General features: G+C 32.7%; 1 pseudogene; it reads left to right on the plus strand.

Moving 5' to 3' along the window:
- The first annotated feature begins 11,458 nt into the window (after positions 1 to 11,458).
- LOC128225914 (uncharacterized) lies at positions 11,459 to 52,883 on the plus strand (annotated as a pseudogene).
- Positions 52,884 to 72,089: the final 19,206 nt, after the last annotated feature.

Below are 72,089 nucleotides of genomic sequence, written 5' to 3' on the forward strand. Positions count from 1 at the left end.
AAGAATTGTGCTTCCTTTCTCTAAATTACGACTGATTTTTGAAGGAATGGTTAGGTTTTTTGTTATATTGTAAATTATGTTGCTAAATCTTTCAACTCAGTACCAATCAGACAGGTATTCTTGCTGCAATGATTATCTATATTCTATCATGGGCAAATAAAGACCTTAAGTATGTATAAACACAGAGTATCAAGTTTTAACCGATGATTTAGAATGGAGTTTCATATGTATATTCCCATGTTTTCACTGACAGTTTCAATGCTGTACCCGCAATATTGATCAATGCTGATTTGATTCCAATGCGAATAGCGTTGTTGTTTCCCGTTGATTGGCTGCTTGGTTTGAAATTTAAGTTTGTACTTTATTGAAGCTCGATTGTGACATAGGTCATAGCTCATATATTTCCTGGTTTGAAACCAGGGACTGTATTCAATAAGTATCTTAGTAACAAGTTTCAACTTAATGAAAAAATGCCTTTTTCTAATTTGTATTTTAAAACAACGAACAGTGCTTGTACACCAAAATTATAGAAAGTAGCAAGAAAATGGTCTAAACAATATATGCATATGATTAAATCTGATAAAAAGTAGCGGGTATTTATAATTGTTGTCAAAAATTTCCCAAAAATTGAAAATATTCACTAAGATGTTTATTGGATACGGCACCAGTACTAGTTTGAATTATGAGAGATCATGAGAAAAAAACAACAACATAGGTTGGATCGATACCGCCATCTCTTGGATGCGAGGCTGGCACCTATTCTCATCCTTACAACTGTACCAAACGTTGTGTAGCTTTGGCTTTCGATCCATGATCACTGTCATTTTGTGACTGCCAGGCGTGAACCTGTTGTTTAAGTTGCAATATTTTTACGCCATACTCTATTCGATGAAGGTACTTTATAACAAGATTGAAAGAAAATGGCATCCAATAATGTTATATAATAGGGCTATAATACGTTCAGAAAATACGTAGTTACACTATGTCATGTAAAACAAGCCCAGTAGAAAAAAAAACAATAGCAAAGATCATGTGAAGAGGCACGAAGTGCGAGGCATAACAAACACTTAACGATAGACATAAGTCACAAAACAACAAAGACAGACTACATATTCATCAAAATAAATTAATTAATACAAATTGGGGTTACCTGCTTGGTAAAAAAATCATTGTATGTGGAGGATAAATTAACGAGCATGTAACATACATTGAACTCCAACAGCAATTAATACAAAATCTAGTTGATCGCTACTGAAGATTTGACTCGTTGTCCATCATGTATCGGTAAAGCATTTTGATGGGTATGTGGTCTGTTTATGTTGTTTGTATATTTGTATGAGGTGTTTATACGTTTGTATCTCTAGTTAATTGTCGGGTTGGCCCTTACTATATGCCTTTTTACATGGTTTATTATTGAAATATCGACTACTGGATTTGTCCCAGTAGTGTTATTGATAAGTTCAAACTGTAGATTTAAACATTGCTTGAGATCACTTATCAATTAGGAGGCTGGAGTCAAAATGTCATTTTCTTCCATTTTTATTATCATCTGCCCAGGTCATTCAATAGTCTACAGCACAGTATAAGATCACGAATAAATATATTACCTACACTGTAAATGCATATCTTGTTCCATGGTGCAGCCCTTTTTCGCAAAGATAAACCAATCATCAACATCGATTAATAAAATCCAAACAAATCGCAAGAAGAAACGAAATCCAAACATCTGATAAAACATTGCAATTGTAATTCTCGTAATATCTGTTTGTTTCAAGAAATGATAGTTACTGCAAAAAATATTTCTTCTAAAGAGATTCATCAAATCCAATTCTTTATGTATTAACGACGTTAAGTCTCCTTAAAATATTTGATCCAGTGCTGTTCAATATCGAAATGCGCCATTCCTTTTTAATTTTCTATACCATGTCAATAACAGCACTAAATCAAATGCTTAGTCGTATAGACAATTAATATTCTTTATTAACATATACTGATGTCTTTGATCTGTTCCATAAATTGCTACTCAAAAGTAGTGTTACTGAATTATTGACGTTGATATTGACATTTATTGACATTTAACCGAAAAAAGTATCTCAAAGATTAATGCAAAATCAAAATAATGAACACTTATTGAGGCGATGTTATTTCCGTTTACTTTATCGATAAATTTCTAACGCAATATTGTAAAATAGGGAATTATTTGACAACAGCGTTAAAGTTTATTATGGCAATATAGTTTCTAAAGCCGAACACATCCCACATTATCAAGGAATTTACGGAATGAAACAACAGTTAATCGCAGTCAGGAAGACAGGGCTTATCCGGCAATTATTCGCGTATAATCCATGTTAAACCATGTTATATAATGTACGCGTATTACTAAAACTTTATCTACAAGTTAATTCCAAGCTTGAACGTTTCAAATTCTACATGTGTTTGATTCATAAAAATATTGACATAGTGAACAACCACGTTTCTAATCATTGTGTTGATAAACGTGTTTACAACATCCATTGGACTTCCCTCTTATTCAAATAATTGGAGCTCAAAGAATTGATGGAAGTGACAATACCAGTTGACAATACAATTATAACAATATTTGCCCCTAGCCTAGCGTTGTTAGATTGTTTTAGCATATAACATACAGTTTGAAACGCGGCCATAATAAAGTAATCAAAACGCATTTACCAAAATTTCAACAATATTTGTTTTGCGATTCCGGAATGTAGAAATAGTTCAGTTCTTCTAAGTATCAAATGTTTAAACCAGTATATCTGCAATGCTCTTTGATTATGTACATAAAAATTATTTATATTATAATACATGTATCAATTAGCAGACATCACTTACCGGAAAAAATGCTAGTCAATAAGAATCGATCTTGCAATGACATTATCTAAATTTGCAAAACATAGAGATAAGAATAAAGGCATTTGTCGGAGTGTAAATTGTAGAACTATACATACACGTCGTTTTCGACAATCATAAGATTGTAATTTACTGTATTTAAGAATATATTTCATTACTTACAACTTTGAAATTGGTCCTTTAAGTTCGCCTGTTAAGAGGCATGCCGATAATCTTATTGTCTGCCATGAAAACCTGCGGGTAATTTATGTCCGGCTGGCGCAATTCTCATAGATTCGACATCCGGAAAAATACAGTTAAATAGTAACCTATGAGTTTGATTTCAGTCCTCAAAATCTGTATATTTGGTTGCGTGGTATGTTTCCTTTTGTCGGAACGAAAGCCTGAGGATAGGAAATGACCTCTTTCCTAACACTCAAAGAACTGACATCTGAAGAAAAATAAACTTAAAAAATTATTAGCTAACGAAGTTAATGTATGTCCTCAATATAAGTCTGTTTGGAGGGGTACTGGACTTTTTGTTATACGATTATTGCACCTTTCATCGTAGATTCATTAAACAAACACTAAGCTAGTGCATCATGTTTTGAAAACCGGCTACATCAGTTTTTACATAAAACCAAATAAAATAAACGCTCACTTTTATCTATGCAATTATTTGAACCAAGATGTCGAAAATACCTTTATTTAAATGTGTACGTTGACATTGATGCCTTTATGCAAGGTGTATGTTCTTTTTTTGTGAAAAGTGTTTATATACACTTCATTTGAAAGACGTGGGAGTTTTGAGACATAACTGCGAACACATCAGTGCTTGACAGTTGTTATAAATTCACATTGTTAATAAATCTGTTGAAAGAAAATATTTACAAGATAATAAATCCTCTTATGTCCACTAAATGCTTTTAGCGAAATCACTATTTTGTGTGATTTATTTAACAGCTTATGTAAAATCTCACTCCGCCATTAAGAATCGAGATTTATTGCAAAACCGGTACATTTGACCTTAGTTCTTGTAATGTAAGTAAAGTAACATTTGGCAAATATATTAAACACTAACCCAACCATTAATCTTGTCCTTGAAGATTTACCACTGCCCGTGATAAAACAGTTTGTGGTGAATTAGATGAATGTTATGTTTTAAAGGAATTGTATAAGGTGGTAAGATATAGTACATAATTACTGTTTAAGTTGTAGCTGTGTGACAAGTGTTTTTCTTGCCTACGTTGTGTACTGTAGTAAATGAACTGTATATTTGAAAGGTATTGGTACAAAAATGTAAATTATAGTAAACTATTTGATTTTTATATGTAAACCTGTGGTATGGGTTAAGTTTATCTTGCCAATTCAAACAGAAACAGATTTCTTCCACGGATATATGTTTGTAGGCAATATTTACTTATAAAAATGAAGACAATTACCTTTTAAAACAATATTTTCTAAATCAGTAATAATTTAAACGTGTAAGAAAAATGATTTATTATAAAATACTCTCCATCAAACTCATTAATAATTAAAATATGGAAATAGTTCCAACAAATCGCACAGAATAATTCTAGTTTGGTATTCAGTACTTTTAATGAACCGGTATAACCTGATTTTTGAAATTGTCTTAGAATTATGTGTAATAAAAGAAAATACCTCAAATAGTTATAATTGGACTGGACAACACGAAATTCGGAAACCGCCTCTTTGAAATCCCAAAGGACTTAAGTTCTCGCTTTCGCTTGTTATTTTCATAATCCCCACATGTGTATTGCACCCTTGTTCAACATTTATTGAACGTTAATTAGGGATAAAACTCTATTTAAATGAGATACGGTATCTGCTGATTCTGGAAGAATATTCTGCATCGGCTATAAAGCATTTGGTGATGTTGTTACGACCATAAAAGAAAATAGAGAAAGGAATACAATAACAAACTTTAAACATCAACGAAATGTATGTGTATTTAAGTTTAACACCATAAAATACGTAATGTCAATTTTTCAATACATGTGATGAAGAAAGCTTTCCTAAGTTTGACGGATCCTGGAAGAACACAGCTTTAATTCACAAGCAAAATTGAACATAATTCATTAGAACAAAATTCAACCACACTTTTAATATATCGTTACTTTTTTAGAAAGCACAATAGAAGACCCCAGATCTAATTAAAAATAGTTGCTCATGCTTCAAAGATCACATAGTCATATTCAACGATACAGAAGGTAAAAAAGAATTAACTGTACCCGACTGCTTTTTTGAACCATTTTTATTTATACCTGTTGGTCGATTCAGAACGATCCAAGTAACGGTCTCATAACAGCCTGGCTGGGTAAACGAACCCATATAGGTAATAAGTTGTCTGTTTTTTGAGACATCGATATGATGTCAAGACATTTTAACCTCACCCTCTGGCCTGAAAAGTGCAACCATCAAACTTTTGTTACATTCTATTAATGTATATCATTAACTGGCATTGAGTAATATATGAATGCCCAGATAAGGATAAAAAACGTTCGGGAAACATAAAACGTACAAGCGAACTTGCCATAAAGGGGATAAATAAGAAACACTTGAGTTGAGTTGAGAGAGGGAAGTGTTAAGGACACATAGAACACATACTAATTAGTATTATTTTGATTTTTTTCAAAAATCTCACCTACCTTTTGTATAAAACTAGCTTGTTCAACTCTGTTATAATACTGAATTCTGCAACACTTCCCCGTCCTTTCTGAAAGCATAAGAGCACAATCGACGTATTTTCAAAATATGCTACTCAAATTTTGCTAAGAATCGCTTATTCTTAATAACATGTTTTAAAACATATATGTGTTGATGGAAGCGTTATTCATTCTTTCATATTTAATTGAATGATCAGACAAATTTTTGTTTGACAAAAAATGCATGGTTAATTTATCATGGTAACATAACAAAACTAGTTTATACGTTTGTGTATATTTCCCTTTATAAAATACTTGAAATTTTGTAATTGTTGGCTTTGGTGATTTCATTTGTACAATTTAAATAGTATCTAAAGAACGAAAACAATAATGAATAATGTGTACCTGCCATAATAGAAGTCATTTAAGATTGTAGAGACGCCTTTAAGGTTTCATTTTTATAATATCCCTTAAGGGAAAACTTCCAATAATGCAATCGTTTCATAGAAACGGTGGATTTCTTCATGAGAATCAAGGAAAGGACAACACTATTACTTTGTTGTTTCCAAGAAGGAATAAAGCCCAGTCTGTTTATATATATCATTGACAACAATATTACTTGATAAAACGAGAAACATCTTGATAATTGCGTTTATATCACATAGTCAAGAAATTTCATATTACAGTTTTGCCAGACTAGCACCATTTCCCATATATTAATGTGTTAAACTCAAATGATTAACATCAAAAATAGGTCACACCTTTGCTTAGATATGCAGTTTGTAAATGGCCCTTTTTAAACAATAAATGCAGTATTTATTTTTGATCAGTATTTCATCTTTAATCTGACATAAATGAACATTTTTGCCAATTGTCAAAATCAAATCATTTTGTTGAGCAGATCATACCAAAATAACATGGGGTCACAAGGCATCCAAAATCACAGAATTATTTTCAGGATGCCTGAAAATGTTCAATGTCAATACATCGCGTGCTTGGCTTATCCTTCTAGTAGTTTTTTAACTGCATAATTTATCAAAATGTACAGACATTTGATTTTTTTTTAGAATATTTTATAACTCAGACTATTACGAAACATTACTTCATTTGTCATAAATATAAAACATGATAGGAATCAAGTGAAAACGGCAGACTTGATTTATATTCTGTCAACATTGATGTTTCTTTATTTTACTCAAACTCTAAAGGGATTGGATTGAAAAAGGTTGTCTTTATAGTGGTTTTCATTGCATTATTCATAATGTTGTTGTAGCAGCTTACGATTTTTTGAAATATTTTATGATTCAGAACATTACGAAACCTTGATGCATATGTCAAAAACATAAAACATCATTGGACGCAAATGAAAAGGTTAAGTTGATTTATATTCTGTCAATATTGATGTATGATAATAATTGCTACCCCCAAAGGGAATGGTTCCGCAAAGATATGTTGATAATCATATTAATGACATATATCCTTAATGTTTATTTTTGTTTCGTTTTGTAGATTTATCAGGGAAATTCTAAAATAGGTTCCGACAAAATAGAACAAAAAGTAAATGAAAATCCCAATAAATGACAACAATTACGCTTTGTGTCATTGATGTGATAATGCAATAAAACTAATTACTCTATTATTGTTGGAACTATTAGTCCTTGACCTTCAAATCTTATTACGGCAAACAGATAACACAATTTAAGATAAACAAGAACAGTTTTCCTGTTGCAGTATACACAGGATGTCAGTGAACAAACCGTTTATTATGTGCACATGATTTCAATAATACAAACAAAGTATTTTATAACGCAAAAATGTTTTCAATAACGTACAAAGTATTTGAAGTAATGTAAACATGATTTCAATAATATGCACATGATTTCAATAACGTTAACAGGATTTCAGTAATGTTTAGAGGATATAATAAATGTGTAATGGATTTCAATAAGTAAACGTTTACATGACTAAACGAATATTCACAGGATTTTAAAAAATGTAATTGTTGGGTAAAAATATGTTCATTTCCGAACATAGGGAATAGACATTTATAATAAGGGTTCTCATTTGTATTGCAAATAATGCAAAAACTGCTTCTGAGCATGCTTTCATCCTGAACGAAAAGAACGATTTTGCCATTTACTTGAATGTACTTAATGTAAAATATAATAATTGTCAAATATAACTACAATAAAAAGAAAAACTATTACACCATGGAAAAAATATAACAAATGCATATGCTTACAAATACTAGTTTGATGTCACAGTTGTATACGCATAAAATATATGTAACGTGTACTAATTGGCATTATTACGTCGTAAGCCTTTTTATGATTTGATACAAAGCCTCGAATATATCAAAATTGAATAAAACGACAAATGTGTCTGATAAGGAGTTTAATGGCCACAATGGAGTTAATCGAACTATAATTTAATTTTTGCTACAGAAGAAGCGAACTCAAATATTTAAAAATATATCATCAAAAACAAACAAGGCTACGGATTACAAGACATTTTGCAGATAGTTTCTATCAGGCTCATCCAAGTACCAGGTTTTTTTTTATATTTATAGACCTGGAATAGTCAAAACCATCACTGATATGTGTGGGCGCGGTGGGATTATGTTTGACTATACAATAGAAAATCAGAAAATATGTAGATATGGTGTTTGCCTTTGCACAATGGTATTTAAAGTTGCATGGGTGACCTGTAAACTTTGCAAAGGAATGATCGAACACTTATTCCTATTCGACTTCCCGTTGTCGTGTCAGCTAAAATATCTACTTTTTAGTATATTGCTCGTTTAATAATATACATGAATAGTTGATTGTATTATTTGCATGAAATACTGTTCGCTGGCTAAATATATGACCAATGGTCTAAAAACAAGAGTCAATCAGCAGGTGTTCTTGAAATATGTATACGATTTGTGATATATACGAATATCTACGAATTTTTAAAATGATTACTATTTATTTTTATGATAAAACAATGAGCAGTACGACCCAATGTCTATAAACTCAGATCTGTCTGATTCTTCTGCATTTTTCTTGTCGTTTGGTATCTGAAAGTTTACCGAAATAATTATACCTATATATAGCTGAATAATAGACAATGTAGACTGAAAAAAATGTCATGAGAGTATAAGCAAAATAATGTTCTCTGTAAACGTCATTAAACAAGTTCAGAGAATAAAATCTGCATCATAAGAGTACGTACTTCATCGTTCATTGTTAATTACATAAAAAAACAGATTCCAGACGAAAACGTCATTAAATTAAACTTTCCACGAATTCATGCCTTGCAGACATTAGAACATAAACGATGCATTGTTTCGAAATGTAATAAATTATTACAAGCCATTAATAGTCCCTAGTTTTCATCAGAATATTTCAGCTGTATTAATCCTGAGGGAGTTGAGTTTTGATCTACCGGATAACGATACTTTAAAGCTTTAGAATTGCTTCGAATTTTTCAAAATAGTATCAATGTTTCCTTAAACAACAGAATAAATGTCATAGCAGGTCCAGTGAGAGCAAAGTCATAGACGCTCATCGTCGGGATATACTTTTTGAAATATGTAGCAATGGATTTTTACCAACATGGTCCTTCAAATGGTATTTGACATACTACCGTGAGCGGGAATGGGTTTAAGGCGGAAGAAAACACCTTTTGATGTTGCAATGGTATATAAGAAAGCTTCCTGTACTTCTTAACAGAAACTGAAAATCTACATATTATTATTCATATTTGGAATTGTAGGCGAATAAAATTTGCCTTTTACTTCTGCCCCTGGTATTGTATAATGCATATACTACAAATAACATCAAATACAAATATGTCAAGTTTTCAATTGAATATATTTTACAATTTAGAGTAACATTTTATTTTAAAAGATGTAAAAATTGTTTATGTAGCCGTGATAATTTGAAGCCACCTATATAATGAATGTTGACAAGCATAATTAATTTATATTTAAATTTGGTCCACCGGCAACATGTATGAGGAATATTAAAATAAAAAAATAGTTTCAGGTCGAGCCTACATCTGATTAAAAGAAATGGTGTAGGAGATGAATAAAATTATTGGAGGTAGATTTTTTTTTCGGGAAAGGGTGTGGGGTCAATGATGTCAGTATGTATACCATCGGAACGATATTGTTTCTTTTAAACATCTATTTGCATTTCATGTACTGTAGAAAATAAGCTTCAATATATATATGGGATTATTTTTACCTAAATGATGATGAATTGTAAGGAATGTCTAAGTTTACGATGATTCTACTGTTTAAGCAACAAACAATCCGTTAATAATATACTAATTTAATAATCCACTGATCCAAATTTGATTAAGAATGCTGACAAAAAGGTAAGAATTGTCAAAATACTGTCCAAATAGTTTGATCTGTTATTAGAAAATCTACAAATGATTCCCTCAGGTCAACAACAATGACAATCCTACGTATTGTTTGGCTTCACACCAAAACGATTTCTGATCACCGAAACCAACAACGTTTGCACTTCTTTTAAAATTACATTTGATTATTTAATTTAAAACGTAAATGCCAAACACACTTAACAGAAATACTGAGCACGGGGTGGCCTGATTTTAGGCTATGTTTTGGATCGTATCTATTTCATTAAGACGACGGAATGGATGTTGCTCTTTGACTATCTTTGCCACTAGACACAATATTTAAGGTTATGACTAAGGTTATGTCATTGGTCGTTTAACACTGTCAACTCTAATGTTGAGCATCAAAAATATAATCGTTAATAAATCGTTTTTCAAGTGTGTTATACATCAACTGTGAGGTACGTGCACTTAAGTGCAAATTACTTAACAATATAGACAAGGCTGGAATATCAATCAGAAACATATATATAGAAAGCATTTATTGCGCTGATAAAATAGTCAATTAAACACTGCAAAAGAATCCGTCTTTAAACAGGTATTTCACGGACAGCTTGTCTAAAGTTAAGCACCAAGAACCAATACGTTGATTATGTTTAGGGGTAATGGAAACATACATTTTAATGCTTTGGTTGTTGATGCATATCTTCTATCATTTATATACTTCCGTTTATCCTTTCCTCAAAATAGACCACGTTGGGATAAGGACACATGTTTTTACTAATGAGAAAATATCGTCTGCAAATAGTAATTTGATGGCTACAGACGGTAACTAAAGTGGTAAAACAGAGAACTGGTTTATCAATATAATTGAAATGATAGCGCACTACATTTCATGCTTTATCTATACCATTGATATTAATCTTCAGGATCCGTTTTTCTTTAATTTTGCTGCTCGTTGGCCACACTTGCAATCTTTAAGTTCATAACAAGTAAAGTGGGTGTGACGTTTAATGTAACCCCATACAGCCTTGCATTTAAGTCTTTATAATTGTTATTATTTAATAGAAAATAATAGTTTTCTTGTGAAATAGTAATTTCTACGTACAACAACCATCTGGTCTAGTATTATGAGTATCTGCCCAGGTATATTAAATTACCTTCAGAAAAGTATTAGAACATTTATAGACATATAAATTACACTGCTTATGCTTTTCTTGTTCCATGGAGCAGCTTTTTCGCTGTAAAGGTTAATCAATTGTAAGCATCAGTTAATAAGTTAATTTATTTTGATTAAAAATAAATTTTATTATTTTCGCGAGATTGAAGTTGATGGTTGTCGTTCCGTTGCTAAGCTATCGGAACACTCGGTCTCTATCGGTCAAGTCAATATGGACTGGTTCTCGATATTTGACACTAGTTTAAAGTACACTTTTGAATTAAATTAACCGGTCTATGAACCGGGAATCTTTCTTTGCTAGCGAAATCTCGTGCGGAGAGGATCGAAATTAAAAAGCTCTTAGGAAAAATAAGAAACTAAAGAAGTTAAGTTATTTAATAATTTAAACTCGCGGTTTAATACGCCTGGTACAACAATGCCGGGTAGAGGACGCCCTAAAGGAAGGAAAAGGAAGGTGGCGGAAGCAGTAGATGTGAGGGAAGAGGCACAGCCACGTGCACGGCGGCATAGGCAACCGCATCGTATCACCTTGGAACCAAAACTCCCTCCGGCGCCGCAGTTACCCTTGCCAGACGCGGGGCCGGGAAACAACAAGAGGGTAATGTAATTGACTTTTAGGATATCATTGCTAGGTCTCATAGTTTGCCCCCTTTAAGTACGGGAAATATGGTTTCTATAGAAAACAGGCAAAGTCCTATAGATATTGGGTGTGGCTTGGCGGGGTCTGGCCAAGGTGGACATTTTCCCATGGGTGCAAAATTTTGATGGTAGCTTGGACATGTATAGGTTAGCGAATGATGATCTTTCATCACATGTACCAACGCAATTGAAGCAGCAAATTAAAAGGGGAGAATGTATAAATTTGGCTATTCTGTTAAAAGGGGCAATTGAATTGAACGATATGTGCAAAAGTTCCATACTGTCAATATCACTGGACGGCTCCCTTGAGGCCAAACCAAAAAAGTGTAAGGACAAGGTACAATCCGTCGAAAAGTGGACTGATGCATTTTTAATTTGCATGTTCATCTATCTGGCTATGCAACCTCATAAAAATGAAATGCTCCAATATATGTACAATGTTAGAGAGGGTGCTTCACGCCAAGGCGGCTTTGCATGGCGCTCATATGACGAGCAGTTCAGGCTACGCCAGGCCATAACTCCGTCATCATGGTCCAAAATTAATAATGATCTGTAATGGCGTTGTATGATTGTTCGTGACACGTCCCTGGGAACTCGAACAGTCCCAGTAAACCATAGCCAAACACGATCGTCTACAAGTTTTGCGTGCATTGATTTTAATAAATGGAATTGCTCATGGGCCAGGTGTAAATTTAACCATGAATGTTCACGGTGTGATGCAAGGCATGCTGAGATTAATTGCAGTCATTTCCCGCCAAACCTAAATGCAAATGTAACCCCTGCAAATACGATTTTCTCTCGAAACAACCAGGCCGCACGGGGGCTTATGGGTTACTCAATATAGATATTTCACACGAGGATCGGGTTTTTCTGCCCGGATGGAGTACATCTCTGCTTGGATTATATATTGACGCTTTAAGGGATTCAATAACGCATTACGTATAATTTCATAAACATATTGTTTTGGGGGAAATTGTTCAACAATTTTGTGGCGGAAATTTTTCAAGCCGAGAGCTGGCTAGGCTATCATCCAATTAAATTTAAACATGCACACATATATAATTTATGATTTAGATGTATTCGGGCTTGTTGAGACCTTGGTCGAGCACCTCGGTGCTAGTTATCACTCGGTATGGGAACCAACAAGAGGGCTTTACATATGAAATTGGGAATTATTATACACTAAAATAAATTAATTAGGATGAATATAGATATAAATAACGTTTATTATCCCGTTGCTGGAATAACAAGTTCTTAAGGAGTCTGTTGCATGTCTGTTTCTCAAGGCCGGGAATGCTCTAGGTTGCGTTGTTGCATTTCATTGCGTTGCGTTTTTATGAGATTGCGGAGATATATTGCGGATGTTGCATTTGCTGTTGCATTGCATTGTTGCGTTGCGTTGCTAGGAGATTGCAAATATATTGTGGGTTTTGCAGTTGCTCTTGGCAAAAGGAGCATTTGCACGTAGACCGTTGTTGCTGGGTTGTCTCATTTTGCCAAACAGTCTATTCCAGCACGGGCATATCACAGGACACTATAGTATTCAATTTCTATTTATAGAGTTCACTTTGAATATGCATTTAATACAATGGCTCAGCCTGGCCTCTCTCGGCTTGCGTGGTTCTTTCCCACTCGGACTTCCAGCCGTGTGTCACCAGAACCTATCATGGAGTCCGTTCGTTTTCACGGCCATATTTATCCAATCCTTTTACTTTTTGTTAGGTTGTTGTACTTATTGCAGTTATTATGTAGCAAGGATATAATGCGATTATTATGTTTCTTATGCTGAAGTAAATCTCAGAAACTGTCAATGTTGCTTATTTCATGTCTATACAACGAAGTCGTAAGTTAATTGCAAACAAAACTGAGGAAAAACAAAACAAATTGAAATGTCTGATAAAACATCACAATTTAATTTCTCGTAATAACTGCTTGTGTAACGAAATAATAGTTACTGCAAAATGTATTTATACTGATAATATTTATCGAATCAAATTCACAATTAAAATAACGACATTATTCGTCTTTGGTATTTTTACTGCATTGCTATAAATATCGAAATGCACCATATCTTATGTTTTCTTTTCCATTTATCAGTGAAAAAACATCACTTCAAATGTTAAGGCTTTTTGTCAATAAATATTCTTTAATGTCAAATAAATTTGTCTTTGTTCTTGTTCGACATATTTCTACTCAAAGGTATTGTTACTGAATTAGTGACGTTAATATTGACATTTATTGACATTTAACCGAATAAACATTATAAAAGCAAAATACTGAATAGTTATTGAGGCAATGTTCTACTGTTAATAATTTAGACAATTATTTCTGACGCAACATCGCTTATTTTAAAGTTATTCACAATACCATAATAATGGCACTGTAGTTTCTAAGCCTAACACTTCAAATATAATCAAGACATATACGTATTGACACAGCAGTTAGTCGCAATCGGAATGACGGGGCTTATCAGCCAAGCCTTTAACTGTTAACACATGTAAAACTATACTCCGTATTGCGTTCGTATTACTGAAACAACTATGCTGTTAGAGAAATTTATTGCGGAAATGAATTACTAACAAGAATTTGCTCATTGTTATATGAAACGTCGAAAAAAACTGAGGCATAGTCTTTGTCCATATATGAGTTAAAAATTCGGATAAAATAAAGAATTAAGAAACACTTTTTGGGATAGGTTTGGTCGGTCAATGATCAGATATAATAACAAAACTTCAGCTACATGTGAACTCCCGGTTTTTAACGTTTCAATTTACTTTTCAGTTTATATGTGAGCAACCACGCAAGGTATCTTATTTTGTTATCAACATCTATGAAACGGAATTAAGGATACGTGCATTTATATTCGAATTATTCGAGATTGAAATATAATGGGAATCGATTAGTTGGCAATACATCAAACAATGACATTTGTCTTTACTTGAATATTAATGCTTTTCTGACTCAAGAATAACAAGTGCACTAGGAGTTTGAATGAGCATATAAAATATTTAAAAACATGCCCAATATGAATTATTTGAAAGGCGTTTAATACCAAGATTCTAACAGTATGTTTGTTTGTTTGTTTTTCAAATCCGGATTGCAGAACTAGCCCAGTTCTTCTCACTCTTTAATGTTAAAACCAGAAACTATCTAATGATCATTGATTAATTACATAAATTAGCAATTAAATTAGAAAACATTAAACAACTAGCAGATATCAAATACTGAAAAGAATGGTAGTCAATATGGATAGATTGTGCAATGACTTTTCCAAAGCTAAAAATAGAGGCTTATGAAAACATATAAATGAGATGAATTGCAAAGTCTAGAAATATAATTACGCATCAATCTCAGCAACAATAATTGAGTAGCTTACATTATCCAAAAAAGTGAGTTGATCTCTTACAAATATTCGCCTTTAAAGAGGCATGCAGAGCATCCTTTTGTCGGCCATGAAGGCCATGAAGGCCTGCGGGAAAGCAATGTCCCTCCGGCACAACTTTGTTCGTACCGCCAAGCAAATATAATTACAGCGACATATTCTCCGATAAAGTTGATTTTAGTCCTCAGGATCTGTCTATTGCGGTGCATGGCAGGTGTCCTGTTTATCTTACATAATTGACTGCAGATAGAAAATATCATTTGTTACAATTCTAAATGAAAGATATAACCTAACAAAATATTAACTTACAGAGTTGATAACGATGCGACTGTCAGAAAGAACGGAGGGGCTCCTTTTGTCCGGCCTGCGGATAGGATATTCATCTCTGTCGCAATTCAACAACCTTATTAAAATATGTCAGGACTCTTTTAATACACTATCTGCTTATGTTTCCCTCACGGCGCAAACCTCAGTCATATCTTCATTGGGCATTGAGTTGTTATAAAATCAGAAAATGCAAAATATACCACAATAGTTTAACAAATTATAATTATACTTATATTTTACACACATATCTGTTGTGGAGAATTGGATTAATTATCTATAATTTGTAATTGTTTAGACAAATATTATTTGACAAACTATGTCAATACAACTTTCAACATTTGATTAGGTCTGCCATAAAACTGAAACAGAACTGAAAATGAAGCATGACTTAACGAAGTTTCATTTGTTATGTTAGTCATGTAATTCTTAGAGTTAGCAGAATGAGAAAGACATACAATGGCTTCATTTATGGAATTTTGAATATATATTAAAGAAAACCACATACAAAGATACAAACACCACAAACGGACCACAAATTCATCATTGATATACTGATAAATTAACCTCATGAAGACATTGCTGAAGTGACATTTTTAGTAGTATGTTTAGGTGATCCCAAGCAATTTATGACAACTTGATTCCAAAAGTAGCATTATTTTCTGATAAACGGAAGCAATTTTGTACCAAATATAATTATGATATATTTATAACATTTATTACACTTTTAACGGAACGGCTTATATTATGCTAAAACAATAAAATCAAAAACACATAAATTATAAAAATGTCAACAAATGAATACTATAGGATATTAAAATCAGGTTATCCTGATTTGACTTAGCTCCCAGTTTCGATTGCAGTGATTAAGATAAGTATGTAGTTAATTGTTTATGGTTTAAATTAGAGAATGTCTCATCTTTTAAAATGCTACCAACCCCTGGAGGATTTATAAGGTTGTGTAACGTTGTTATACACGTCTGAATTGTAGAAAATAATGTGTACCTCCGGCAAATTAAAAGAAATTAGGATTGTAGAGAAGATGCCATGCAGGTTTCATTTTTATAATATTCCTTAAGGGAAAACTTCTTATTTAAAATTCTAATAATCTGATTCGTTTCATATAAACGGTGTATCGTTTTGGAAGAGTCGCAGACTACTCTATTACTTTTTATTGTCCGAAAACAATAAAACCTAGTCTGTTCATATTTATCATTGACAAATATATGACTGCTTAATTCCACAAACGTCTAGATAATAATTATAATTTTACCATAGCGACTTCTGAATGTTACACATAATAAGTACTTTTAAATTCAAGACATTACATATTTACAGATATTTTCCATAATACCATTACCTTTTTCCATTGAGTAAAGAGTATAAGTCAAATATGGTTAGAATAAAATATAGGTAACATCATTGCTAAGACATGCAGTTTATAAATTGACATTATTTTTTTCTTTTAATTGATATTATCAATGTTTGTTGTTTAATATGCCTTTCGTTGTCTTGTAAGTTTTGATACCATTGCTTTTAAACTAACTGTTGCTCTATTATGTTAGTCAGTTCACCAAACCATTGGCAATAATTGATAATTTGAACGACTAATGACCACATATAAATAGGGTATCATTTAAAATTGTACTGCTAATTCCTAGTGACGAGCGAAACAATATGGATAGAGTTATTGCAATTTGTGTTTTTGTTTTTTCTTTCAATTTCAATCTTCCTTAAAATGAAATATCTTGCAATCTGACAATGCCAAATAAGTTTGTTTACCATATTGTTTTAAGGTATACAGTTTAGCATATTAATTAACTGCAAATACAACCCGTTTGAATGATAAAAAATATGGGGTCACTAGGCAGCCAAAAACCACAGAATTATACAAAGGATACCTTAACAATGTTTGGATTCAGTTTTGCGTGCTCGGCTTGTCTTTCTAGTTGTGTTCATTGCATTATACATCAATATAAACAGAATTTTATGATTGTTGTAGAATAATTTATAACTCAGAATATTATGAAACATAAATTAATTTGTCATTAACATAAAATATCATCGGATACAAACGAAAAAGGCAGACTTGGTTTATATTTTATCAATATTGATGTTTCATAAATGCACCACCACTTTACTCGAAATCCAAAGGGGTTATTTACGCAAAATTATGCTGATATTAACGATATATTTTTAAATTATTAAATATTCGTTCCTAGTTTGTCAGGGAATTGCTTAACACACACAGGTTTCGACAAAATAGGCCAAATCGTTAAAAAACAAATTGAAATTGATGTGTTAATACAATATTTTGTTCTAACCACTTCATAATTTGTATTGCCATACATGAAATCCTATTATAATGTAAATGGTAAAAATAGCCCACTTTACTGTCATTTAACAGATAAAAAATCAGAAGAGCTTAGGGCTGTTTAAAAATACTTATAGGACAGAGGTTCATTCTTTCATTCACATTGACACATCCAATAATTTACTACTTCTACTTCTAACAAATTTACTATTAAAACAGCCAGTTGGCAAACAGAAAATAACCATTTCTACATAGTTTTACTTTTATTGAATTTTCAAGAAACATGCAAAGAGCATAACTGTTTATTACAGGGCGTCATTGAACATGCAAGCACATTTAAAGAATGTTTAAGTTACTTTATTACAAATATACTGTTTTCAAGGACCCACAACTCTCCATTAATGCCTTTAAATGTTGTCTAAAAAGTATAATTTTACATTGAATTATATAGGGAATAACAATGGTGGTGTGTAACCTAAATGTTAAACCTCAAAACGGCATACTATTTGATTAATTGAAAAGTTTGTGTTTCGGAACTTTAAGCCATCTTTTGAACTGTAGAAATTCACGAAGCATATTATCTCATATAACAACTTATACTTAAATCATTTGTATTTATTCTCTTTCATGTCTGGGTTATGCCAGAGTATACTGTTGATATAAAATACGATTGTTTAAGTATTCTGATATTGGTTTTGTTTTTCAGTAACAATCCCATATACATAAAATATCTACCTGATATCAATACACGTAATTTTTTGTGATGAAATACAACGTGACACATTTACTAGGATAACGTTCAAAAGATAATTATATATCACAGTATTCTTACAACAGAGGCTTGTTAACACAGCGGGTAATAGGATATTGTATATTCCGTATAATCTGACTTCGGCATGCACGGAAAGGGACACGTTTATTTCACACATAGCGCCATTAAAGGGAAATTTCAAAGAGCAAAGAGTGAGCAACAAATGTTTAACGAAGATTTAAAATCATTAAACAGATTTTATCTGTTAGAATGAATGGTTTATTTGCCGTTTGCATGTTGAAAGCGATGTTGGTCTTTTGTGGCTTGCCTTTTAATGAGAGGAATAGATATAGAAATGGGCTTCAAATCGTTTGATACAACTTATCATCTGACTTCGGGTTTCGTCTGTATGGAATAGTACATCTAAAACATTATGTCATTAAGACTTCATATTCATCATATCAAAGAGCACGAATTGACTGACTAATAGTATAAAATTTTCAAACAAAAAAATGTTTATTTCATTAAATTTAAATAAAGTTACGGTAGGAACGCAGTTGTATTTTATTAATTACGTAACGTAAATAGCGAAAATCTATTTCAATAATTATATTAAAAAAGGGCAAAACTATATACCATTATAAAATAAGTAAAGAAAAAAAGTATATTTCAATAAAACAGTAACGAGAAGAACATACGTATATTCTTCCATCAATTACGTTCGTGTAAACTTTTGGTAAATATTTGAAGAACATTTGTTTTAAGAGCAGACACATCTTCAGATGATTCAAGATGAACAGGAACACTTTCATTTCCGTATGCATTATACACAGGATTACATACTGTTTATATTATCCTGTCACTTGCATACACATCGATCCAATAACAAGGTGCCGTTTAATTTTTAGTTAATTAGGATAGTAGACCACGTGATGTTTATCTACAGTCAGGTGGTCATGTGACCGCGAAAACGAACTTCTTTTCTATATCCTGCAAAGTCAGAGGAACAGCACAAATACTGTTTCAATATCTTATCAATGGACCACCAACAGCTGACCTCAACAATCACTCGCCTATAAAGTCCCATCATTATGCAAAATAATGACACTGGCAAAACAATCGACCTGAAAATCTACATGTGATGTGAAAATCTTATCCCACCGCTAATGCTGGAAACTGTGAAACAACATTCAACGATACTAGTCGATAGTTTATTCCATTTCTGTGGTGAATGACAAAATCTCACTTACAACAGAAATGTATGATCTCTTTGCCGGTGCAGTTCTGAACATCCAACACTATTAACATGAATTAAATCCATTTACTATTTGTCGATTGTTTGTAAACACTCGTGATCTTGAATCTTGACCTATGTACTGTACTCTGTGACTTGCGGAATAATTGTTACATCATCAGTAATGTTTGGAGACTGATCCATGCTTATGCGCGTTTAAAAGCTTTTTATGTTTTGAATTGATATTTACGTATTAAAATGCAATGACTTTGAATATAAACGTATGGAAAAAAGTTGAACAGTTTTGAGAACTATTTTGGGGGCGATTTAAACATGGATACCGGGTGTGATGACGTCAACAGGGAAAAAACAGTTGCCCCCCCCCCTTACTTTTAAAGTTACTTAATAATTTTAAGGTTTTTATAGTGTTTAATTAACAACGTAACAGGATAAATGGAATACTAGGTTTGTGCCGTGAAGGAGAAAGTTTATCTGGCTCGGCTGCGGATTTTATCGGGTTCGCCTTTGGCTCACCCGATAAATTCCTCCGCCTTGCCAGGTAAACTTGCTTCATCCACGGCACTAACCTAGTATTCTCTATATATTTTTATTATGTACACATGATTCCAATAGATTTTGATAAAGTAAACATTATTTCGATATATTATACAGGATTTCAATAATATACTTAGTTGGTAGATACTGCACATTACACTGAACTGGGACAATTACTTTAAAACAAGCGAGTTTTAATTGTATTGCTATAAATGCTTGTAAAAAAATAAAATAAACACTCATCAAATTTGTTTTCAGTTATAATACCAGACGCATTGAACGTCCTAATCATGTCCTAATAGCTCATGACAAAATTACGCAATGGCAAATCTGCACCTACGCATACTGAACTAAAAGACCGAGTTGCGATTACTGGAGTATCTGGAAGGTAACGCAAACAAGGCTTCTCAAACTGATAATCGTCGAGTATAAATGAAAATAAATAGAACAATTTACAATGTAGCCAATTTAACAAATAAATATTGTTTCTATTTCTATACGCGATCACAGACAAGTTTGATGTCACATTTGCATACGCATATTAATTGATTGATAATATTATGTCTGGCGTCATGTTTATGATTTTGTTGCAGGGCCTCAAATATAAGGTAATTGAACAAGATAGATCTATGGGTCTGGTTTGGAGTATAATGGCCACAATGGAGTAAATCGTACAATACTTTAAAAGTTACAGTAGTAGCGCAATCAAATCATAATACTGTATAAAAAGAACAACAAGGCTTACGAAAACACTTTCTCAAGATGAGATCCATAAAGATCACACAAGTACCAGGGTCTTGACATTTATAGACCTGGAATAGTTATAAAACATATCTGGTCTGTGATTGTCTAGGGGAAAAATGGATTTATGTTGACTTCATGTAATTAGACATATGTAAATATCATGTCTGTCTATCCACAATATAATTAAGTATTTCGGGGGGCAAGCAGTCAAATTTGTAAAGGAATATCCGAATATGTATACCTACACTTGGTCCGGTTTAAAGTTATTACTGAATAGAATATATTTATCTTAAATGTCAGATGAAATGTCTACTTAATGTTACTTTCTCGTTCAAATTTATACACGAAGAATTAATCACGACAACTAAAACTTTATGATATGACACAAAGAACAAATCTGGCCAAAAATGTGACAAATCGTTTGAAAACAATTTGCGTCCGTCAATTAGCAGTTATGTTTAAAACTAATAATATGTTAAGTTTAGAAACTTGATATAGAATGTCTTGTCAACAACGTTTTCAACATGCTTTTTTATATCGGTACAGACATAAAAATTGTAAATTGGTCTCTGCAAACAATGATCAAACCTACGTAGGTAAAAGGACCACATATGAAATAAAATTAAAAACACGTATTTAGATTAGCATTGATCATTTGTGTATATTTCAGAACTATTAGTTCATCTCTTCCGGGATAATTAAAAAAATGTTAAAAATAAAGACAAGTCTTCCAACGAAATATGACATTCAACAGTCATAAAAGAACAACACATATGCTACAGGTTTCCGAATACAAACAATATACACATGTCTTTTTTGTCTTTGGAAAAACAAAAATTGCAAAAATCAAAACAGATAATATAACAAGCAAACTTTGTCTTTTTAAAGCTCCTTTCCAAATTGATCACAATTTATAACCAAATGTCTATCATTTCGTAACGAGATATATTTAAACAAAGTTTGAAAGTTACAAACAAGACAGAATTTCACAAAAATTGTCTGGTTAGGGGGACGGTTCCAAAACGAATAGGATTAAATTGTATGTCAATATGATTCATATTTACTCTTTTACAACAGTCCTATGATAGGCATCGATGGGATTGCATTGATTTTTTTAGTCAATAAACATAATTTATGCATAATTCATGCGTACATGATTGCAGTTTTTAGCTGTTAAACGGTTTGGAAAAACAGAAACTAGCGCATGAATTTTAAATGGCATTAATTTGAAAAATTGACTTTGCAAAATTTCGTATCAAAATCTGTAAACGAAAACACAAATGACTTACGACTTAAATTTATGTACAAAAACGATACAATTGTGTTGTGTAAAATTCTCCCCAGCTAATAATCAATATCCATCAAATCAAGATTGCATCCTGAGTAGCACTTCCAGTGATGACTAATGCATTACTGAACCATTTTGGCCCAACCACAACAAGTGATCTGTCAGCAATTCTGGTTCTGGTTCTTGGAACAATAAATTGAATGTCATCAGAAGATCTTAGTCTGTATTTTCCCTGAACACGGTTTAACAAAGACCTCAAATAAGAAGGAGCTGTCCCCTGCATAATACGGAACACAATGACAAGAATTTTAAGCATAATTTTAATTTTAATTCTTGCCCTCACAGGTAGCCAGTGAAGGGATTTGAGGACTTCGGTAGTTGGATGACCGTATGGTGTGTTGGTCACAACTCTTGCTGCTTGGTTCTGAACTTTCTGAAGTCTGTTAATCTGATAGGCAGGTATTTCGGTAAATAATACATTGCAAAAGTCAATATGAGAATGAATAAGGCCGTTCACCATTATCTCTGTTGATTTTTGTGAAAGGTGTTTACGAATTTCTTTCAGATTTCTAAGCTGAGCATGCGCAATCTGACATTTTTTTCTGATATGAATGTCAAAATTAAGCGTACTTTCCATATGTACACCCAAATCTCTGACATTATTAACACATTTTACTGATGATCCACCAACACTCACACCTGAAATGTTAAGTTTTGCTAGCTGATGTTTAGTGCCATACATGATAATTTCTGTTTTTGAGTTATTCATTTTCAACTTAAAATTTGTCATCCACACAATTATATCATTGAGACAATCATTTAGCATTTCAAGCACATTCGCCTCATTTTGTGCATTTCCAGCCTGAATTCTGAAAGCAATTTTATGATCATCAGCATACCCATAAAGTCCAGCTGGGTATTTTTGTACAACTTTGTTCAGAGCAGCAATATACATGGTAAAAGTAACTGGGCCTGCACAGGACCCCTGTGGTACACCGAACTGCAGCTGATCTGTGTTGGAAGATGCGTTCTCAACAGTGACTTTCATTGTCCTTTCAGTTAAATAGGAAATTTATCCAGTTCAAAAGAATACCTTTAATACCAAAGTCTTCCCGAAGAATTCGAAGTACAATTGGAATATCCACTGTATCAAAAGCTGCACTGAGGTCAATCATGACAACGATAGTAACTTTATTGTTGTCAAAAGCATCCAATAAATCACAATACATTTTCATCATTGCAGATTCGACACCATGACCCTTTCTGTAAGCGCTTTGATATGACGGAAGAAGTCTGTTTACTTCGATGTGATGAGTAATTTGTTGTAAGGCAGATTTCTCAAGGATCTTTGATAAAAACGACAAGTTTGACACAGGCCGATAATTTTTAAGTTCTAGAGGGAGACCCTTTTTCTTCAATAGAGGCTTTATCACAGCACGTTTCCACTCTGTTGGAAACACCCCAGGTGATAATGATCTATTTACAATTTCTGTCACAACTGGTATAAAAATAATAAGATTGTCTTTCAACTTTGGTGTTGGAATAACATCAAGCTCACAAGTTGTTGGTTTTGATCCTTGGATAAGTTTCATGACATCATTTTCTGAGAGTGGTGTGAACTCAGTCAAAATTGTGCCACCCAGAGGCTCGTTTAATGATACAGACCCGATATGTGCCGACTCAATGGTTATATTATCTAAGTCATTTCTCAACCTGGCAATTTTGTCAACAAAGAATTGAAAAAAATTCGTTGGCTAGAGATACATCATCAGTATGCGGTGGAAGTGGATTGTCCTTTGTACGACCGAGCAGACAGGCAGTCACCCCATATAACTTTTTCACATCGCCCTCTGCCCCACTGATTTTAGACTGATAATATCTATTTTTTGTTGTTGTCACTGCAGTAGTGTAGCTGTTTCTAACCTTTTTGTAAATATTTTCCATCAAATTTGATTTGTCAGACTGGTAAATACTTTCTATTGACCTTTTAAACTGCTTGAGGGATTTCAGGTATCCAGAATACCATGGTACATTTGGTCTGCAAATAACAGTTCTCTCTTTGAGTGGAGCATGCTTATCAATTACATCTGAGGTACTCTTGGTAAAGTTTGTAACAAGCTCATCAACATTTGAAGATCGTTCTAAAAGTAGATTCAATTCAGAGATGTCTTTCTGAAAAGCTTCTTTTGACACTGATTTCCAGTTTCTGCTTTTGACAGTTTTAACAAGTAGAGGAGGACGACACTGTTCAACATTACAACTAACGAAGCAGTGATCAGAAATAAAATAGTCAGTCAGAGGTTCAGTTACATCTGAGAATTTATCTCTTTTTCTTGTAATAATCAAGTCCAAAATATGCCCTTTGATGTGTGTAGATCTCTTAACTCTCTGCACAAATCCAAATGTGTGAAGACACTTCATGAACTGTTTGGTATAACAATCTGATTTATTGTCTAAGTGGAGATTAAAGTCACCCATTAACACCAAAGGTTCAGATATCACTGAAAGTTGCTCCAACAAGTCTGAGAATTCATCTATAAACATTGCTTGTGTAACTGGGTGCTTCTCAGAGTATGGCGGTCGATAGATACCAATTATCAGGAAAACAAAGTTGTTACTATTTATCTTCCACTCAACATACTCAAAGGACTCAAAAGTTTTGCAAGAATTGCGTGACACTTTTAAGTTGTCTCTATATAACAGGGCTATTCCGCCTCCTTTTCGCTCAGGTCTAGGGACATCATCAAAACGATAACCATCCTATGACAGTTCTCCCCGTACAACATCATCACCATCAGCATGGAGCCAAGTTTCAGTAATCACACAAAGATCAATGTTCTGCTCAAAAATATGCTGTAGTAGTTCAGACGATTTTCCTCGAATAGATCTTGTATTGACAGTTGAACATTTGAGCCTGCTTTTTCTTGTTTCATTTAAATAAATTGTTCTGTCTAGTTTTATCTGTGTTAAGTTCTTCAAGTGAACACCATCATTATAATCCTTGATCCTCGTCCTGAGACGACCAGCCCTTTTACCTCTGTATACCAGTATACCAAATTCTTTCAGCCTTGTTAACACTTCTTTGTTTAATTTAATTGACTTTCTCGGTGGTGAGCGAAAAGTCAGTAATGAGGGTAAGGACATGTGAAATTTTACTTTAACTTAGTTATACCCTATTGAATATATAGATATTTGTGATGTTCTGAATTCATTTTCTGTTTTGAATAATGTCTCTGTTTGTAATTTAGGTTTTATCAATTAATCTTGAAATGTTTTCTATTGTCATGTATGTGGTCGTAAAACAGATTACTTGTTATACTTGCATTAGTGTTGTAAATTGTTTACTTCAGCAAACAACCTTTCAACTTAAAGTAGTCGACAAAAGCCTCGTTCTTGTGTAAAATGCCGTTTTCATCGGAGAATGAGACTCACATAAAAAAACATAATTGTGCTAATTTGAAAATAAATTGAGAAAGTATTCCAACAGATGGTAAACTGCGGTTATTGGCAAAATGAAATTGTGTGTTTGTTTTGTTTCATAACGAAACATCGGGTGTCTAGGAATAAATGAGGAGTATGTCAACACTTCTCTGTATTTCCCACAGGCACAGTTCTCAAATTCTAAAACCTGGACTTAAACGATCCCTAACGGGTAGTGAAAGCCGATGTGCGAGGGCGCTGACTAGTATGGTACTCAGTAATGACGTATCATTTACAATTAGTTTGTAAATACTTTGGTAGAAGAAAACAATAACGAGATGCTTAAATGGCTTTGTACTTTTGGGTCTACGGCAACGTAAAAATAAGAGAGAAACACGCTCTCTGCTATAATATTTTACGTGTTATGTAAAACAAAGATAAGTATAGCACCCAACAACAATTTCTTCCTTAATTCAATAAATGGGATATTTAAATATTTATATCAAATATATACTCACGACGATTCACCGCCAACGCCCCCTTTGATTTTTCCAGTAATGTTAGTCATAACAGGGAAGTAATATGACCTTAGCATTCGTATGTTTACAATTCAGACCTGTCTCAATCACCATTAAATGTACTTGACGTTTGGTGTCTTGATGTAGACAGAAATACTGAATATTATGCATAGTTACCAACATAAAAGGAGACATAACAGTACGTTTGATAAATGCCAACTACGCTCGTGTAAGCAATTTTCCTCCGTAAACGTCATTCAAAACGTTCTTTGAATTAAAACGTCTTTATAAGTTTATGTACTTCAACTGTATAATTTTACTTTCGCAAATTTAAGTCACAAAAAGTGTCGAACGTAAAAGATGAAATTGTAAATAAGGAGTAATTGCAAACCAGAAACAGTCTCTAGTTCTCATAAGAGTACTTGAATTGTATCAATTCTAAGAGAATTAAGTTCGATTTACTGGAAGTAAAAAGCTTTAGCATTACTTCGAAAATTTCCAATTAGTATCAAAGTGTCATGAAAATTATACCCTAGGAGTACAATGCAAACACTAATATCGAGCACACCTAAGTGTAAGTATATAGTAAATCCTAGTGTAAATGTCAGGGCAGGTCCTGTGAGAGCAGAGCCAAGGACGCTTATCAATATTCTGTATATATATTTGTGAGATCTTTCAACATAGACGCTTGGGGTCTGCATATGTTATCGGAATTTGTTATTAGATGGAGGGTTCCAGCCAACATTGTCCTCGTAATAGCTTTATGCCATACAACCCTGAATGAGTTACGGGTTTGCTCAGGGACAGGAATAGGTTTTAGACGTGCGAATACACATTTTCCTGTTGCAACATGTTGAGTCATAGCTAAATCCATGAATTAAGACAAGGGGTATGCGGAACACAAGTAACCAATATATGGCTTCCATATCTGTGAATGGCATATCAGGAGTGCTTTCTGTATTTCTGACCAGAGTTCGGCTTGAACGTCATTTTTAATTAAAGTTGGAACAAAATCAGTAATGTTCATATTCTATACACTGATTTTAACTGTAAGCGATCAAAACTTGATTCGATTTACGCAGCCATTAACCATTGCCGGTACCAAAGGACCTTTCAGGGTACATGGGCTAATAATGGTATCTGATGGCAAATATGATTTTTGAAGCATTGGAGTTTGGTTGTAAGTCACAAAGCTGGGTAAAGGTTTTCTATGATATCTCCGGTTTCCCTCACAAAATCACACTCTCGCGCAATATCGTGCCAACGAGAGTGACTTAGGATAACTTTCTTCACAATCGTTATTAAAAATGTAGCCGTGGTAATTTCCATCCACCTGTGAAGTGCATATTGACAGGCATAAGTAAGCATATTTCAATTTGGTCTACCGGAAACATATATGAAGCATACTTAACATAATTAATTATTTTCAGGTCGAGCCTTCATCAGATAAAAAGGGTATAGAGATGACTAAGATATATCAGAGTCAGACTATTTTACGGCAATAATATCAGTACGTTTAACATCGGAACGCTACCTTACTCTGGATACAGCTCTTTGCGTTTCATGTGCATAAAATGAGCAGGAATGTCCAGCGTTCTTTAAAAGACTATGAGATTATGTTTATCTAAGCAATGATGTGTTGTACGAAATGTCTAGGCTAACGATATTTTGACTGCCCCAATCAGCAAGATTTCGTAATTAATTTACATATTTAATATTTTCTCGATAGAAAAAATAAATGCATAAGCATTTAACATTGAACAGAATCACTGAGCAATGTTTAGCCACATTCAAGGCATAGTGTTGGATCATATCACTTTTAGTTTGACAATGGAATGGATGATGCACTTTGCCTGTCTTCACCACTAGACAGAATCAGTCTCCAAGATATCAAAAATTATAACGCCTTGGTTTATACACACCTTTGGCATCTTACTAAGCGAACTTAACGTCGTTTAATTGTCAGCGGTCTGTACTCTTTTTTTAATCATTTAAGGTTATATGGCATCTTGGAAAGGATAACCAATTCTGGTTTAACACAATTCAAAATAGCTTCAATATATTGAATAACAATTCAATTCAGTATGAACAAAATCAGATCTAACAAGAAATTGTATCTAAAATAAATAACAACTCTAGTGTAACAATAACATTTCAAAATAAATCGAAACCCTCGTCATTTGTTGGGAACTAACCCCGAAACATCAAGGTATTTCAACTTTTCAACTTCTACCAATGTAAAGTCACATTGTCAACTTATATAACGCAATATCCATCCACTTATTTCGATACACGATTAAATGATGACATGTTCAAAAAGATCAAAGAGCCCTGTTTTAGATAACTAGCCTAACTTAATAATTAGAAATATAAATATCACTTGGACTAAGGACTAAAAGAAGACATAGGGTACTTCTCTGTTCAACTTGCTGAACATCAGTCAACATCAGTCGGAAGCAAATCAGGACTTTTTCCAGTTAGTAAAAACAATTAAATGTATAATGTCATAGCAAACGCTGAACATATTATTATATTAAATCAATGGTATTGGACAAATGTAGAAATATCTGTGTATATATGTATCTCTTATTGTTCCTGATTGTTTAAAACTGCAAGTGCTTGTAAGGACCATTTTTCACATTGATAATAGAATCCGGTATAGCAGATAACGTAAGTAAAGTTTATCAATAATGCAACGGAAATTGTATGGACATGAATAACAGCATACCGTGTTGTTGGTTTATGACACAATAATTATAAGGCCGCATCCAAACAGACGCGACTTTCTTGCCAAAATAAAGGTCATAATTTCACAGAATTACACTTTTTTTTATCCTATAAAAATATGTTTTCATATTGAAATCAAATCACATCTGTCAAGTAGCAAGTTATTGGAAAGGCTCTTTGAAATGTGCAGTTTGATATCCTGCTCGGTATTGTGAAACAAATATTAATAATCCAATACGACAAAATGTCGTTCTTCTGGCCATGGATGATATGACAATTTAAGCGGATGTAAAAATTGATTACATTATCACTAGATAAGTTATAATTAAAATATGGCGTTTCATGCAAACGGCTACAGATGCAATTAGAGATATGACATATATTGATATTCTGAATTGGACGAATCGCGTACAATAATTGGTTAGATGAATTGTGGTATAATACCATTTAGACAAAACAACATGAACTATTATTTAGCAAACGTTATGTCACTGATCGATTTACATTGTCAACTCTGCTGTTAAGTATCAAACAAATATAATTTCCGCTGATAAATTGCTAATCAAGTGTGCATTTAATCAACTTTGGGGGACATACGCTTTAGTGTCAAATGCTTTACAATATCCACAGTATCTCATTGCGCTGATGAAACAGTTAAAGATACACTGAAAATATAATTAAGGCAAATCGAACGTTTTGCTTCTACAATGTAGTATTCCATGGAGAGCTTATCTGAAGTCAAGCATAAGGATCACTACGTAAATAGGGTATGTGGGTAATGGAAACATTCATTTAAATGTTTTGGTTGTTTAGGCTTATCATGTGTCATTAATACACCTCAGCTCATCCAATCTTTAAAATAGACCACGTTAGGATAATGACACACGGAAGGAATTGTCTCTATAGTTTTGTCTAATTAAGACAAAATAGCATGAGCCAATATTTAGACAAAGTTATGACATTGATCGTGATACATTGTCAGAACCTGTTGGTGAGCATCAAAATAATATGATAGCCTTGGATAAAACCCCTCATCACTTTTTTAAATAATAAAAAATTGCATTTTAGTGCTTAATCGCATTAGAGCATTATTCTAACCAAGACGGCCCGGGCTAGATTCCCGGCCTAGGCGCATGTAAGCTTGGTTTGAAGTCACCGACTCGGATAAGTGGATTTTCTCCGGATTCTCTGGTTTCTCCCACAACACATGAACAAAATCACGCGCAACATTGTGCCAAAGAGAATGACTCAGTATAAGTTATTAGAACTTTATTCACATTTGTTGTAAATAAACAAAGATTAAACAAAATGATAAATACTAAATGAAAAAAGAGCCGGCTTATCAATCACATCTTATATACTACCATCCCATTTGTCATTCACGATTAGATAACTTTTCATCAATGGCGTTTGCTGAAAACACACCGATTGAAAAAATAAAGTCACTATAGCACCGTATTACGAAGAGAATGTGAAATAATCTTAATGTATTATTATATCAAACACCTCATCGGCTAATGAGATCTAAATATATATATCAAGATGCAGTCTAGTTTTCAGATATTTCTTTTTTTGGCGTGGGTCATAGTAATTGAATTATGAAATGTCCGAAAACCCATCATCCTTAATTGGCAATGTCGTTACAGATTGATGTCCTTTTAACGACTAAGTAACCAAACCGATACTCATATAATTGTGGTTTTGCATTGGGTGCTATGATCAGTATCTTTCAAAACAACGATGAACGTTTTGAAACATTTTTTTCGTCAGATGCAAATCATAAAACAAACTATATTTGTAAAGCTATGGTATGCTAAAGTGGTTAATGTTCAGCGTCAATGTATATATGTCTGTCATTTGATCCGGCTCGGCATTGTGCGGCAAACATAAACCATCCAAGACTAATTCTTCACCACTGCTTTGGGCGTAGTTCAAGATGTTATGAAAAATAACAAAATAAATAGATAACCTTTTCGCAAATTGTTTCTACTATGTGTTCTTCGTGTTAACGGTTATCATTGAGATCGGAAATATACTTTTGAGGATGAAACTACAAAAATAATCCAGGAAATTTCACATGATTCAAGTTGTTTGAAACACTGTGTGAGCGACATGCATTTATTGCAATATTATTATTATATCGATAAGGAATGGCATCTAAATCAACACCCTCAATTTGGAATCAATCGTTGCGCAGATAAACAAATCATAAATAAACTAAAACACCTTTGAAGGAAATCGAGCATCGTGTTACATCAATGTAGTCATTCCACGGAGGACGTATGTGATGAGTTGACGCTAATCAGGCATGCACCACCAATACGTAGCTTAGCTCCGTCGGTAATGGAACCATTCATTTAAATGCTTTGGCTGCTGATGCATATCATATATTATCAATAGCTTTCTGCCTCCCCTTTTATCAAAAATGAGGACAACCGGTATAATGGTCTACAAATAATTACGTCATTGCATCAGACCACAGCCAAAGTTGGGTGTATTTGTGTATTGAAAGCATATAAAATTAAATACTATAAATGCTATTTGTTATCAGGGTGTTCCAGTTCTCTTGTATATTGCTGTCTGATGACTACAAATGTAAGTCATACAGTATATGAGATATGAAATGTTTTACGTCTAACTTCTTTGAGGTCATAAGATATATTTGTGATGTGTTAAAAATAGGACATCGCTTAGTGTTAAAGCAGGTGCTACCGACGAATTAGAACATGTTGCACTTTTTACTGTTTTTGAGCTTGACAAATCCATTTTCCAGACTTTCTTATTTGTTAATTTCGCAGATATAATATAAACGACAAATAATATTTATTTTAAAGTCCATACAAACACTTATTGCATCCATTGTTGTCTTTCTACTTCTTGAACATAATGTCATTATGTGATTACACGTACACGCCTAAACGGCCAAAATTGTACTAATAATTTAAAGGTAGTTAAATATGGCGAACATATTCCTTCGACAGATATGCAGTAAGTAACATTTCAGTCAGATGTTAAGCAGTGTCAATTTATGTTTATGTAGTTGAACGTGTTCAGGACAAACACGCATTAACCGGCACAGTGTTCTATAATAATATTAGCCAACGGTCGCAAACTGTCTTATTTGGTTTTCCTGCTGCATCGCAACACATAAACTGCAAACAGGGAACCAATCGAGAACGTAAACACATTTACTGTTCAGCAAGACATTCAACCATCTCATTGGACAAGCAATTATTTAAAACACTCAAAGAAGTTCTAAGACAATGTTTTTGTTTAGTCCTTGTAATATTAAGGACCCCCCCAATTAAAACATTTCGGTTGACATTGGTAAACGGACAGACGAATAAGTCGATACGTTGATATTATTTTCCAATTGTAAGTTTAAAGACCGATTTAAGAGCCAAATATAATGACTACATGAACAATGCGTTTTTATATTCGATAGATATTGTACAAGGTAGTTCCGTCACTTATCTGGCGTGAGCAAGGCATTTGTATACGTTTGGGAAATGAGGAAATGGTGAGTTTCTTTAACTTTTATTTTATTTTAATGGAACTCCACCTTACGGCGATGAATATAAATAACATTCTGCATCGAAAACCGAAGATGCCAAGTGTGTTGAGATGCGGTTTCAGTGTAATTCATTAAAAACAAATGAAAATTTGTATTTGGGAATGTCGTATGTCTATTTGAGTGCAACAAAGACTGAAGGATGGCGCAATCAAACATTTTGGCAGACATAAATGGATATTCACGAGAGTGTATTTATATCTCTTCCATTTGGATTCTATCTCACGTATTCATGGACGTTTCGTTTTAAGGATATCGACGTAGTGTGTGCTAATAGATTATTGCTAAAACCCCTAGCAACACACGCAAGGTTAAATTTACCGTTTATGAATGCACGATAGAGAGGAATAAAACCGGCTTCGAGTTCCTATTTGTTTCTGTTTCTGCAATTACGTGTGGAATAAAATAATTATTTTAAGACTGTTGGCAGCCATTCAATGTGATAGCAATGTAACCGGCAAATCTCCTTGTAGATGCGCGTGTTTTACGTTTTTATGTGTCCTAAACAAACTATAATCTAGTGTTCCATTCAAAAAAATTGGATGAATAACTATAATAGTTCACCTTAACTAAGCTGAAAAGACAGTTAATATCTGAAAACTGTTATTTTCTATGTCAACATCCAAAACACATTTTCTAACGTTGTATATGCTGAAGTCTTTTAGATATTTGACGAGAAAATCGATTGTTTCCCCCTTGCTTAAATTACAGTAAATAAATATTTAATTGTCAAACAAATACGACGAAGGTGTAAATATTATAAGCATTTTCTCTGTTTAACCGGGATCCATTTGCCATTGATAATGTGTATTGTTATAATTTGCTACTTGGCTTTTCTTTCTCTCTGTTATCTACAAAATAAATAGTGCATACTGTTATTAATTATGAATAAATTAATTACAGGAACACACCAATGTTTTAGATTACAACAGAACAGAACATAACAGAATATTTATTAGACTTAAGCATAACAAGCTTAGATTACAACAGTCTGTTTGCGCACATACTTTGCTTTGTTATTTTTTTGAAAATATAAATTAAACATCAGAAATATTTAGTTATTCATTTATTTACAGTTTAATCTGGTTGAACGTTTAACATATCAAACGCAAAGCGTATAAATATTTGGGTTTTTTTTGTACACCAAACAGAATTTCAACGCCGTGGCAAAAGATCACAACCAAAGAGATGTGCTCTAGAAAGAGAGGGAAGCAGTCTGTCTATAGAAAAAGAAAAACTTAATAGGAAACGCTTGAGATATGGTGTATATCATCAGAAAATAAAAAGAAAAAAAGTTACTTACAAGGTAATACTGCACTATTTGTTTCTTCTTGTACAACAAAAATGAAGATTTAATTCGTGTCTCGTAGCAACCTCTATATACTGTCATTTTAAAGGGAAAACTCTTATCAACGTCTAGCCAAAAACATTGTTAAAAAGGCCCCAATATCATAAAAAGCCCGGTTTTAAATGTCAACCGTATAACCATGAACGTACCAAATTAGCTCTTATAAGCATTGTTTAGAGTGCGTGTTGTCCCTTATACAGTCTTTTTCATGTGTTGTTTGTATAACGGTTGGTTGCGAGTATCTATCACGTGTTATATGTGACCGTGTGAGCTGATATGACTAAAGGTTTTTATATTATTATTTTTTTGTTGTTTTTTTCCGATTTGATTTAAGCTCCGCTATAAGTTATTTTCTGAAGGTTGTCTTGACACGTCTCTCTATTGCTCTGGTTTCTTTCCTGTCCTCTGTTCTTAATCCCTTATCAGACCTATTTCCTCGTCATCCATCCCTTTCACTACTGTTTCTTTTTCGTCGTCTCTTCCTTGGTTGCTCTCCTAACCTTTTCCCACTTCTTCTTCTATTTCTGCATTTGACATCGGCTCCTTTCTTCTCATACCTACCTCTACCGTTTAACCCTCTCACCTTTTCTTCCGGGTTTTATCCTGTTCAAATTTTAAGCTTGAGAGACAATTCTAAACCAGTTTTTGTATTTTGATAAAGATATGATATCATGAAGAATGGGATGCTTCAACTCAAGCTGTGACTCTGACTTGCAGCTAAATATTTGGAAATACCGGACGATCATATTTAAATGAGAAGAATGCGAGTACTTATCACATGAAAAAAAACATGCATCGATCTCAATTTCTACAGCAAATGTATTGAGTGAAAAATGAGATTCAATTTTTCACATGTGTGACAAATGGGAGCCAATTCGTTTCAGATATTGACAAAAATCTGGGAAAAAGAAGGCCCTATAGAGCAACTGCGTTTATGTCACCAGGATCTGCTTTACTGTCGACGTTTTGTTAAAACTACTATATAATAATGAAATGAACCTCCTGGGACACGCCCAGAAAACAAACATTGCCGAAAAGCATGTTTAAAGGCGTAGGCCTAAGAGTTAAACAAACTCAACGAATGACACTAAATATACAAAACAAAACAAGCAGGTTTTTCATGCATTCAGATATACTTTTTGACAATGTTGAGGTGATCGCCTTTGAATGTTTAGCGAAACAGAAACTCACAACCTCAATCTTCCAGGGAAGGAATGCTGCTGTTAACATGGAAACGACTGTATGCTTCATTTTGCCACAATCGACATTCAACACTCAAAAGAAGACTGCAATAAATCCACACCAACATATCAAACATTTCAAATTATACATACTAAAGCAGACTTATTAAAATTTTGTTTTCCATTTAGGACATCCGGTTTTCTGATTGTGGTTGGGTGTATGTCTGGTAATTTGGATATGGTTTCCCTTTTAATTAGGGGCGATAGACAATATTCACGGATTAACGCGTTTCGTGAGACGGATTGACAACGCTAGAGTGAGTTGATGTACATCAAGGAAAGCATTGTGCTTCCTTTCTCCAAGCTACGACTAATTTTTGAAAAAATGGTTTGGTTAACTGTCGATTTTGCTAAGAAATATTATGAATTATGTTGAAAACTCTTTTTACTCAGTACCAATTTGCTTAACATCGAAAAGGCATTCTTGCTAAAATTATAATTGAGCATGTATACACACACAGAGTAACAACCGATGTTTTAGAGAGAGGTGTCTCATGTATACTCCCATGTTGTCGCTGACATTTTCAATGCTGTAACCAAACTATTAATCAACGCTGTTTTGATTCCAATGCGGATAATGTTTTGTCTCCCGTTGATTGGCTGCTTGGTTTAATATTCAAGTTTTTACTTATTAATTGAAACTCGATCATGACGAAAGCGCATAGCTTATCAGATAACTCTCGATTACATTTCCTTGTTTGAAAAACGGGGCCGTATTTAATAAGCATCTTGGTAACAAATGTAAAGTTTGTGAAAAACAGTTTTTTCTAATTCAGATTTTAAGAAAAACGAACAATGCTTGTACACTAAAAATATGACAATTAGCAAGAAAATGGTGTAAACAACTCAACTCAACTCAACTTCATTTAGTACATAAAGGCCTCCGGCCCAAAATACATACATCATTAATTACAGTATAGTGGTGTCATTGCTTAATACAAATTGTCACGAGGAAAAGATAAATATTGCCACTTGTCTAATAACTTAACTAGTATCTGACTGCAGGAGTCTGCAAAAGGCATGTAGGTCAGATCGACCCGTGTACCAGCTATATAAAAACTGATTTCTTACAGTAGAGAACCTCGGGCATATGAAAAACGCATGAAATTCATTTTCTAATAAAAGCCTGTTCTCGTTGATTAGGAAGGACGCACATATTCTCTCATTTCTTTCTATGTTAAGATGCCGGCCAACTTCGATATTTAACCGGTGACTTGAACACCGCACGAACAAATTTATGTGACAAGTTTATGGAAAGATATTTTTCCGGATTGAGTAAGGATTTAACATGTTTATTGAGATCGCATCTTGAAGATGTATTAACGGTGTAGTGCCATCCCTGAGTCATACAGTCGATTAAGCGAAGTTTAAATTGCTTGTTGAAAGTATTAATGTCGCCTACGTCTTGCCATATGCAAATCCATAATAGAATAATATTTCTCTAACTGGTTACACAATTTATTCTTCCAATATCGTCGTGACGTTTTAACATAACGTAACAATGTTTAGGGTACAATACATGCATATGAATAAATCTGATGAAAAGCAGCGGGTATTTAAAACAATCGTTGTCAAAATTGCGAAAATCTCACAAAGTTAAAAGTATTCACTAAGATGTTTATTGAATATGGCCTAGTACTAGTTTTAATTGTGAGAGGCTATGAAAGAAAAAAAACCTTGGCACGGATCGATCCATCTATTTGATGCGAGGCGGACACCTTTTCTCATCCTTATTACTAGACCAAACATTTTCTGGCATTGGCTTTCGATCCATCATCACAGGCGTGCGCTGAAGGTACTTTCTAAAAAGATTTACCTTCAATTAAGAAGAAAATGGCATTCAATGTTGCTATATAATATCATATGGCTGCAAAACGTTGAGCACAATTTCGCAGTTACACTGTTTCATGTTAAACAAGCTCTGTGAAAAAAAAGCAAAGATCATATGAAGATGCACGAGGTGCGAGGCATAACTTACACTCAACGATAGGCATGCAACGTAACAAAACAAAATAGACAGACTACATATTCAGTTAAATAAATTAATACAAATTGGGGTTACGGGCGTGGAACGGTAATCGAACCAATAGTTAATTCAAGTTTAAATCTTTTAGTTTGGTACTCTGCCCCACATTTGACCCAATATTTATCAAAGCAGTTTTATGTGGACAAAGAAATCAATAACAGTAACCATGTAAAACAAAGGGAAATCATATAATATTATTGTTAATACATGGGTTCGTAAAGCTTAACGTCGAGGTAAGGTCCAATATAAGGGTGACACGACCATAAAATATGGGAAATTGCCTAGAAGGGTATGGGATCATATCAACACAAAATAAACAACGGTTATATAGAGAAATTATAAAGGTAAGTTCTATCATGTAAGTCAAAACACTGATGGGATGGGGATAAACAGTTTCGTAGGTGATATCTTTGTTTCTACAATAACAAGATGAATATCTTGTTATCAAAACTAAAAATGTCCTCCAGGGCCAATAGATTGATATCATCTTTTTTAAACAATTCACTATAAAAGACAGATCTCCGACAGAAGAACACTTATTGCACCATATAGCAGAATAGCATGATGCTTTCTAGTTCTCTACCTATCCAATTCTTTGTATCCGACCCTTACTTTTGTGTTTGCCAACAGGGAAGAAACTAATATGAGCGTTCTTTTCTCCTTTTGGTTATAATTATAATTCGTTTCTTGCTCTGGAAAGACGTATAAATCTACCCAGACAAAATGGTGACGGTTTTCGGTGAAATTGATTTTTTTTAAACTATTTTTTTCTAGAAAAGAAAAATATATAATGATATGATATATTTTTAAATGTGAACATGAAACAAGCAATTCATATCAAACCTTTAGTGCTGGCGGAGGGATGGTTTGGTTTGGCAATGCAAAGATAAAGAACGTTATTTTGTAAAAAAAATCATTTTGGAATCCAAACATTAGCATGACTGTAACACACAGTTTGATAAAACAAGTAACCCAAAACACATCATAAAATAATTTTGCTAGAAATATAAAGCACCATTGAAGCAGCAAGAGTTAACTCCTGCTAATATGACTGCTTATTTTATGCAATGCAGCATTTTATTTACAAACAAAAACACGTACACAGCTATAATCTATAAATCATTCAATATTTGACATCACTCGTTGAAACCCGATGGTCCTTCAAGAATTGGTTACGCTTGAGTATTCGACAATACGCAAAACATACACGCGCTTTTTTGTACATGGTTCTCTTACAATTGTTATCAAGTATGCATGTAATGATTCAACAATGTATTAGGCAGTGTAATTATGCATGTATAACATTTCTATAAACGATCTGATTCTTTATAAGGTTAAATACAGTGGAGTTTTAAAGCATAAAACTGAAATGTATGCTCACGAATGTTTATAAATTGCATACATTTATGTGATTTCGAAATCGAATAGAAGAAATGAACTTATGCAATCTTTAAACGCAATTATTAAAACGCACAGATTGCATTACATTCCATTTTATAATAAGCCATTAAAGGAACAATTTAATCCTCGGTCTTCTCGAATGTGACTGGAACTTGCTTACACAATGTAATTGAATTCTTAAACTACGGGTAACGGAACTATTAAAGTATACGCTTTCTAGCGTAATGGAAAGTATTTCAGTATATTTGGTACACTTTGATCATAGACAGTGACTGCTTAGTTTTAATTGTGAATTGTCCTTATTGTGAAGTGCAGTGTTAAGTAGTATTTTGCAGCCTATACACTTTGCTGTTGTCACCATTTAATTATAAACATGTTTTCTCGTAGTTCAAAGTTTGTGATGTGCTTGTCCACTTGACTGTGTTGGGCATGTCTGAACCCTCCTTGGAAACTGATCACTTGGAAACCTGTCCTTACGGATGAGACTTGACATAGTCGTATGACCCATACTGATACGAGTCTCATCATTCATTATTATAAAAGCTTTGTTCGGGTCGATCTCTTCTCTGTTCCCCGACGAGTCCTCTTTGATTCCAGACCGGAACCCAAAGGGATAATGTCTGCCTTACCAGTTATTGAAATGCTGTTGGTCATTGCTGAAGGTTATATGTTGGTTCGCTACTTTTTCACCCGCAAACGATAATAATCTGAATATTAAACAAAAGCATAAACAATATTATTTGAGCCGCGTCGCGCGATTTCGGGCCTTCGGACATATTTTTGCTATTACAATGTTTTAAAGTATTTGAATGCCATGTAATTACAGAAAGATATTCTGAAAATTTCATGTTGATATCACTAAAATTGCGTAAGTTACGTGTTTACAAGTGAGATCATGTAATGCGCATTTTGAATACTAAATTTGACGTCATTTAAATGACGTCGTAATAAAAGTGCATTATTCGAATGACGTGCAAAATTATTTTATCAATATTACAACTAGCTTAAAATTTAAATTATTTTCTTATCACAGAATCTTTAAGGAACATAAATAAAAATAAAAATAATGAATCATTTTTGTATTTTTAATACATTTGGCCGTTTTAAACACAGACTATCAATCCAGTCAAAATATGCCGGGACGAATTCCATGGTTGCTATGGAAACATGAGTAAACCAATGGTCATAAATTATCGAGAAAATGATGCACCAATGACAAACCTTAAAAAGAAAGAAGTCAGGAAGAAATTGATTTACATAGAAAAAATCATTATTTTTGGCATTTTTATTAATGATTATTTCATTTGTTATAATTATGTCCGAAGGCCCAAAATCGCGCGACGCGGCTCATTTCTTAGTATATCGGTCCAGTGTTGCGCTGTGGTAAAATAAAGTATATTGTTATTTAGATTTGATAAAAAATGTTGTTTCATTCATTGTAAGCAGAGGATAAATAAACGAGCAAGGTACTTTCAATAAACTCCTACAACAATTAATATAAAATATAGATGTTGGCTACTGAATATTTGAATCATTTTCAATCATGTATCGGTGAAGCATTTGAATGGGTATGTGGTCCGTCTATGTTATATGTATATGTGTATGAGGTGTTTATGCGTTTGTGTTTCTAGTTAATTGTCGTTTCGGCCCTTAACATGTGCCTCTTAACATGGTTGAGTATTGATATTTCGACAGCTGGACTTGTCCATATAGTAGTATTAATATGTTTAAATTGTAGATTTAGACATAGCGTGAGATCACTAATCAATCAGAAGGCAGCTTTCGAATTGTCAGGACTATTTCGTTTATTGTATAAATATCTGCCAAGGTTAATAAAAAAACCTACAGCAAAGTATAAGATTACGGATGATATAAGTTTGTTTACGTACACTGGTAATGCAGATCATGGTGCAGCCCTTTTTATGCAAAGATATACCAATCGTTAGCATCCATTTATTATATCAAAAATAATCGCAGGAAGAAACAAAATCCAAATATCTGATACAACATTGCAATTGTAATTCTCGCAATATCTGTTTGTTTAACGAAATGATAATAACTGCAAAAGGTATTTCTACTTTAAAGATTTATCGAATCCAATTCTTTATGTTTTAACGATATCATGTCTCTTTGATAACAATGTTTCAGTGCTGTTCAATATCGAACTGCGCCATTCCTTATGTTTTTATTTCCCTAAATCAGGGTAATAACAGCACTAAATCAAATGTTACGTCTTATTGATAATTAATATTCTTTAATAACATATAATGATGTCTTTGTTCTTTGTCCATAAATTTCTACTCAAAAGTATTGTTACGGAATTATTGACGTTGATATTGACATTTAATGACATTTAACTGAATATGTATCTCAAAGAGAATTGTAAAAAAGCGAAATAATGAATACTTATTGAGGCAATGTTATTTCCGTATACTTTATCGATAAATTTCTAACGCAATATCGAATAATAGGGATTTATTTGACAACAGCGTTAAAGTTTATAATGACAATATAGTTTCTAAAGCCCAACAAGTCCCGCATTATCAAGGAGATATGTACTGAAAGCCAGGGAGGCGGGGCTTATCCGGCAATTGTTCAGCGCATAATCAATGCTATACCATACCATATAGTGTACGCGTATTACTAAAACTTGTCTGGTTAATTCCAAGCTCGAACGTTTCAAACTGTGCATGTGTTCTAGTTATAAAAATATTGACATAATGAACAACCACTTAAGTCTAGCCATTCTGTTGATATTAAGTAAGTAAGTGATTTAGTTTATTGAATAATATATTTCATCACTTACAAAGTTGATATTAGTCTTAAAAACTCGCCTGTGAATAGGCACGACGGGCCTCCTATTGTCTGCCATGAAAGCGTGCGGGTATTACCCTGTGAGTTCGATTTTAGACCTCAAGATCTGGAAGATCGGTGGCGTGGTATGCTTACTTTGATCAGCAACGAAGGCCTGCGGATAGGAAATATCCTCTGTCCTAACACTCAAAGAACTGCCATGTGATGAAACCTAAACTGACATAAATATTATCTAACAAAGTTGATATATGTCTGATATATTTGTCGGATAAGAGGGATACTGAACTTTGTGTTATATGATTATTGCATCTTTTTAATCGTAGACTTATCAAACAAACACTAAACTAGTGCATCAAGTTTTGAAAACCGGCTACATCAATTTTCATATAAAGCCAAATAAATAGAACACTCAATTTTATCTGTGCATTTACTTGAACCAAGATGTCGAAAATACCTTAAAATGTATACTTTGAATTTGACGCGATTATGCAAGGTGTATGGGCTTTTTTTGTGAAAAGTGTATATCTACATTTCATTTGGGATTTAAAAGACATAACTGCGAAAACATCAGTGCTAGACCGTTGCTATCAAGTCATATTGTTTATAAATTTATTGACAGAAAATATTTACAAGATAATAAAATCCTTTTCATGTCCACTACATGCGTTTAGCGAAATCACTTTTCCTGTGATTTATTTAACAGCTTATGTAATATCTCACTCCGCCATTAAGAAACGGGATTTAGTGCAAAACCCGTACATTTGACATTAGTTCTTGTAATATAAGTAAAGTAACATTTGGAGAATATATTAAACACTCTCCCAACCATCAATCTTGTCTTTGAAGATTTACCACTGCCCGTGATAAAACAGTTTGTGGTGAATTAGATGAATGTTATGTTTTAAAGAAATTGGTATAAGATGGTAAAATATAGTTCAGATTTACTGTTTAAGTTGTTGCTGTGTGACAAGTGTATTTCTTGCCTACGTTATGTACTGTAGTAAATGAACTGTATATTTGAAAGATATTGATACAAAAATTTAAATTTAAATTATAGTACACTATTTGATTTTTATATGTAAACCTGTGGAATGAGTTTAGTTTATCTTGCCAATTCAAACAGAAACAGAATTCTGCCACGGATATATGTTTGTAGGCAATATTTACTTCTGAAAATTAAGACAATTACCTTTAAAACAATATTTTCTAAATCATTATTAAATTGAACGTGTAAAAAGTTGATTTATTATAAAATACACTCCATAAAACTCGTAAATAATTAAATATGGAAACAGTTCCAATAAATCGCACAGAATAATTCTAATTTAGCATTCAGTATTTTTTTATGAATTGGTATAACCTGATTTTTGAAATTGTCTTAGAATTATGTGTAATAAAAGCAAATACCTCAAATAATAATTAATTGGACTGGACAAGACGAAATTCGGAAACCGCCTCTTTGAAATCCTAAAGGACTGAAGTTCTCGCTTTCGCCTGTTATTTTCATTATCCCCGCATGTTTATTGCACTCTTGTGCAACATTTATTGAACGTTAATTAGGGATAAAACTCCATTTGAATGAGATACGGTATCTGTTGATTCTGGAAGAATATCCTGCATCGGCTATAAAGCATTTGGTGATGTTGTTACGACCACAAAACAAAATAGAGAAAGGAAAACAATAACAAACTTTAAACATCAACGAAATGTGTATTAACGTTTAACACCATAAATACGTAATCTTTTTTTTTTAATACATGTGATGAAGAATGCTTTCCAAAAGATGACGGACGGATCCTGGAAGAACACAGCTTTAATTCACAAGCAAAATTGAACATAATACATTAGAACAAAATAAATTCAACCACACTTTCAAAATTATTTTCGAAAAAGGTTGAAATAAAATCCTCGCATACAAGTTCAATAAAACTATAGATTTTACAAACTCATATCTTTCACTGCCGAAACTTTCGTAATATATCGTTACTTTTTTAGAAAAAAAACTGGAGCACCATAGAAGACCCCAGATATAATTAAAAATAGTTGCTCATGTTCAAAGACCACATTGTCATATTCAACGATACAGAAGGTCCAAAAGAATTAACTGTACCCGACTGCTTTTTTGAATCATTTTTAATTATACCTATTGGTTGATTCAGAACGATCCACGTAACGGTCTCATAACAGCCTGGCTGGGTAAACGAACCCTCGTAGATAACACGTTGTCTGTTTTTGACAACATCGATATGATGTCAAGACTCTTTAACCTCGCCCTCTGGCCTGAAAAGTGCAACCATCAAACTTTCGTAACATTCTATTAATGTATATCATTAACTGGCAGCGAGTAATATATGAATGCCCAGATAAGGATAAAAAACGTTCGGGAAACATCAAACGTACAGGCGAACTTGCCATAAAGATGATAAATGAGAAACACTTGAGTTGAGTTGAGAGAGGGAAGTGTTAAAGACATCATATAACACATACTAATTATGTATTAGTTTGATTTTTTTCATAAATCAAACCTACTTTTTGTATAAAACTAGCTTGCTCAACTGTTATAATACTGAATTCTGCAACACTTCCCCGTCCTTTCTGAGAGCATAAGAGCACAATCGACGTATTTTCAAAATATACTTCTCATATTTTGCTAAAAATCGGTTATTCTTGATTACATCTTTTAAAACATATATTTGTTGAGAGAAGCGTTATTCATTCTTTCATATTTTATTCAAGTTGATAAGACGTTTTTTGTTTGACAAAAAACATCATGGTTAATTTATCATGGTAAAAATACAAAACTAGTTCATCATATGTATATATTTCCCTTTATAAAAGACTTGAAATTTTGTAATTGTTGGCTTTGGTCATTTCATTTGTACAAATTAAATAGTGTCTAAAGAACAAAAGCGATAATGTATCAAATGTATTACATTTATTTTATTTACTTCTGTACAGCTTAAATTGGTTAAAAAAATTAACCGAGAATATATCAATAATAAACGTACTCACAAATGCATACAACAAGAATTTGAAAAATATCAGATTATCTGAAATCTGACTTGGCTTTCTTGTTTTGATTTGTGTGAATTTTATTAAGTATGTAGGCTTTTCCGGTTAAAATCACATCAGGCCCCAATTTCTCGAAACGTCTTAAGTCCCTTATTTCTGCTTAACAAATAACATAATTTTGCCAGAGAAGCTCTTTTTCCCAATTTGTAATAAAACTGAAATCTATATTAAGCTTATCTCACTATTTCTGTTTTTCATCAATTAGGGAAATAGGAACTTTTTTTAGCGTTTTTATACTTTTGATAGGAATTATTTTTATGATGATAATCACAATTAAACATTTTCCATTTATCACAATTCAATTTAAGTATGTATTTTGGCTAATTAAAACAAGCAACTTAAGCCTGTTAAGCTTAAAAAGTTTCGAAAACCTGGGGCCTCACCTGTAAAAATGCTGCTAATATAACAATTTGCCTCGGTGACTTATGAGCATGTGTTTTGTCTCTGTACACGTCTGAGTTTTAGGCTATAAGTATCCCGAGGCAATAACAAAAATATACGTGATTGAAAAGATGTACTTATATTTCATTTGAATGATAGACCTTTAGGGAAAACTTCTAATTTCAAAATCAAATAATGTTATTCGATTCATTAAAATGATGCAATTCTTCCTACAAAGCATACAATGGACTCGATTAAGATTTTAATCCCTAGAAACAATAAGATACAGTCTGTTCATATGTATCATTGACAAATATATTGCTTCATAACCCCAAATATGTATCGATTAATTATCATTTTACGACTTCTGCATGTTGTATTTAAACAATACTATAACATACTTACGGATTAACAAATATATTTCTCCTCTGTTTTATATGAAAATATTATTCAATTATTTAATCATAATGATAGGGCACAAGAGCACAATTTAGCAATATACAAGTTCGTTAAGAAATATTTAGTTATTTGTTTTCGATTTAAATCAGAGACTGTCACACCTAAAACAACGCTGCTAATATTACAAATCCCCTAAATGAGTATTGAGCATGTGTAGGGCTGCTATACACGTCAAAGATGCAGACTATAATGTGTACCTGCCATAATAGAAGACATTTAAGATTGTAGAGATGCCTTTAATGTTTAATTTTTATAATATCCCTTAAGGGAAAACGTCCAATAATGCAATCGTTTTATATAAACGGTGGTTTTCTTCATGAGAATCAAGGAAGAGACAACACTATTACTTTGTTGTTTCCAAGAAGGAATAAAGCCAAGTCTGTTTATATATATCATTGACAAGAATATTACTTGTTAAAACGAGAAGCATCTTGATAATTACGTTTATATCACATAGTCAAGAAATTTCATATTACAGTTTTGCCAGACTAGCACCATTTCCCATATAACAATGTGTTAAACTCAAATGATTAATATCAAGAATAGGGCCCTTTTCAAGCAATAATTACAGTATTTATTTTTGATCAGTATTTTAGCTTAAATCTGACATAAATGAACATTTTTACCAATTGTCAAAATCAAATCATTTTGTTGAGCAGATCATACCAAAATAACATGGGTCACAAGGCATCCAAAATCACAGAATTATACACAGGATACCTGAAAATGTTCAATGTCAATATATCGCGTGCTTGGCTTATCCTTCTAGTAGTTGTTTAATTGCATACTTTATCAAAATGTACAGACATTTGATTTTTTAGAATATTTTATAACTCAGACTATTACGAAACATTTCTTAATTTGTCATAAATATAAAACATTATTGGAAAGAAGTGAAAACGGCAGACTTGATTTATATTCTGTCAACATTGATGTTTCTTTATTTTACTCCAACTCCAAAGGGATCGGATTGAAAAATATTGTCTTTATAATAGTTTTCATTGAATTATTCATAATGTTGTTATAGCAGCTTACGATTTTTTAGAATATTTCATGATTCAGAACATTTCGAAACCTTAATACATTTGTCAAAAACATAAAACATCATAATTATGACACAAATGAAAATGGTGACTTGATTTATATTCTGTCAATGTTGATGTATGATAATAATTGCTACCCCAAAGGGAATGGTTTCGCAAAGATATGTTGATAATCATATTAATGACATATTTCCTTAATGATTATTTATTTGGTTTTAGATTTATCAAGGAAATTCTAAACACAAATAGGTTTCGACAAAAATGGACAAAACGTCAATGAAAATTCCAATATATGACAACAATTACGTGTTGTGTCTTTGATGTGATAATACAATAAACTGTTTTAAACTACAACATCACATTCTATAATATAAAAAAAACAGCTCACTGTTCTGTCAATTAATAAATCAGAAGCCAATGATTGTTTTATAAAATTCTTAGGAAAGAGCTTTATTCCTTCATTTACATTGACACTTCGAATACTATACCACTTTTACTGCAAATAGATTTACTATTAAAACAATAAGTTCGCAAACAGTGAATAAGTCCTTTTTCTACATATTTCTTCTCTTAATGTTTTTTCAAGAAACCCAAAACTGCTTGTAACAGTTTGAGATACGTTTAAACGTAGTACCATGGAGGACCATTTGATACAAATGAACCAGCCAACATTATTTTTGTAAAATAAAACTTATGTTTGGTAAAAAAACAAACCTTTATAAAATAGTAATTGTATAAACTGATTCAAGCAAACGAAAACATCAATATACAAATTACTCCCACGGATATTCAACTAATAAAATTAATTATCTTTCTAACTGTCTCTCATAGTTATAAATACTTAAGTATGTATGCGAATCGCTTTTTAAGATCAATAATGCAATTATATACGTATCATTAAATTTATCAACATTAATTATTTGATAAATTAAAGATGAGTTTAATATGTAATAGTAAATTAATGTCAACATAAATGGACATTTTCATAAAATATATCGTTGGTAACATTTTTTACTTCATAAAAGAGTTAATTGTTTGATATATTATGTCCTTATTTCAGTCAGGATATCTTATCAGATGGAGAGTAATCTGGGGTTTCCACAGAGATTGAATATTCATGTTAGTACATTGATGAAAGGTGCTTTTTGAACTTTAGCAGTTTTTACCTTTGAGAACACAAGTGAGGCACAGCTAAGTTAACATAGAAGTCTGCTAATCTGCTCAAAATATCAGACATAAATAAAATGTCTGGCAGAATTCTTTAAACATGTTTGTATTTACTAGTGTACACAGTGAATTCGCAGAAATTGCATCCATTTAGCATCAGTTGATATTGAAACTGCGCAGTACTAGTTTGTTAGATGAATATTTGTTAAGTAGAACTCTGGAATTTCATAACATGAAACAGCTATTGTCTTATTTCTTGCTGAAAATGGACATTTCAACAATGCCACTTTCACCTTTGTCATGAACGATCGCTTCTGGCGTGGCAGCGAGAAAGTAAATCGTGTTGTTAACAACTTGTCCACATCTGGCACAGGTATCTTCTCTAGGAATTGTTTATATTTAAACTTAATTTTCTCCTTTTTAGGGATGTGTCTTCTTGATATGTTGAGGTCGACAGTAGAGAACGGTGAAACAAAAGGTGGCCACCCAGGATGAAGATGAAAAACTGACACGCCTAAGGAGAGATGTTTTACCGAAAAACTAAAGTAAAGCAGCTAAAGTCACATTCATGAAGAAAGCAGGGTTTTAATGCCAACTTTGTTATGAATAAGTAGAGCTAAGTGAACAACTTGTTCAAATATCACACAGGGATAACATATCCTTCTCAACGTTCCTCCAAATTAAAAAGTGCCAAATGAAGCCTTATGAAGCTGGTCTCAGAGGATTGAAATCATTGCGAACGGAGAATGGCCTTTTTCTTACTAAGGCATGACCTTGGAATTGAGGAATGTCAGCAAGATATGGATAAGGCTACATTTATATTTAAAAGCTATTGTTTTTATCGCATGGATTGATATAATGTACATTAAATTGTGCAAACTTACAATTTGGCCACATAGAGACAACATAATAACACGTGCCATCAGAGTACAAAAGATTATTCCGCTCTTCTTGAAAACTTATGAATGGAACAGAAGTAAACACACAAAGTTCATGTGCTCTAGATTTGTAAAGTCAAATGAATATTGACTATAAGTCAAATACAACTTTAAAAGCTTTAATAAGATGTGATCTAAATGATGGTTCAATGTTTGTTTCAAAATTATTAACAGGCTCAATTTTAGATAAAGCACTGCCATAAAAATCTGTTTTTTATTATGAATTGACATATTAAAAGGAAATGGTTGGGTTAAAGATGGGAATAATGTTATGGCTAAATAAGGAATTTTCAATTGATGAAAAAAAATCTGATTTTGGTTTAAAATTGAACACTTCACTTTTGGTACATTGGGAATGACTATCTATCGATGGTGTGCCCTTTAATTCTAAGAGATGTCACAATTCATCTCCAATATTTGATAACATTAAAATAGAATGCAGTGTACGTCAATTGCTTTGGAAGCGAGTTTTGGCATTTTTTTTCTGTACGAGCCTTACGATTTCAGATTTCATTATATTGACTGTGTATTGATTGATGGCAAGCACTTGTGTGAAAGTAATTGTTGCTCTATCGGTGCAGTTCGACATTAAAGACACAGCGATTTGCAAAGCACAGCTACATTTAGAGGTCAGTTATAGGATGTTCAGTATACGTCAGATATGTAATACTGCTTTGTTAACATAAATGCGGAGTCGCAATTGATTTCTTTTTTCTGCATGCTTATTGTCGCCTTACCAAATACATCGATACAACCGACTGTCAATGGTCTCAAAATCGGTGTATATCAATCTACTAATTAATAAATTAATAATTTGATTCGCATGAACAAAACATACAAAATACACACTGTGGTGACTGAACAGCTGTATTTTTGACACTTGATGAGTTATTTGATTTTCTTTTTGTTTAGTATACAAATGTTGATTATGAATTGCTGAAATGGATGGGAACGCGATTTTGATCATTGTGGCGCTAACGTGGATAACGAGAAAAAGCGAGGATAAAATCGCGCACTCTTTTCCCCTTGATTTTTCATGGTATTTTCGAGCTTAAAACTTAAGAAGTTATTTGTTGTCAACATAAAAAACACGTTAATTTCAGCAATAAACCCTCTGCAACACTCAATGTTGATATCTAGTTGATCATAACCTGTTAACGTGTGTTTAATTTACCGTAAGAGTTGGTCAGCTGTTCGGCTTTTGGACTTTGGTAACTACGTTTGTATGACGGTAAGGTGCAAACATTTCATCAATCAGAATATGCTTGATCATGAAATGGTTGTTTATAACCGATATTTGTTCACATTCTGACAAACTGCGCAGTAACAGAGACACCGTTTCCCGGTTTATCACGAGGAACATCCGGTGTTAAATTTCAACGTTTCTGTGTTCAAATTGTGGAATTACATGTGGTAAGTGCAATTAAAGTGTTATTTAATCATTACATGATTATGTTTAATCAGTATAACACAATCTACAAGCTTGATGATGCAATTAGACAATAGTTTCACATGGCAATCAAAGTAATTGACAAAACCCGGAAGTGAATTCGGCGACATTTTTGTTGTTGTTAGCAACCGATAATGACCGGCAAGGTTAAATGTTAAACGTTGTCACAGGCCTCGACGGTACCTTATGAAATAGAATATTTTAAAAATGATGATCCAGATTTTGCAAATGAACTCCTTTAACTTGACAATCATTATTTTAATGAATTTATGCAGTCTTCTCAAAGCCAAAATATAAAAGATTCAGTCATAAAAGTCAATTTTATCATGTTTGATAAATAATGATGATTTTGAAATAATCAACGATGATTTACTTACTTGTCAAATGATTATGATGGTACTCTGAGACCTGAAGATGTCAAGGATATTCAAAATGTAAACATACTGCAGTGTATACTACTATCATTTGAATGTTACTGAATAACGGTTCGGATCACCTGTTTTCATAAAATGAAATACTATTAGATTTTTTTATTTGCTATCATTATTGCCTTTGAAGGTGCTGAACCATGTAGACAAGATGTGCACTATCACTATTCATGGGATTTTGCCCAGCAAGTCCACTATCCACATCATGCGCAACAAGTCGGGCCGATATATTTCGCCACCCCACGGAAGTGTCATGTGTTTCGCATGTGTGCCTAAGGTTCAGGTATGTTTTAATGGTTAGATGTCACTCTGAATTAAACATGGAGTAACAGATAAGACAGAACTTATACAATAATGATATGTACCTGTAAAAAATGTCTTTCCAAGTCAGAATTAATTTTTTAAGTTGGATTTTTTATGTTGTCAGCTTTGCATTCTTGTTCAAAAACTTTTACCTTGGCCATACTTAGAATTTTTTTAAAAGATTCAACTTAAACAAGTTAAACACTCTTGATCTTAGCTTGTATTTTAAAAATGAATTTTAATTAGAAATAAAGATCTGTTAAAGTTATACAGCTATCTGTTAGTGTCATTTTAGGTTGTCTACATTATCTTCTTGCTGAATATTTCATCTAAATTTTATTATTATTTGTGAAATCATTTAAAGGGGCTATACACCATATGATGAAATAGCGGGAAAAAAGAAGAAAATTGTCGAAAACTGACATAAACTTGGTATCAATGAGTACAATGCATTGAAACTAACTAACTGAAGTACCACATAGTTCACAATTATATATTCGCAGTTTTTTCGTATTTTACTATTAAAAAGATTACTAGGTATGCATACCTAGTAGAATGCATTTGTATGCGTGATTGGCTTGTCGATGTTATCACCTGATATTACCAAATTAGGTATATAGCTTAGATATTCCAAAGGTTTAGAGTAAGCCTTCGTAGCACAGTAGATACAACAATGGACTGCAATTTTGGCGAATCCGGATCGAACATTTACATTTTGGTATTTTTTTTTACAATTATGATATCAAAGTGTAAAATATTTTATTAAATAATTGTCCTAAGACTTGTTACAGAAAAAAACTTTTTTTGGTGCCAAACTGGTGTATAGTCCCTTTAACAATAGTTAACATTTATTTGTACAGGAAAGTAGACATTTTATTTGGTGGACGAGGCCGAATGGCCGGGGAAAGGAAGTAACAGTGTCATGAGCCTGGCCCACCACTACCTTCAAAAAACATGCTGAGGTATTTAGTGCTTCACCCATTTAAATTATCTATAGAATATTTAATGGATTAAAGGTTCTAACAGCCTATGCAAACTTCATACTTATTGCTGAGAAGAGATTATGCGAATTAATAGTGAATATAAAAGATGATAAAACTTAACATATATTACACCATGAAACACATTCTTACTCAGATTTTATTTTCCATTTCACATTCGATGATTGATAACGATTGGATATTTGGATTCAACCATGGCTTATGAAATGTGTCCCTCATTATAACATTGCTTTCTTCATGTATTGCATATAGCTTAAAAAAGAAAAAAAAACGAATGTAATAAATTTTCCAGGTTTATTTCGATAATGCAGTCGGCCAAAACAAAAACAATGCTGTGCTTTGGTATGCCATGTGACGTGTAATGACAGGTAAATTTTCTAATCTGTTAATAATTGTTTGTCTCATTTGTTATGACAAATGCACTGTCTTTTGAAATCAATCACATCATTGATATCTGTCATTGGTGCTTTAATTTTAAAGGATGCAGAACTGGATGAAGTTAAAGTGTAGTTGGCAGTAATCTGATATGAGGAATATGTTAACTAAATAAATATATATGTTAACACTCCATTATTGTAAGATTTATATGTCTTGAAAACTTTATCATACCCTAGTTAAAATCATTTGCTTAGTTATATTTTTTGTGAATATAGATAAATTTTATTTACACTAAACAGATCTTCCAACAATTTTCAGGACTGCATGAGAGTGTAACGCTAAACACTATGTTGGCTGGGCACACCAAATTTGCTCCTGACTGTCACTTCGGCAACTGGAAGGTCATGTGGCGATGCTGTAATGCCGAGAATCTTCAAGAAATTGCCCACACTGTTTTCGCCTCTTCAAAATCCAGCCATAACATCCCACAAGTGGTTTAAGACCCTCAGCAGCCAGTCACAGTTCACAGTTGGAAATCATTCCTAGATGCATATTTCAAAACTCTAAAGAATATTACCAAATACCACCATTTCTATGTATCAAAACATAAACCAGGAGTTGTAGTATGCAAAGAGATTGTAGATTCCTCAGAATTTGAAGTAATTATTTTGAGGATGAGTCCAAAATGTGGTGTTTTGCCTGAAATAAAGCACGCACCGTGCCTAGATGCTGCACGTCAATGGTTCCCTCAAGATTCTATTGGTCCATTCTTTAGATCTGAGTCATCAAGATCTGCAGTATGCCCTAAACCAACTCTGTGTAAAGTCGAAGTTTACTCATTTGTTGGTGAAATGTTGATTGTAGATCAAATGTTTGTGGCAAATATGAAAGAAATGAGTAAAAAATGGCATTATCACATGTAATCATAGCAACAGACTTGTTTTATGTAGTTCTTTTATGTCATTTTGTACATATAATGAGCAATGTGTACTCGTTGTTTCTATGAATTAGTTTATGTGTTAGCTATAACAGACAGTTAAGTTTGTATTTCGGCATGGTAACTGCATTTAAAATAAGAACATTTTTAGTGGCTTACCAATGTGTAACAGAATGATCCATATCTTTTGATTTCTTTGTACAAAAATGACTTGAAACTTTAGTTTTTATACCTTAGATACTTGGTATCATTTATATGCCAATAACGTAAAACGCATTGTATATTGAAAACACATTATTTGTGGCAGACTTTGAAAATGATTGGAAATATCATTTTCATTAGTAACCATAGCAACCGTTTTTGCTTTGACCTTTGTGGCCAATTTCTATGTCATTATGGACATTAGCAATATGTACTTGCTATTTTAATTTTGATGTTTATGTAACACTAGTAAAGATAAGTTATATATTCAAACAGGTATTTGACATATATATTATATTTAAAATTAGAACAGTTTTGTTCACATTGTTTTTTATCCCTGTGTTTCATAATGTTTCATATGGGTTTTTTTAACTTTTGTGAAATTTGACGTGAAACTTATTTATATTGAAAGATTTAATTTCTGTAAATACTAAGTGTCATAAAGATGTCAATAGCTTATAAAAAAATTAATTATGCAGACTTTCAAAAATGATTGGTAATAGCATTTTCATAAGTAACCATAGCAACTGAATTTGGCTTTGACCTTTTTTGTAAGTTTCTTTAGCATTATGGACATTAGCGATGTATACTTGTTATTTTCCTTTTATAGTTTATGTGATACTAGTAAAGATAGTTTAATATTTTGATATGTTGACTTTTATACTTCATTCAAAATAAGAACAGATTTAGCGAACATTTCGTTCAAATTGTGTTAAAGCTCTCTGTTACAAAATGTTCCATATCCATTGTTTTGTGTTTTAATATTTGACTTACAACTTCAGATTTTATTTCTGCAATTGCTTGGTATCATAAAAATGTCAATAACTTAAAACACAATTTTATGAAAAACATTATTTTTTGAGACATGATACTTATCTGACTTGGATATTTCATTCTAAATAAACACATTAGACCATACATTTTATTCATTTCGATTTCTACACCCGTGTTACAAAAAGCACCATATTTTTTAGGTTTTGTGAATTTTGACTTGAACTTTGGATTTTTGTTCTTGAAATATTTGGCATCATAAAGGTTACAATATCTCAAAATGTCATTTGGGCCAGAATGATCATATTCCCATTCACATCCACATATGCATTAATACGTCAAATGCTTATTCAGTGCCATTCAACAAAAATAAATGTTAGTCTGTAACGTTTGATTGAAAACAGTTAGCATATTATGCATAAGTTAATAAACATTCTGCTTTACTCCTTTATGTTCTATTATGTTGTACTTTCTTTCAAAACAGAACAGGTTGTTAATTCCGACCATTGTATTCTTGCAAATTGTTGAGTATAAATCATATGAATTTTATTTTAAATATCTTAAATGCTCATTTTTGATAATAAATATCATTACATTTGTTATCAATATTTACTTCTCATGACCAACATTTAAACTATATTAATTTTGAGGTCATTAGATCAAAGGCAAAGTTGGTCGTGACCCTAAGCTGAAATCGATCTTTGATCAATATCTGAAGAGTATTTAGTGGGCCAAAGGTCAAGGTCGTCGTTCCCGTTAACTAAAAATACACAGTTTCTCATCACTAATTGAAGAACGCTTAGGCCTAGTGACCTCGAACTTGGTCGAGGTCCGTCATACATGACCAGCGCTCTTACTGTTATGACGTCAGTTAGGCTAAGATCAAGGTCGTGGTGATCGTGAATAAAAATCAGATTTCTTTCAACAACAAAAGAATGCTTGTATCCAGGTACCTCAAAATTGGAATGCTTCTAAACTGCATCTGCATTCTTTTAGTTATGTTAAACAACTTTCGCGACGTCTTTGATACTATGCATCAAAATAAGTATTGTTAGAGACGGATGTGTCATTAAACAGGCAAACACATCTAATAAATCTTTTAGTTTTAATCAAAAAGCTCCCCATTTACTGAATGTTTCGATTCATGTCTGTCCCCCGAACCCAAAATGCAAGATATGTAGAGGTTTGCATGTACCCACCTTGTTTACATCCACTATAAATTCGTCGGACCTGTCATCTTAAAGAATGAATATAAGGACCTACCAGTTGCTAATCAGTGTACTTCATATCCAAAATGCTCTAGACAAAATGTGTTCAAATACTAAACATCGATCAATGTAAATAAATAGGGTCAACCTGGTAAACACATGCTCAATGCTATTTAAATTTGGATCTCTCTGAAATGCAAGCATGCGTTAAGCAGATAAATACATATATTATGTTACGAAAACATAGCTTGAACATGGTTAGGTAACAAACATATTTTTATACATTTTTCTGGTGTTGAAGTCGAAAATAAGTGGATCGTATCCGTGGGTGAAAATCGGGTTTCATTTTGTTTCTTTGAACGTGTATTTTCCCTATTTACATATTTGAATGAAGTAATCAATTTGTTTCCAAATAAATTAAACGTGTTATATTGGGTTTCACTTTGTATTATAAATTGCTTTAAACGGAGATCACAAGGAAACTTTATAGAACATTGCTGTTATCCGTCAACAACTAGTACTTATTATATAAATACTTTTTGTAACACAGAATAAATCATTGCCGCATTACCAAAGGTTGTGCAAGTTTTATAACATCCTTATAAGAATTTAAATCTTTTAACGCAAGGATGATTTGGTAGAATAAACATTGGTTAAATTTAAATTTGAAAATCTGAGTATCAAATACTTCGTTAATATGGAGGACTCGGAATCAGACAAACACAGTTATGGTACCTAAGACAGTTGTAAAATAAAAGTGTCCATTTTAAAGTCAATTTTAACCAGCGTTTGAATTTCGATTGTCATAGACCTAGCATTAGAAAGCAGTGTTTGTACAAATGAATACAATTTAAATTTTATTGACATGATGAACTCTCTTGAGACGCTAAAATAAAACGCGCATCAACGAATGCATTATCTTGAAAATACTTCCGTGTGTATTGTTGTTTTATTTTTAAGATAGATAGTTGATTACCTGAAACAAACCTTTTTTGCCAAATGTATGCGTCTTAAGCAAATAACACACATACATACGTTACAGGTTTATAAATGACAAATACATGTACATTATATCTGGAGTATACTTGATATTGATATCAACCTTAAGAAACGTAATATTTGCGGTGCAATAAGGTTTATTACGCAAATATTTTAAAAGTGATATCCAAACATACCAATAAAGCTAACATAAAAAAGATAAAAATCAGTCCTGGTACTTGTGTGACCTTAATACGACCTTAATATGAATCGTAAAGAAAAAGTTTCGTAATTGGTAAGCCATGTTTTTCATACATAGCAAGCAGCAACCAATGTTAAAACCATCTGAAAGCAAGTTAACATATCAAACAGAAACTTTATTTAATGAGTTAATGAAAATCTATCTACCTCAAACTGATTTCACTATTAGCATGGCATATATGTTGACATTTCAAGAAACATATGTTATTACAATTCTTCCATAGCATGCTGACGTCTTTGAAATACAAAAACAACAACGACACTGCATTTTAAGCTAATTTAAACTGATTTAATTTATTAAGATACTCAATGATTTTACTGTTTGTTTGATAAAAAAACATCACACAGTAAATACTTGGACTTTTGTCATGAAAATGTGTTGAAGCATTGTTAAACAATAGTTGCATATTTAAATAGGGCTTAGGAAACATATCGTTCACATGAGTACCAGGAATCTTTCGTTTTAAAACCATTGATGGCTTGATCTTAATAGCAATACAACCAGCATTCTTATCAAGCCCTGCGAGTTTGTGGTATGTAGACGGTTAACAACGAACAATGATTTTGATCCATAGTTGATTTTGACCTAGTTTGCAAAGGGACAGACACTCTCACAAAGTTTTATGAAGACTGAAAGTGTTTAAACAGCTAGATAAGCATTGTGTGCTCATGCGAGAAATAATAAGCAGCATCATCATTGATAATTACATATTAGACATTGTCAAACAAATTGGTATGACTTGATATCATTAACCAAGTATGTCGTACATGTATGCGGTTTTTGATTCAGTCCTTTACCTTATGTATTTACATACGTTTACGTTTTGGCGTGTGCTGATTTATTATAGTTTTATACAGGCGACCTTTCGACAAGAATTCGTAAATGATTCAATTTTTCTTTGCACGCAATCCAGTCTAAAATAGAATTGTTGCGAGATCATTAACGTGAACTGCTGGTACTCAGGATTGACTGATGCTCAAAAAGTTTTAAATAATTAATAAAACACATGTAAACACTGACCATTCTGTCTTTGATGGAAGAAGCTATGTACATACTTATGTGAAAAACTACAAAAAACATGCCTATTTAGTTGTTAACAGCATACTTTGAGAGACGAATAGAAAATTATCTACTACCTTGTTTTTTTGTAGCAATAACATAATAAGGGAGGTATTTTATGTCTCAGAGAGCTTCTTATAAAGACACACTCTCGGTTGTTGTTTGACACCTTTAAGGGCTACATTGATTTAAGGGTCAACATAGGGAAATATAAATAATTGGCAGAAACAAATCCTGATGATTCTAGGAATTGACAAAGTTAAAGAATCATACCATACTAAGAATGAAATGGAGAAATCGTTGTTGTGGAATCCACTTACGCTATTAGCTGTTTTGGCAGACGACATTTATCTCTTGATCTTGTCTACTTCGGTGTGTAAATTATCTCTAAATTATTCACTGCTTTTGCGTTTGCTGTTTGTAGAGTTGTGTGCTGTTCTATGTTTCTTGTTTGTGAATTTGTGTTCTATGTCTCGTTGCCCATTGCCACTAAACCGGGTTTATGTTTAAACTTTTTGCTACTGAGCATGTTTCTGTAGCTTTTTGCATATATATTCATAAGATTGAAGTTGTTAACAATTTTGTTTTCTGGTGTATATTGAGAAACATCGCTCTTTTTCTACAAACAACATATACATATTGACATAAGCAGTTTAATGCAAAGGGAATGAACAAAATAATTTGGAAAAAGGTTATTCATATATATTTGTTGAGTGCTGACTTTATTAACTATTTAATATTAATTATCTGGCTAAAGTACTTATTTAATTAATTTGACCTACAATTAATTGGTAGGGTTTTCCATTTCCTCTGTCGTGAAAGAGAATGTTTACGATACTTTCGTAAGGTGAACCTTCTTAAACAAGCACCTTTTCAACATGCGACAAAAACATCGTTCATGTGTTACAAGACGTTTTTATCGGAGTATGAAACTTGCTTGACAAAAAAAAATCTTTGCTAATATTTAAAAAAAAGGATTCAAGCATATCATAGACTAGGGTTATTGGCAAACTGATGAGCTGTGTTTCCTTTGTTTCGAAACAAAGCATGGGGCGTCAAAAAATAAAAGAGGCATTCTGCGCATATTTTGCAGTATTTTCTATAGCGCCATGTTTCAAAGTTCTAAAAGCTCTAGACGGAGAGGCTCCCTTACTGTAAAGGAAACACGAGTGCGATATCGCTGACATTTGTACTCAGAAATAATTAATTGATTACAATTGGTCGCTTAATTATTTCGTAAATGAGATAACAAAACACAAAATTAGATGGAATAGCTTTGTATCTGTTGGTATACGGCAATATAATAATATATAATACTTTTCCTATACATTTTAATGTACATGGTCAACGCTTCAGATTGGATTTCAACTTTTCACGTATATTCCAACCACACATTCCTTATAATACAGTTTAAAGCCAAAGCCAGGCATGGCATAATCACAGTTTTAACGGCTTGTTATTTTTCATCCTTTTTCACAACACTCCGCACATAACACGATGCACTTCATGTACGAGGTTTGTGAAAGTCATAATATCGCCGATTGAAATACACTACGCTTTTCGTCAATATCATCAAATTCTGGTTCGTTCAGGAATCTTTTAAGCGTATGAAAAAGGAAGAAATCAAGTGGTTTTAAATCAGGGCTGTGCGGCGATGGCTCTAGGTCATCAAAGGACTGTTTAGCGATCATTTACTGAATTGCAACAGCACGATTGACGGGTGCATTGTCGCGATGAAAAAGCATAGTCGGCGGTTCCGAAGCTCTCTTCTTTCGCATCCCGCCCTAATGAATTCTCGATAAACGAAGTGGTTAATTCAAATTTTGAGTCTAAAATTGAAAAGAAAGGTAACACTATGTATAATTTTACACAAAGTAAACTTAACAGTACGGTTGGTAAACGTCATAGATAAGTTACATTCTGGTCTCCGTTAACGTCATCCAACAAGTTCTTGGAATGAAAACTGCATCATCTACTAGTATACAATTGCAAAAAATGAAATTATTCACGAATTGCAGTCACGCACAAACACAAACATGAGGGATGCATTGTTTGGAAATGTAAATAAGATATATTGCAAGCTAGAAATAATCTCGAATTGTATTAATCCCAAGAGAGTTGGAATTCGATCACTAGGAAACAATATTTAAAAGCGTAAGCATTTCCTAGAATATTTTAAAATAGTATCAGAGAGTCATAAAACAACATATAGAAAAAGCACACCTAGTAAAACTCTCTCCGAACATGCTTATTTATTGAATAGTAGTATATATGTCATGGCAGGTCTATTGAGAACAGAGCCAAAGACCTTTTACCATATCCTGCAAATATATTTGCAATCTCTTTTTTAAGGTAGAACTGGGACTGTTAATATTCTAGGAAAGCTGTTGTCAGTCTAATGGCATTTTGACATACAGTCGTGTATGAGTGTCGGTTTTGCCCAGGGACAGGTAGGGGTTATAGACGTGAGAAAACATACTTTCTGTTGAACATGTTGAATCACAGCTTAATCTTTGTAACGCAGAAATGGTAATGCAGATACCAATAGTTGGGCTAGTAATAAACCATATGCATTAGTCAATGGCATGTCGGGAATGCTTATTGTTTTTCTGTACAGAGTTTGGTTTTAACTTATTTTCAAGAACTTTAGTATGTTACTTTTTAATAATTTACGTATCCCATAATCATAATTTGAGCGGTGCAAGTAGTAGGCGAACATAATTTTTTTCGAGCTGCAATGCCATGAGCTTCTGCCACAGCTACAAAAGGAGCTTGCAGCAACAAAAGCAAATAATCGTGTCATTTTATAGCACATACCATTTTTAAACGGCTTAGTAATTTGCATTTACTTTTATCTCGAAAATAGTAGACTGTGTTCAATAGCATATGTTTCTTAACAGCAATATAATCATTTCAAGACTTACATTTGAATACATATAACACTCTGAAGTGTTTTTATTCAATAGAATGTAAAAATTGTATAAGTAGCTGCGGTTATTTGCAGTAACCTGTATGAAGCATGATAACAAGCATAATACAGCGTATTTTATTTTGGTCTACTGGCAACATGTTTTAGGCATAATTAACAAAACAATATTTCAGGTCGAACCTTCGTCATATGATAAGGTTTAGTAGTAATTAGGAAATATAAAGGGCAGACTGTCTTTTGACAAGGATGTCGAAATGTATTTTATTTTTGTTTACCGGCAACATGCATTAGGCATGATGAACATGTATTATTTTCAGGTTGATCCTTCACCAGATGATAAGGTACAGTGGTGATGAGGAAATATCAGATATTAAATGTCTGTAGCAAAGAATTAAGGATGTAGAACATCAGAACGGTATCCTTTCTCTGGTCTTTTGTTTGTTTTCACGTGGGTAAATTGGAACATCAATGTCAGTTGTTCTTTTAGAAGCGAGAAAATTGTTGTTACCTAAATGATAATGTATTGTATGAAGTATCTAACGTTGTTATGGTTCGACTAATCAAATCAATTAAACTTCCTTAGAAATATTCTGTCAATATGGAGATGAACGATTACTGTCCTAATGATGACGGGGTGCTATCACCAACGGAATAAACAGTTTCCAACACAACCCCAACTTAAAAACTAGAAATAAATACTCCATTTGAAAATCACTTAGACTCGACGAAGACAGATAAGGGAGCACATTATACACATTTAAACTCTTGTAATTTGATAATTAGTGAAAAAACGAGTAGACGGTCTGCTATAATACATTTTTATCAACGGTAATCGAACAAATGCTTCGGAAGTATACTGGAATTGCATTTACGTCTGTTTGTAGATGACTGTTAAAAACTGCAAACGATTGTGAATTGTCAAAGTCTTATTGATAATAAAATTAAACAGAGCTAATAACTTAAGTAAAAGTAATCAATAATGCAATGGTAATTTATGGATTAGTATAGCAGACGAACGTACTGTTTCTTGATGACTCAGTAATTAAAAGGCAGCATCCAAACAGACGCGACTTCTTGTTTCTTTGATCGTTCCAAGGTGGTAATCTTATATTTATTTGTTAAGCTATTTAAATGCCTGTGTGGTATTTTTAGGTGTTGGTAGTTGTATACGTTGGAAATGCACGTTAGTGTCTCTAGTTCATTATCGTTTTCGTCCTTACCAAGCCAGAGTTTATATTTTTTACTTCTGGGGTTAACGCTGTAGGTTTATTCATTTTATTGTTTAGAAAAATCAAAGCCCATATTTCCACAGAAATACATTTTTCATTTTTGTTATCCATTTACATATGCTTTGATTTTGAACAATTCGTTACTTAATTCTCCCTTAAGATCAAGTAATGTATTATACACATCTGCATTGTCATTGATATATTCTAAATATATATAAAAACAAATATAATTTCAACACGAACTTCAAAACACCGATCCGTGTCAGGATATGTTCTAGTCTTACATGTAATTTGCCTTTTTGCCTTAGCCATTTTTTCAAATTGTGAAACCCATCGTTTAAATTGCTTCTTTCGTTAAAGAGTTATGGCCAGTGGACGACTTGAAAACGAAAGGTTATACTGATATTAGTGTTTGCTTTTTCGGAGGTATGATCATAAGCTTTCAAAACTTTGATTGACGTTTTCAAATATTGTGTTCAATACATGCAACATTTCAAACATTTAATTTATATGTCAAGTCTATGCAATGCTCTAATTTTGGTTATGGTCTACGCAGACCATACTATATGATAAATATATATATGACTATCATTTGATCCGGCTCAACATTGGGCCGCAAACGTATCTTTAAATTCAAAAAAACTAATTTTCCATCATTCCTGTGGGCGCAAATGTAGGTGTTATGAAAGTTTAAACAAGTCTGCTTATTTAGAAATATATAATTGTTTCAATGTTTATTGTTTGTTTTTCATGTAAACTGTGTCATTGAAACTTATGAATTACTTTTAGGCCTGTGCTACAAGAATTGTCTCGACATTTACATTTGTTTCAAATTGTATGATCGAAACAAGATTAACAACAGTTTACCAAACGTTATGTCATTGTCAACTTTGCTGTTGAGCCTTCAATAAATATAATTATCGATTGAAAATAGAACCTCGTCAATTGTGCATTTATTCAAAAGTGAGACGGTCATACAATTTAGTGCATTTTTTATATTTCGACATGGGACGGCAGCTCAATTAGCACAGTCTATAAGCAATCAATAATGCACTGGTAAACAAGTCACAAAATAAACTAAAAAGCATTTAAAGCAATTCGGGTATGATGTTACATCAATAAAGTCATTCCACGGATAACTTGTCTGAAGAGCTGATGCTAACCGGGCATGAAAAACCAATACGAAGGTTGGCTCCGTTGGTAATGGAAACAATCATTTAAATGCTCTGGTTGCTGAGGCATTACATGTTTTATTGACATACTTCTGCTCATCCTGTCTTCGGAATGGACTAGTTGACCACTTTTGAATACGTACAATCGATATTCTACTGATTAGATCTCGTATTCAAGTAATATTGTCATTGTAGCAGACGACAGCCGAATTGGGAACTAATTATGTTAATGAAATTATATGAAACTGTATATATTTGGTATGAACTAATCGTCAGTGTCCTTTTACATAGTATCTTACTGGTTGACAGCCACAAATGTAATTTATACAGGACTTCTAATTTGCAGTAAGTAAGATGTAAAATGTACTACGTCCATACTCCTTTTGCATGTACGTAGATATTTATCAAGTTACAATTCGCAAATCACAGGACACTGCCTAACATCTAAAATAATTTTATTCTGTAATTGAACTGTCTTAATAAAAACACTTGACGTTTCTGATCCCTCCCCAGGGTCTTTTTTATTCGTGTTTATTTGTGTTATTTTCACAGATGTGATGTATATAAGTAATATTATACTACAGTCCGAACAGACACAAAAGAAAGAAAAACGCTTTAAAATTCTTCTTGACAGAAATCATGAGGCCAAGAGGTTAGAAATTTGGTGTTCTGCATTGTCTAGTGGTCCTTTGCAAAGTTTATATAAATTATGAACAGGGAGTCATAACTGGCCCAAACCCGGGGTTGCCAATTTGCTTTCATACTAATATACGAAAATCTTGTCTGAAACCGCTGATATTTTGGGTAAAGCATCACGAAGGTGTCTTCCACTCATTTGTTCACTTATGCCGCTTGGGACAAAACTGGCCACGCCCTGGGCCAGTTTTACATTTTTCTTTAAAAAAAACATGCCCTTGAAAACAACTGATTCAAATTTATTGAAACCTTACAGGAAGCTTCGTTAAGTGACCATCTACTAAAATACAACAAGGAGTCTCAACTTTCTGTTTTACGTTTTAAAATTCCATCTAAAATATACTTGTTCTCTAGCTGTAAAATACAGGAAAACCATTCATACATACCTAAACATCTAGAAATTTTGAACATTTTCCACCGTTTGTTTATGTTTTAATTGTAAAATATAAACAATTTTATATAAAGTGAAATTTAATGTTGTTAAAATCGTTTAGCGAAGCTAAACTCTAGTTATTGGAAAATAGTTTGTAGGAAATATCTTGAGGTCATACCTTGTAGTTGACCTTCACATCATCAGAAATCAGTTATTTTCTACCCATTTATACCATATTTTCAGAGGTCATAAAACTACCAGGTACATATACATATACATAGTTTATAATGATTTTTTTTGTAATTCATTGATATGTGGTCATAGGCAATACCGTTGACAATATCAAATACTCTCAACTGCCTGCTTTGACGCCGAGCCGATTTCTGACCTACTTCGTGTCAATTTGGCCTACAACTTAACACATGTTTACAGGCAGTGTTGTCAGGTAAGAGTTTCAGGGTCATCATAACCCTCTTGTTTTATCAACATTTCTATTTCGAGAACATAATTCCATTGTTTCATTAACAAATAAACTTTAACGACCGAAACACCATTAATTATGTGATCAGTTTAAGGTTGAAGGTATTCGAAAAAGGGAATATTCGTTCGACAAATTTGCAGTAAGTAACCTTTTAGTAAATACCGTTGTGGTTAAGTGTCAATATAAGTTTAAGTCAACAGCTTTACTTCATTAAATCAATATAATCTGAGTTCAACTAAGGCAAACAGTCGCTCACGTTCGCTATCGAAGGCAAACTGTTTCGTATCCCTGTAGCATTGTTAACGCAGAGCTGCACGGTGTAATATAAAAATTAAAACAATCCCATTTGCATTGAACGGTGTAATATTTGGTCCCTGAAAAATTAAAACCCCGTCAAAGAAAATCACTTTAGACGACATGAGTACACGGACAAACGAACACTTCGAATATTTCTTAATCAATCAATCAGTTGAAAGCCTGAAATTCAAAGCAAACAGACTTCATTGTGAAAGCGTTTTCACTTTCGATAATTATTGTTCAATATCATGTTGTAACTTATCTTATCTAGAGTGAACAAGGCATTTGTCTTTATAAACAATAATGCCACAATTCTAACCGTAATAGGAAGTGAGTATAACAGAGGCTAGAATTATACTTTAGGGAAATTAGGAAATGTGAGCTTCTTTCAGTTTCTGTTTCTTCTAATGGAACTCCACCTTACTGAGTTGAATACAAATAACATTTTCTGCAGCAAACACCAAAGATGCCATCGTGTTAAAATGCAGTTTCCTTCACTACTAGGAGTGATTTTTTCTAACAACCGAGCGAGGAGTGCAGTAATGACCAACACAACTCAATTTGTCCGTCTTTATGAACGAATTTGCAATGACAAAATTAAGAATAAACACTAAATGAATATGCGATAATACTTCAAATGCTTATTCAGTGCCATTCAAAAAAAATAAATGTTAGTCTGTAACGTTTGATTGAAAAATATAACTATGCATAAGCAGGAATTGAGGAAAAATTGCATAATAGCGATTGACATTATAACGACAATAAATGACGGTAAGGACCTCAATTATGTCTCGCTTGTTTAAATAATAGTAAATATACACTTAACTTATAAACAAATACGTAGAAGATGTTTACATAATTCTCGTTTAATGCCTTTTACTTTATACGATCTATATTAAGACGAACACAGTTATGTCTTAGACTAAATACTCAAACAGTCTTATAGCTGCCAAAAGTTGCATTGTAATTTTACGTTCGCATAAAATTTGGCTAGCTTTTCGGAAAACAAATTCCTTTTTATATTCTATTTATTAACATATTTAAACAAATAATGTTTGTTTCTTTTGAAAGATTGCAATATATTTCAACTCTTGAACACTAAATTAAATAACACCACAAGTGAAATCTGACAATAAGTGCACAATATATTGAAATATATAGCGATTTTAAAGTCAAACAAACAATGAACCTCTTTGTATTTCCAAAATTAAAAATGAACACTCTGGTCAATAGTAAATACCTTTTATGGCGTTGAAGCGTTACAGTGTCTGTTTCGTTAATAGAAATAAAGCATGTCTTTCCATTACTGAAACTAAGGAAAACGTATAACCGTTATTTTCTGTTAAAAAGACTCTCATGTCATAAAAGCTGCTATTCATATTCCAATCGTACATCATTATTGTGCCAAACAAGCTTTTGTGAGCATTTGTTTTAATGTTCGTGTTGTCACGAAAACAGTCTTTCGTCACGAGCTATATGTTACTGCGTGAGTTAATAAGAATGTGTTTTTCTCAACTTTATTTCAGCCACCATAGGGCATAATACATATTATGTTATTTTATAAAATGGAAACAAGTTGCGATAATAGCCATTTCTTTACACATTATGCTCTTTATTATCTTAATAAAACACGATCTTACAACTTGTTATGTCAGTACGTATATAGCCGTACTTTGTATTCAAAATAGAGGACAACATAAATGACCTGGTCAACTCTATCATTTATATCCACACATAAAATAAGTTCAGTTCTCTGTTTTTTTGAAACGGGTAACCTGGTTGATAATGTTGGATGAAAAGACAATGAACGCTGCTTACGATTTCCTGAAGGGAGTTCTGCAAATATGTTGAAACTCTTTACGTTTATAGTATTTGTATAATTATCAAAACAGAACAAATGTCAGGTAGAAACAAGCTTAATATAAAAGAACTTTGATAGAATATGAAAATGAAAATGAAGTCGGCAGTAAAAATCATCATGACTATGATATTTGTGTGCTGAAATGCTCAAGTAGTTAAGTTTATTGACAGATGTACACAAACAGTAAAGTAAAATATTAAAATAAACTTAGTAGATCATTTACTTATTACACTAACCGGTTACCATTTTCCCCAGGAACTTTACGTGTTCAAGTGCAGGTTCAAAGAGTAATGCCCTTGATTCCATGTCAACTGGAGACTGATTCCTGCCCTTACTGCAAATGTACTATTCTGTGTCCATGCTTACCCACATGCCAGTGCCAGAAAAGCCATTGTATGTCAGACACAATGACCACAATGATCCATCCGCTGTAATATAGATATGTATACATTGCACAATAAAAACAGGTAATGCTTTGAAATTTAAAGTGAATTTTGATAGTGTGTTCCTTTAAAATTAAGATAGATGTTTATTGGTGTCTTCTATGTTGATAAGCGTATTCAAAATACATATAAAAATCTTTTCATCGAGACATTTTGATGCCTGGTCATACCATAGACGTTTGGTGTTATTTGAAAGGGTGTTTCCTTCTGAAAACAGATATCCGAAGGTCAACTTACACTAGGTAACGTTACTGCAGTTTTCGTTTTGTTGAGGTAGTTATTTCTTTGAAAATGACGCGAAAAGGCCTATTCAGTTACATTTTAAATAACTTTAATATGTACTAGTTTACATAACCTTACACGTAATTTGAATGATACCAAAACAATATGGTGTCACAAGGCATACGAATCTCACATACTTGTACAAAGAATAAATATAAAACACAATACATTCTGAACATACTATATCTTTAATACGGATTGTGATATAGCTTCTTCTCTCGATAACAAGAAGTATCGCACTTCCCTCGAATAAATGTTCCTTTTCTATTAAATAAATCAAGCAATGTCCTTGGCATTTAGGCATTTAACATTGTTTTATATCGCACAAACAAATATAAACCATGTAGGAAAATTGTCGAAATGAAAAATTGAATTAGACAAAAATTGGCTAATCAAAGAAATACCCTAAGATTGTTTAAGAGAATTAAGTTTAAATACAATTAGAGAATAGGAATACGTCAATATTATACATTGAATGGGCTGGCTGTTTCAGAACAATACTCTGTTTAACAATAATACAATTGGAACTATAGGAGCCGATGACATTTATCTTGATTAAAGTTCTGTATACTTCTAACGAGACCAATACCACCTCATGTTGGGGACAGTTCCACGTATCTACAATGTCAATAGTTTTCTTAGCTGCACTTTGCTATGTTTTTGAAAATTCACTAATTTACGATCGCGACGTCTCACAGTGTTTGTTGAGTTTAGTTTGCAACTACATAGGCCTATACATGGACTTGAGATGTAAATAAGACAAGGACCGATCCCGCAGTCAAAAATATGTATCAAATTGTTCGAAGATAGGATAATTAAAATTTAACTAAATACCAAACGGGAAACATATCACCACAATGTTGATACAAGCTTACAGTTAAGTAAACGATCCACATGTAATCATTTTTAGAGGCACTATCCTTCGTCTTTCCAAATTCACTAGTTTACAGTGTTGTTGTGTCATTGTATTTGCTTAAACCTCAATAAACGCTTGGTATATATATAAAACAAAGATTGCCCTTTTTCAAAACTTGTTTGTCGTTACTTTCAATACTTCGTTAGCATTATTTACATATCAAAATACGTACAAATTCGTCAAAATGATATTCGTTATACACAGAAGAGACATAATTTACTTTTAGAAGTGCCATCTACAATACTCAAGTGGCAGGGAAAGACCAACAATTAAAACGCTTAAAAATGTTTGTTAAAAATGAGTTGTTTACTATATATATATATATATATATAAAGCATAGATTTGTTGCGATTTAAGTCGGTGTAACAAGTAGATAAGCAAGTTTTACCGAGAATATTTTGTCACAAATCTGTTTAATCTTTTCTTTGATGAAATTGTAAGAAAACGGATATTGCCAATATGAGATATTTTCTGTGTAAATATGTTATGGACTTCAGCGGCCTACTAAGTGTTAAGCAAACACTCGGGCGCGTACTTCTGAAAATAATAACTGAACAAATAACAAAGGTTTTAATTGCAAAGTTGGATGTAAAAACCCAACCCTTACCCGGGTAAGGCACAATGGTACCCATAATAGTCGAATTTATGAAAATGGAACGTTTTAATTTTCATGATATTAGCCACTTTCTGTAAGTGGTTAAACAGCTAAACTGACGATCTGCATTTTTGTTTTGATCAGTATAGGAAAGTACGTAAAGGGAAGTTGTCTACCGTGTCATTTTATCATTCAACGCCATACAGTATCCGAAAGTTGTAATGAAGTAATGGTTGAAAAAAGGCGTAAATGTTTTATCTTTCTTAGATATTTTCATGTGATTTTCGTACGGTATTAGTTGTTTTTAGGCACAATTAAAGACATGAACTATTCGCCAAATTTCACCGTCATAAAAAAATCACGGGTGGCCTCCCTACATACTGGTTGCGAGTACATGCTAAATGTCTCTAGGTACGCCCTGGTACTTTAGAACTTTTAGGGTGTTGCGATATATTTAGTAATAAAAGATGTATTGAATAAAGGAATGAAAAATGTATGTAGTGACTTAAATGAACTTTTAGGTCTTCAAATATCTTTCTCAAAATAAAAGCACAAAGCACCAAGACATTTTTGATTTAAAGTCAGTTTTTTGTTTTTTTGTAGCACTTCCTAGTCCTGTTCCCTTTGGCATGAAAAAAAGACTGGTTTTTGACCCAGAATCTGATAACATAAGTTATGTTTTTCGTAAAATTTGCAAAGCACTCAAAACACCTAAACATATTAGGAAGGACATAGCTTTAACTTATTTATTTTACAACAATTATGAAACAAGTTATTACAAAATTATATTTATCACTCTCGTTGGCACGTTTTTACCCCAGAGTGTGGTCTTGTGTTTTAGAGGAAATCGGGGGTACCTCCAGGAGATCCAATTTTCCGGCTTTGTGACCACAAACCAAACTCACATGCGCCCAGGCCGGGAATCGAACTCGAGTCGCATAGGTGAGAAGCGAGTGCGCTAACCACTACGCTTACCGGACAACCAACGAAGGACTCATGTATTATGTTTAATGAACCTAAAAACGCAAAAACATTTCGGTTATTTTGTGTTTTGGACCTATAATCCACTTGTGCACTGTTTAAGTCCATAAATGGATTATAGGTCCAAAACACAAAATGGATTCAAAAGTGCTTTTATTTCCTCTAAAATCTGCCATTCTCATAGAATACTGTTGATATAATATGTGAGTGTTTAGGTATTCGTATATTGGTTTCAATCTTCATGAACTATTCTTTTTACAAAATACATATACCTTACCTTATACCTTACAATGTTTTTACTCACAGGAGCATGGGACACAGAACAATGGCAGTTTGTATTCCATATAATCCTAACTCGGCTTGCATATATACATGGAAAAATCAAACACACTGCCATTAAGGGAATATTTCAAAGAGAAAAGATTGACTAACCGATAGTTAATAAATATTTGAAATCATTAAAATAGATTAAATCTGTTTGAATAGAAGATTTTATTTGCCGTTTGCATGTTGTAACTCAAGTTCATATTTGCACAATTTCTTTTTGTGAGGAAAACAACCATTACACACAATAATAAAGATAGATTAAATATGTTTAATTTAATGATTTATTTGCCGTTTGCATGTCGACAACGAAGTTTATCTAGTGCACCATGCCTTTCTTTGGAAAACAGAAAAAAGAGTCCGGAAAACCATTTGAATTCCTTTATGACTAAAACGTTCGTTTAACACAGGCATTACGGGGTCATATAAAACATCAAAGGACAAAGATTGACTGGCCAAAGATATCTAAAGAATGCAAAGTATTTTTCATTTGTATAACAATGAAAATATCGAAATATGTAAAAAATATAAACAGAAGAAACTGTATTCACTACTAAAATTTACAGGAAAGAACTAAACAGTATTTAAAAAAATAGTTAGGTAACGAACAAAAGTATATTCGCACATAATTAATATCGATATAAAATTTCGGTTAGTTTTTAAAAGAAAATTATTTTTAGAGCAAAATGTTTTAAGAGTATTTATTCAATTATTGTTGGAACCATTAGTCCGGACCTTAAATAGTTATTACGGCAAACAGATAACACAATTTCAGATGAACAGGAACAAGTTTCCAGTTGCACAGGATTTCAATAATGTAAATAATACGTCTATTATGTTACACATGATTTTAATAATTCAAATATTATTATATCATGAACACAGCAATAATGTACAAAGTATTTTAATAATGTACACTTTATTTTTATACATGATTTCAATAATGGGCATTTGATTTCAATAACGTTCACAGGATTTCAATAATTTTAAGAGGATTTTAAAAATGTGGTTTGGGTTTCAAAAATGTTAACAAGATTTTACTAAGAAAACTTCCACATGACTAAAATACTATGCACAAGATTTTAAAAAAATGTAACTGTTGGGTAAATATATGTTCATTTCTGAAAAACTGGTACTAGAACTTTATATAAAGCATTATTAATTGTATTGCAAATATTGCAAAACCTGTTCCAGCGTATGATTTAATCATGAAATAAAAGAAAGATTTGCCATTTACTCGTACCTAAAAGATCAAAAGAGGTTTACTGTTCATGTAAGAATGATAATCGCCGAATATAACTCAAATAAAATTGACAATCAAATACATCATGTAGTAAATTTAACAAATGCATATGCTTACAAATACTAGTTTTTGATGTTACGTTTGAATACGCATAAGATATATGTGTACAGACAACATTACGTCTTGTGCCTTATTTATAACTTTGGTGCAGAACCTCAAACGAAATTGAATAAGACATATGTGTCTGATAAGGAGTGTAATGGCCACAATAGAGTTTATTGAACAATACTTTATTTTTTCGCTACAAATGTAGCGAAATCAAATCTTTAAAGCTATATAATCATAACCAACAAAGCCATGGATTACAAGACATTTTGTAAATGGTTTCCATCAATCTTGTCCAAGTACCAGGGTTTTGATATTAATTTTATGGACCCGGAATATTCATGAACCATCGCTAATATGTGTGGGCGTGGTTTATTAATGTTTGACTATGCAATAGGATATCATTAAAAAATAGATAATATGTCTGGCTTTGCAAAGTGGTATTTAACGTTCCAGAGGCGACCTGTAAACTTTGCAAAGGAATAATCGAACACTTTTTTCTATTCGACTTCCGGTTGTCGTGTCAGCTTAAATATCTACTTTTTGTATGTTGCTTGTTTAAATCATATACCTGCAAAATTGATTGATCACGACAATAAATGTTATCATTTGACACCAAATACCTTTTCCTGGCTAGAAATATCACTAATCGTCTGAAAACACGGGTTAATCAGCAGGAATTTTTAAAATGTGTATATGATTGGTAATATCAATAAATTATCGACGATTTTTTTAAAAGAGTTTATTTATTGTTTTGTAATGAAAAAATAGCAGTATGACCAAATG

Source organism: Mya arenaria, chromosome 3, assembly GCF_026914265.1.
Source record: "Mya arenaria isolate MELC-2E11 chromosome 3, ASM2691426v1".
Classification (NCBI taxonomy): Eukaryota; Metazoa; Mollusca; class Bivalvia; order Myida; family Myidae; genus Mya; species Mya arenaria.